Source organism: Macaca fascicularis, chromosome 5 (genome assembly GCF_037993035.2).
Source record: "Macaca fascicularis isolate 582-1 chromosome 5, T2T-MFA8v1.1".
In the NCBI taxonomy this organism is placed as follows: Eukaryota; Metazoa; Chordata; class Mammalia; order Primates; family Cercopithecidae; genus Macaca; species Macaca fascicularis.
This window is the reverse complement of record NC_088379.1, coordinates 131345152-131417240: the sequence shown is the minus strand read 5'-3', so window position 1 is coordinate 131417240 and position 72089 is coordinate 131345152.

Genomic DNA, 72089 nt, shown 5'->3' with positions numbered 1-72089 from the left:
TTGTCATAGATGACTGTTATATTTTGAGGAGTTTTGTTTTTAATTGTTTATGTGGTGAATCATATTTATTGATTTGCATGTGTTGGTCTAACCTTACATCTCAAGAATATAGCCCACTTGATTATGGGGAATTAACTTTTTTATATGCTATTGAATTCAGTTTGCTGGCATTTTGTGGAGAATTTTTATATCTATGTGCCTGAGGGATATTTGTTTATAGTTTTCTTTTTTCATTGTGCTTTTTGCTGAGCTTTGGAATCAGGAGATAATGCTGGCTTTGTAGAATAAATTAAGAAGGAGTACCTCCTCCTTGATTTTTTGGAATCGTTTTAAAAGAAGTGGAACAGCTCTTTGCATGTCTGGTAGAATTTGGCTATGAATCCAGCTGTTGTATAATTTTTATTTTATTTTTATCTTTGGTTCATAGGTTTTTAATTAATGATGCAATATCAAAGCTTGATATTTGTTTGTTCAGTGTTTCAACTTATTCCTGATTCAATCTTGGGAACTTGCGTGTTTCCAGGAATTTATCCATTTTCTCTAGACTTTTTCTCATTTGTGTGTGTAGAGGTGTTCATAATATTCTCTGATTATCTTTTTTATTTCTGTTGGATTTATTGTAATGTCACCTTTGTCATTTCTGGTGTGTTTATTTGAATTTTCTCTCTTTTTTGTTTCTTTGTTAATTTGGCTATTGGTCTATCAATCTTTTTTATCATTTCAAAAAACCAACTTTTGGTTTTCTTGATCTTTTGTATGGATTTGGGGATCTCAATTTTGTTCAGTTCCTCTCTGATTTTAGTTATTTATTTTCTTCTGCTAGATTTTGGGTGGTGTTCTTGTTTTACTAGTTTCTCTAGGCATGAGGTTAGGTAATTAAGTTGAGATATTTTTGTCTTCTTGATGCAGGCATTTAGTGCTATAAAATTTCCTTTTGACACTACTTTTTGTGCATTCCAAAGATTTTGGTATGTTGTGTCTCTGTTTTCACCTACTTCAAAGAATTTTTTTTTCTCTTTTTTTTGTTGTTGTTTGCCAAAAAATCATTCAGGAGCAAGTTATGTGACTTCCAATGTAATTGTGTGAATCGAGAGATCTTTTTGGTATTGATTTCTATTTTTATTCAACTGTTGTTCAAAAATATGGTTAGTATGATTTTGGTTTTTTAATTTATTTAGAATTGCTTTATGGCTGAACATGTGATTGATCCTGCAGTATGTTCCATGTGCAGATGACAAGAATGTAAATTCTGAAGTTGATGGGTGGAGCATTCTGTAGATGTCTATTAGGTCCAATTGGTTAAGTGTCAGGTTTAAAGTCCAGAATTTCTTTGTTGGTTTCTCCTGCAATGATCTGTCTCATGCATCTATCAGTGGTATGTTTAAGTTCCCCACTAGTATTGTGTGGCTGTCTAAGTCTTTTTGTAGGCCTAGAAATACCTTTTTAAATTAACCTGGGTGTTCTGACGTTGGCTATATATATAAATTTAGGAGGGTTAAGTCTTCTTGTTGAATTTAACCCTTCATCATTATGTATTGACCTTCTTTGTCCTTTTTTACTATTGTTGCTTTAAAGTTTGTTTTATCTGATATAAGAATAGTAACCCCTGCTCTTCTTTGTTTTCCATTTACATGATAAATCTCTTTCCTTTATTTTGAGTCTACGGATGTCATATGTGAGATGGGTCTTTTGAAGACACAGAAAGATGGGTTTTATTTTGTAATCCATCTTCTTATTCTGTACCTTTTAAGTGGAGCATTTAGACTATTTCAATTCAAGGTTAACATTTATATATGAGGTTTTGATTCTATCATGAAGCTATTTGCTCATTCCTTTGTAGTTTCTATAGTCTGGTTGCTTTACAGGGTCTGCAGGGTATGCACATTAAGTGTGTTTTTTGTTTTAGCAGGTGTTGTCCTTCCCCGCCCCCCCCCCCCCCATGTTTAGAACTCCCTTAAGGATCTCTTTTAAGGTTGGTCTAGTGGTAATAAATTCCTTTAGTATTTTCATATCTGGAAAAGTTTATATGTCTCCTTTGCTTACGAAGCTTAGTTTGGTGGGGTAAGAAATACTTGGCTGAAATTTATTTTCTTTAAGAATGCTAAAAATAGGCCCTCAATCTCTTCTGGAGATTGTAAGGTTTCTGTTGAGAAGTCTTCTGGTGGGGTTGCCTTTCAATGTGATCTAACCTTTTCCTTTAGCTGCTATTAAGATTTTCTTCTTTAGCATTGAACTTGCATAGTCTGGTGACTACATGCTTTGGTGATTTTAGTTTTTTTTGTTTGTTTGTTTGTTTGTTTGTTTGTTTTTTGAGACGGAGTCTCGCTCTGTCGCCCTGGCTGGAGTGCAGTGGCGCGATCTCGGCTCACTGCAAGCTCCGCCTCCCGGGTTCACGCCATTCTCCTGCCTCAGCCTGCCGAGTAGCTGGGACTACAGGCGCCCACAACCGCGCCCGGCTAATTTTTTGTATTTTTAGTAGAGACGGGGTTTCACCGTGGTCTCGATCTCCTGACCTTGTGATCCGCCCGCCTCGGCCTCCCAAAGTGCTGGGATTACAGGCGTGAGCCACCGCGCCCGGCCTAAGGTGATGTTAGTTTTTTAAATAATACCTTGCAATTGTTCTCTACATTTCTTGTATCTTGATGTCTACATCTCTAGCAACAATTGGTAAATTTTCTTGAATTATTCTGTCAAATATGTTTTCCAGGTTGTTTATTTTTCTTATTCTCTCTCAGTAATGCCAATAATTAATAAGTGTAATGGCTTTACATAATCCTATATTTCTTGAATACTGTTGATTTTCAAAAATTTCTTTTTGTTTATTTTTGTCTGAATGGTTTATTTGGAAAGACTGGACTTCAAGCTCTGCAATTCTTTCTTCTGCTCGATCCAGTCTATTGATAAAGCTTTAATTGTGTTTGGAAATTCCTTGAATATGTTTTTTATTCCTGAAGCTCTGATTGATATATTTTCATGTTTGTCTCTTCCATCATTTCCTGGATTGCTTTAGAAGTTTATTCATTTTGATTTCTAACTTTGTCTTGGATATCATTGAGGTTCCTTGCAATCCATGCTTCGAGTCCTCCATCTGTCATTTCTGAGTTTCCATTTTGGTTAGAGATCATTGCTAGGGAATAGTGTAACTTTTTGGTAGTGTCACTATATTAAGATTTTTCGTAATGCCAGAATTCTTATACTGGTTCCCTCTTATCTGGAGATGCTGGCATTTCTAATTATTGTAATTATTTCCATGAGATTATGATTTTTTTCCTTTTCTATTATTATTATTATTATTATTATTATTATTATTATTATTATTTCCCTTTCCCTTCCCCTACTCCTTTGGGAAGTGACTGTAGAGAACGCTGGATAGGGTTTTTTGTCTTTGCTTCTATAGCCCTAGGCATTTCTTTTTTTTTCTTTTTTTTTTTTCTTTTTTTTTTTTTTTTTTTTTGAGACGGAGTCTCGCTCTGTAGCCCGGGCTGGAGTGCAGTGGCCGGATCTCAGCTCACTGCAAGCTCCGCCTCCCAGGTTTACGCCATTCTCCTGCCTCAGCCTCCCCAGTAGCTGGGACTACAGGCGCCCGCCACCTCGCCCGGCTAGTTTTTTTGTATTTTTTAGTAGAGACGGGGTTTCACGGTGTTCGCCAGGATGGTCTCGATCTCCTGACCTCGTGATCCACCCGTCTCGGCCTCCCAAAGTGTTGGGATTACAGGCTTGAGCCACCGCGCCCGGCACCCTAGGCATTTCTTTTGTCAAGTTTTATATTGGGCTGTGCGGTTTGACCTATAAGCCAGTAGATGGCACTTATGGGTGAGAGCCCTCTGTTGCCAATATGCTGGGTATATACTTGATCCTTGTTTACTGGCAGAAACTCTCTGTTGCCTAAAGAAATGGGCTGCTTCATGGGGTGCACAGTGGTCTGAGTTCTCTGCTGAGTGCCATGTGAGTGTGGGGACATCATAAAGGGTGGGGCCAGACTAGGCAGGTCCACCTACAAGGCCCCAATGGCAGAAATACTCAGCATTACTTGGAGAGAATACAGTGGGTTGCTGCTGAGTGCCCAGTAATGTTCTCATGTGTGGAGCTGTGAAGCCTCCTTTGCCCCATGTTCTCTGCACAGGGATGAGGGGCAGCCTAAACCCTTAATCCAAGGGAGTGGGTGCTCCATATGCCTGGAGATCTGTCTGAGCATGGAGTGGGGAGGGCCACCCTGCAGCAAGATATCTGCACAGAAAGGGTCAGGCAACTCAGGCTACTGATCCATGTGAGCTAGTGCTCCAAATGCCTGGAGATCTACTTGGGCATGGAGTGAAGGTCTCTCTGCACCATGATCTATGTCCAGGAATGATGAGGCAGCTCAGGTTTCTGAACCAGATGAGTGGATGATCCTAATGCCTGGTGATCTACCTGGGTGTGAAGCAAAGAGGGCCTCTCTGCAGCAGGATCTCTGTTTAGGAAGGATGGAGCAGGTCAGGCTGCTGCTCCGGGTCTGTGGGTGTTTTTAATGCCTGGATATATGCCTGAGCATGGAGCTGAGAGGGCCCCATGAACTGAGATTTCTGTACAGAAGGAGTATGGTGACTCAGGCTGCCGGACCAGGAAGCTGGTGCTCTGAATGCTTGGAGATCTGCCTGGGCATGTAGCAGAAAAGTACCCCCTGCACCAGGATGCCTGCACAGAAGAGTGGGGTCACTCAGACTGCTGAACTAGATGAGTAGACAATCTAAATGCCTAGAGATCTGCTTGGACATGGAGTGGAGAGGGTCCCTCTGTACCACAATGTGTATTTATGAGGGATAGGGCATCACAGGATGCTGGTCTAGGCAAGGGGGTACTCCAAATGCCTTGATTTCTGCCTGTGGTAGAGCAGCGAAAGCCCTGCTGCACCATGATCTCAGGGGTATAGGCTAGGGTACTCAGCAATGGCACAAGCAGATTAGCTTCATATGGCCAAGCTGACCCTGGCTGCATTACTTGGCCTTTGTTGATGGAGAAAGTACTGGTGCATCCCTGCCCATGTGCAGGGCATGGGGTTCTCAGGATCCTATTGAGAGGTGAAGCTGGCTGGGCTTCTGGGTTGGGTGGAGACTTGGAGAACTTTTAGCTAAAGGATTGTAAATACACCAAATGGCACTCTGTGTCTAGCTAAAGGTTTGTAAATGCACCAATCAGCACTCTGTAAAAACGAAGCAATCAGCACCCTGTAAAATAGACGAATCAGCGCTCTGTAAAATGGACCAATCAGCAGGACGTGGGTGGGGCCAAATAAGGGAATAAAAGCTGGCCACCCAAGCCAGCAGCAGCAACCACCTTGGATCCCCTTCAACACTGTGGAAGCTTTGTTCTTTTGCTATTCATAATAAATCTTGCTGCTGCTCACTCTTTGGGTCCATGCTACCTTTAAGAGCTGAAACACTCACTGCAAAGGTTTGCAGCTTACTCCTGAAGTCAGTAAGACCACAAACCACCAGGAGGAACAAATAACTCTGGATGTGCCACCTTTAAGAGCTGTAACCCTCCCTGCAAAGGTCTGCAGCTTCAATCCTGAAGTCAGCGAGACCACGAGCCCACTGAAAGGAAGAAACTCCGGACACATCTGAACATCTGAAGGAACCAACTCTGGACACGCCACTTTAAGAACTGTAACATTCACCACAAGAGACCGCGCCTTCATTCTTGAAGTTAGCGAGACCAAGAGCCTACTGGAAGGAACCAATTCCAGACACATTTTGGCAACTCACATGGGACAATCACCAAGCAGTGAGTACCATCAGACTCCTTTCGCATACTATTCTGTCCTATTTTTCCTTAGAATTCGGGGGCTAAATACTGGGCACCTGTTGGCCAGTTAAAAGCGACTTGTGCGGCTGCTGGACTAAAGACATGGGTGTCAGGCTTTCTGGGAAAGAGATCTCTAGCAACCCCCGACTCTTTGGAGTTGGGAGTGGTGGTTTGCCTGGAACCAGATTCTGCTTTTCCTGTACTTCCAGGCTGAGCCGAGAGTCGACAGAGAGGAAAGCCATTCAGCTCCAGGGTCTCGACAACAAGTTGGTTGACCCTGTGGCCATGAACAGAACTCTCAAAGTCATGTCACCCAAGCAAGACTCGCCCTTCTATCCTGTCTATCCTGACCCTTGCCTCTTGGTTCCTAAGACCTGTCAGATAAACTTCCTCCTGCCTCTCTTCTCCAAGGCTAGTCCCGCTTCTGAAAACCATTCCCTGTCTCTGGTGCCTTTCTAGTTTCTCCTGTAAGAATGATTTCTAGTATAAACTTCAGGACTCTGTTACCTTCTTTAGGCACCCAGGCTCACCAATTGGAAAGACATAATATTTGCCCAAAGCCCCATTGGGGTGGGGGACTATCTGGAATTTTAGGAACCCTCCTCAGACAAGCAGACCTAACAAAAGCTATTCCTGAAGCTAGGATGTGAGGAGCCTCAGAAATTTTACACTTCCTATTCATATAAGTGAGGACAAAAGGCATCACTCTTCCAACTCTGGAGATCCCTTCCCTCCATGAGTATGGCCCTCTGCTTCTTTTTTGGGCATAACATCTTTATAGGACATGAGTAAAGTCTCAATACTAACAGGAGAATGCTTAGGACTCTAATAAGTTTTCAAGAATGTGGCAGTAAGGGCCACTAAATTCAATTTTTCTCGGTCGTCTTTGTGGTCTAGGAGGACAGGCAAGAATGCATGTTTTTGAGGATGTGTCAGTAAGGGCCACTAAATCCGGCCTTCCTCGGTCCTCCTTGTGACCTAGGCGGAAAACTAGTGTTTCTGCTGCTACATCAGCGAGTGCAAGTATTCCGATCAGCAGGGTCCAGGGACCATTGAGGGTTCTTGGGCAGGTGGGAGAAATAAACAAACCAAAACTGTGGGCAGTTTTGTCTTTCAGATGGGACACACTCAGGCATCAGCAGGCTCACCGTTTGAATGCATCCTAAGCCATTGGAACCAATTTGACCCACAAACCCTAAAACAGAGGTGGCTCATTTTTTTTCTGCATTATGGCTTGGCCCCAATATTCTCTCTCTGATGGGGAAAAATGACCACCTGAGGGAAGTATAAATTAAAATACTATCCTGCAGCTCGACCTTTCCTGGAAGGCAAATGGAGTGAAATTCCTTATGTCCAAGTTTTCTTTTCATTGAAGGAGAATACACAACTATGCAAAGCTTGCAATTTACATCCCACAGGAGGATCTTTGGCTTACCCCATATCCTAGCTTCCCTATAGCTCTCCTTCCTATTAATGATAAGCCTCCTCCAATCTCCCCTGTCCAGAAGGAAACAAGCAAAGAAATCTCCAAAGGACCACAAAACTTCCCGGGCTATTGGTTATGTCCCCTTCAAGCTGTAGGGGGAGGGGAATTTGACCCAACCTGGGTACTTGTCCCCTTCTCCCTCTCTGATTTAAAACAGATCAAGGCAGACCTGGGGAAGTTTTCAAATGATCCTGATAGGTACATAGATTTCCTACAGGGTCTAGGGCAAACCTTCTGTCTCACCTGGAGAGATGTCATGCTATTGTTAGATCAAACCCTGGCCTTTAATGAAAAGAATGTGGCTTTAGTTGAAGCCCAAGAATTTGGAGATACCTGGTGTCTTAGTCAAGTAAATGATAGAATGACAACTGAAGAAAGGGACAAATTCCCTACCGGTCAGCAAGCCATCCCCAGTATGGATCCCCACTGGGTCCTCAACTCAGATCTTGGGGACTGGAGTCATAAACATCTGTTGACCTGTGTTCTAGAAGGACTAAGGAGAATTAGGAAAAAGCCCATAAATTATTCAATGATGTCCACCATAACTCAGGGAAAGGAAGAAAAGCCTTCTGCCTTCCTTGAGCAGCTACAGGAGGCCTTAAGAAAATATACTCCCCTGTCGTCCAACTCACTCGAGGGTCAATTAATCCTAAAAGATAAGTTTATTACCCAATCAGCTGCAGATATCAGGAGAAAGCTCCAAAAGCAAGCCCTGGGCCCTGAACAAAATCTGGAGGCATAATTAAACCTGGCAAACTTGGTGTTCTATAATAAGGACCAAGAGGAAGAGGCCCAAAAGGAAAAGCGAGATCAGAGAAAGGCTGCAGCCTTAGTCATGGCCCTCAGACAAACAAACCTTGGTGGTTCAGAGAGGAAAGAAAATGGAGCAGACCAATCACCCGGTAAGGCTTTTTATCAGCGTGGTTTACAAGAACCCTTTAAAAAAGTTTGTCCAACGAGAAACAAACCACCTCCTCATCCTTGTCTGCTATGCTGAGGCAATCACTGGAAGGCACACTGCCCCAGAGTGCATTGGTTCTCTGGGCCACAAGCCCCCAATCAGATGATCCAACAACAGGACTGAGGGTGCCTGGGGCAAGCGCCAGCTCATGTCATCACCCTCACTGAACCCGGGGTACATTTAACCATTGAGGGTCAGGACATTGAGTTCCTCCTGGACACTGACACAGCCTTCTCAGTGTTAATCTCCTGTCCCGGATGACTGTCCTCAAGGTCCATTACCATCTGAGGAATCCTGGGACAGCCTGTAACCAGGTATTTCTCCCACCTCCTCAGTTGCAATTGGGAGACTTTGCTCTTTTCACATGACTTTCTTGTTATGCCTGAAAGTTCCACACCCTTATTAGGGAGGGATATAGTAGCCAAAGCTGGAGCTGTTATCTACATGAATATGGGGAACAAGTTACCCATTTGTTGTCCCCTACTTGAGAAGGGAGTCAACCCTGAAGTCTGGGCATTGGAAGGACAATTTGGAAGGACAAAAATGCCCACCCAGTCCAAATCTGGCTAAGAGACCCCACCACTTTTCCTTATCAAAGGCAATATCCCTTAAGGCCTAAAGCTTATAAAGGATTACAGGATATTGTTAAATATTTAAAAGCTCAAGACTTAGTAAGGAAATGCAGCAGTCCCTGCAACACCCCAATTCTAGGAGTACCAAAACTGAATGGTCAGTGGAGACTTGTGCAAGATCTTAGACCATCAATGAGGCAGTAATTCCAATATATCCAATTGCACCCAACCCCTATACCCTGCTCTCTCAAATACAAGAGGAAACAGAATGGTTCACTATTCTGGACCTCAAGGATGCTTTCTTCTGTATTCACCTGCACTATGACTCCCAGTTTCTCTTTGCCTTTGAGGATCCCACAGACCACATGTCCCAACTTACGTGGATGGTCTTGCCCAAGGGTTTAGGGATAGCCCTCATATGTTTGGTCAGGAACTGACCCAAGATCTAGGCCACTTCTCAAGTCTAGGCATTCTGTTCCTTCAGTATGTGGATGATTTACTTTTGGCTACCAGTTCGGAAGCCTCATGCTGGCAGGCTACTCTAGATCTCTTGAACTTTCTAGCTAATCAAGGGTACAAGGCATCTAGGTCAAAAGCCCAGCTTTGCCTACTGGAGGTCAAATATCTAGGCCTCATCTTAGCCAGAGGGACCAGGGCCCTCAGCAAGAATGAATGCAGCCTATACTGGATTATCCTTACCCCAAGACATTAAAACAGCTGCAGGGGTTCCTTGGAATCACCGACTTTTGCCAACTATGGATGCCCAGATACAGCAAGATAGCCAGGCCACCTCTATACTCTAATCAAGGAGACCCAAAGGGCAAATACTTATCTAGTAGAATGGGAATCAGGGGCAGAAACAGCCTTCAAAGCCTTAAAACAAGCCCTAGTATTAAGCCTTCCCACAGGACAAAACTTCTCTTTATACGTCACAGAGAGAGCAGGGATAGCTCTTGGAGTCCTTACTCAGACTCACGGGACAACTCCACAACCAGTGGCATTCCTAAGTAAGGAAATTAATGTAGTAGTAAAAGTCTAGCCTCACTGTTTAAGGGTAGTTGCAGCGGTGGCCATCTTAGTGTCAGAGGAAAGGATCTCACTGTCTGGACTACTCATGATGTAAATGGCGTACTAGGTGCCAAAGGAAGTTTATGGCTATCAGACAACTGCCTACTTAGATACCAGGTGCTACTCCTTGAGGGACTGGTTCTTCAAATACGTATATGTGTGGCCCTGGACCCTGCCACTTTTCTCCCAGAGAATGGGGAACCAATCGAGCATGACTGCCAACAAATTATAGTCCAGACTTATGATGCCTGGGATGATCTCTTAGAAGTCCCCTTCGCTAATTCTGACCTTAACCTATATACCGATGGAAGTTCATTTGTGGAACGGGATACGAAGAGCAGCTTATGACATAGTTAGTGATGTAACCACACTTGAAAGTAAGCCTCTTCCCTCAGGGACCAGTACCCAGTTAGCAGAACTAGTGGCAGTTACCCAAGCCTTAGTACTGGGAAAGGGAAAAAGAATAAATGTGTATACAAATAGCAAGTATGCTTATCTAATCCTACACGCCCATGCTGCACTATGGAAAGAAACGGAGTTCCTAACCTCTGAGAGAACCCCCATTAAACACCACAAGGAAATTATGGAGTTATTGTACTCAGTGCAAAAACCTAAGGAGGTGGCAGTCTTACCCTGCCAAAGCCATCAGAAAGATGAAGGACAAAAGGCAGAAGGAAACCGTCAGGTAGATGCTGCAGCCAAAATTGCTGCCAGGTGGAACTTCCCATTAGAAATACCTATGGAAGGACCCTTGGTATGGAACAACCCCCTCCAAGGGATTAAGCTCCAGTATTCCCCAACTGAAGCAGAGTGGAGACTTTCACGGGGGCATAGTTTTCTCCCCTTGGGGTGGTTAACAACCAAAGAAGGAAAGGTACTTATACCCAAAGCCAGCCAGTGGAAAATACTTAAAACCCTCCACCAAACTTTTCATATGAATATTGAAAATTCTCATCAAATGGCCAAATCCCTATTTACAGGGCCAAACCTCCTCTGAACCATCTGACAGGTAGTCAAAGCCTGTGAGGTGTGCCAAAGGAATAATCCTTTGGTCCATCGTAAGGCTCCTTTGGGGGAACAAAGAATAGGTCACTATCCTGGAGAGGACTGGCAGTTAGACTTCACCCATAAGCCTAAGTCAAAGGGATTTCAATACTTGTTGGTCTGTGTTGATACCTTTTCAGATTGGATAGAAGCTCTCCCCTGCAAGACAGAGAAGGCTTAAGAATTGATTAAAGTCTCAATTCATGAAATAATTCCTAGATTTGGGCTTCCCCTAAGCTTACAGAGAGACAATGGTCCAGCTTTTAAAGATATGATAATTCAGGGAATTTCCAGGGCGCCAGGGATACAATATCACCTTCAATGCGCCTGGAGGCTACAATCCTCAGGGAAGGTCAAGAAGTCAAATGAAACACTCAAGAGGCACTTAAGGAAACCAACACAAGAAACTCATCTCCCTTGGCCTACTCTCTTGCCCATGGCCTTATTAAGAATCTGAAATTCTCCTCACAAAATGGGGCTCAGTCCATATGAAATGCTGTACGGATGACCTTTTCTCACAAATGACCTCCTACTTGATCAGGAAATGGCCAACTTGGTCAAAGATATAACTTCTTTGGCAAAATATCAACAAAACCTTAAAAACGTACCTGAAGGATGTCACAGAGAAAAGGGAACAGAGTTGTTTCAGTCAGGAGATCTAGTGTTGGTCAAAACTCTCCCCTCTACCTCCCCATCTATGGACTCTTTGTGGGAAAGACCATACTCAGTAATCCTCTCTACCTCCACTGCAGTTAAGATGGCAGGAGTGGAATCTTGAATTCACCACACCCTAGTTAAATTTTGGACACCCCCTGAGGAACCTGCAGGACAATCAGCTCAGGAGTCCCAAGATTAGCCAGACCAGCCTCGATAAACCTGCCAACCATTGGAGGACTTGCACCTCCTATTTTGGAAGGGAACATCTCAGACTAAAAAGACTCTTACACTGATCCTGAAGAAAAACCCCTTTCTCCTTAAAAAAGGTAAGTGAAAACCTACATTATCTTTAACACCTCTCCTTTCCCCTTTAATGGAATCCTTTTATTATTTCATCATATTATTAAGTAGCATATTAACCATACTCTTTGTGATAGGACTATATACTGTAACTCCTGCCGGGATGAAAATCCTAATCACATCAATCTTCTTACTATCTTCCTTCTGACAGCAATTTACTCCTACCTTTAACTCAGACTGGATAAGATGATCTCATCTTCCAGAACACTCTCTTTACCTTCTTTTTTACTCTTTGCCTGTCTATCCCTCTTGCTTCCCTGGACACCTCATACAATCACCCCTCCCCTTCTGCTAGCTCCTAATTATCTCTAGAAGACTCTTAACCCATTCTCTGTTAAACCAGTCCAATCCTTCCCTGGCAAATGACTGTTGGCTTTGTATCTCTCTATCAACTTCTGCTTACATTGCCACTCCCATTCCTGCAAAAATTGGGTCTTCACCAACTTAACCTACCACCCTCATTATGAAGGAAAAGACCCTTTCCACCTAAATATGCAATCATTAGCTGACTTCCCCATCTCTGATACGACCAAGAATGCCCTAACAGGACGTGCAATCCAACTTTTATGTTCTTACATTTCCAACCTCACCTATTACACAAGCAATGAAAAGCCCATACATGGCCTTGTAACTACGAATACCATCTTAACTTTCCAAGCCCCTTTATGCATCCAACATAACCTGTTATCAGACCTGCCCCTGGGGCACCTACTACCCCATCAGTGTAATTACACCCTACAACTTCAACTCCCAACTGATCATAGTAACTTTCGAGTCACTCAAACAGCTCCATTCGGATGGCTTGTCCACTTCTCAGGGCCCCCCAAAATCATCACCTCCTCCCCACTTAACAAACAGTCCAGGTTTTGTAATGGCAGACATACTCCCCACATGACCATTCACCCGTGGATCCCCTGCAGCATCACCCCCACCACTAGTGAATGCCTTCTCATCCCCTCTTTCAATCGCTCTCTCGAATGTTTCCTAATAGATACAAAATGTTTTTTTCTCCAATGGGAAAATAGAACACATGAGCCACTCAGTTTGCTCCCAATGCCCCTTTCCAGCCTCTCACCAGAGCTACCTTGGCAAGTACTCTAGGAGTATGGGAAAATGAAAACAACAAACTCACACACCTTTTTAACATACACAGCCAGTTCTGTCTACCCAGCCAAGGTATATTCTTCTTATGTGGAACATCGACCTATATCTGCCTGCCCACTAACTGGACAGGCACCTGCACCTTAATTTTTCTAAGTCCAAACATTAACATTGCTCTAGGAAATCAGACCCTATAAGTAGCCCTCAAAGCTCAAGTCTGTCAGCACAGAACCATACAACTAATACCCCTACTTGTAGGGTTAGGAATGGCTACTGCTACAGGAACTGGAATAGCCAGTTTATCTACTTCATTATCCTGCTACCACACACTCTCAAAGGATTTCTCAGACAGTTTGCAAGAAATAACGAAATCTATCCTTACTCTGCAATCCCAAATAGACTCTTTGGCAGCAGTGACTCTTCAAAACCGCAGAGGCCTACACCCCCTCACTGCTGAGAAAGCAGGACTCTGAACCTTCTTAGGGGAAGACTGTTATTTTTACACTAACCAGTCAGGGATAATACGAGATGCCGCCTGGCATTTATAGGAAAAGGCTTCTGAAATCAGACAATGCCTTTCAAACTCTTACACCAACCTGTGGAGTTGGGCGACATGGCTTCTCCCCTTTCTAGGTCCTGTGGCAGCCATCTTGCTGTTACTTGCCCTTGGGCCCTTTATTTTTAACTTCCTTGTCAAATTTGTTTCCTGTAGAATTGAGGCCATCAAGCTACAGATGGTCTTACAAATGGAACCCCAAATGAGCTCAACTAACAACTTCTACCAAGGACCACTGGACCAACCCCCTGGCCTTTTCACTGGCCTAAAGAGTTCCCCTCTGGAGGACACTACAACTGCAGGGCCCCTTCTTCACCCCTATCCAGCAGGAAGTAGCTAGAGTGGTCATTGCCCAATTCCCAACAGCAGTTGGGGTGTCCTGTTTACAGGGGGGATTGAGAGGTGAAGTCGGCTGGGCTTCTGGGTCAGGTGGGGACTTGGAGAACTTTTCTGTCTAGCTAAAGGTTTGTAAATGCACCAATCAACACTGTAAAAATGCACTAATCAGTGCTCTGTGTCTAGCTAAAGGTTTGTAAATGCACCAATCAACACTCTGTATAAATGGACTAATCGGCACTCTGTAAAATGGACCAGTCAGCAGGACGTGGGCAGGGTCAAATAAGGGAATAAAAGCTGGCTACCCCAGCCAGCAGCAGCAACCTGGTTGGGTCCCCTTCAACACTGTGGAAGCTTTGTTCTTTCACTCTTCATAATAAATCTTGCTGCTGCTCACTCTTTGGGTCCATACTACCTTTGTGAACTGTAACAATCATGGTGAAGGTCTGCGACTTCACTTCTAAAGTCAGTGAGACCACGAACCCACTGGGAGGAACAAACAACTCCAGACCACCCTTAAGAGCTGTAACACTCACTGCAAAGGTCTGCGGCTTCATTCCTGAAGTCAGTGAGACCACAAACCCATAGGAAGGAAGAAACTCCAGACACATCCAAACATCTGAAGGAACAAACTCCAGACAAACCATCTTTAAGAACTGTAACACTCACCACGAGGGTCTGCAGCTTCATTCTTGAAGTCAGCGAGACCAAAATCCCACCAGAAGGAACCCAATTCCAGACACACTATCCTGTGATGTCTTGCCAAGTCTGCTGGAGAAGGGAAAGCTGGTTCAGGCTGGACCAGGCAAGCTGGCAACCAGGCTCTCCATGGCAGTTCAAACAGTGGCCTTGGTTGGGATCTAGGGGAAGCTCTCAGGCAACCTACCAGAGGTGGGGTGGAGGCACCTCTGCTGCTCCACAGAGTTAACTCAGGTGAAGAAGGGTGGCTGGGGTTTTTAGCCCAACAGTTTGCCATGGGACCAAACAGCTCCCCTTATTCTGACCTAGCAGGTCTCCTTTTGGCATCTGGTCCCCAGCAGTGGGTCCAACCAGTTAGGCTAGTCCCAAGCCATCTATGCCCACATCACAAGGCCTTCCAGTTGTTCCAGACTGTGAGACTCTCTGTGGAACAAGCCACAGCTATCAGGCCACACCCCTCTCTGTCCAGGCTCGGAAAAAAAAAGACCTAAATTCTTGAATGCTATCTTTGGGACCAGGTTCCATGTCCCAAAATGCCCTCTTTCCCCGAAAAGAGCCGGGGGAGGTTGGGACCTCTTTTTTGAGCAATCGCAAGCATCACAAGAGACACATTCTGACTCAGGTCATTACTGATGCACCTGCTAAGACCTGCAGGCAGAGCAGTTGTTCCTCTTCTGAGAGCAAAGAATAAGGGTTGTTTCAAAGATACTGGGGATGTGTAAGCTGTTGTGACTTAATTAATTCACAGTATCCTGCTCCACTGTTGACAAAATTCAAACGAGACAAGAATATGCTTCTTTGTCTAGGGTTCCACACCATAATCTTTCACAATAAATCTTGGAAAGGAAGGAGGCAGCCTCATAGATGGCTTGTGTTTTACCAGACTCTAATTCTGTGACTGTTAAAGACTCATTCATGTGTTAAGGAAAGAACTGCTCTATTTCCAACTATAAACTAATAAATTCACTGAAACTGACAATCCAACAACAAAAAAAACAAAACAACAAAACAAAACCAAATACATGCACATTTCTATATAAAAACATATGTAGGGTTGGACGTGGTGGCTCACGCCTGTAATCCCAGCACTTTGGGAGGCTGAGGCGGGCGGATCACGAGGTCAGGAGATTGAGACCATCCTGGCTAACACGGAGAAACCCCATCTCTACTAAACACACACACGCACACACACACACACAAATTAAAAATCATATGTAGACACGGTTATGTGACCAAGAGATAAAATGATAAACATGAATTTAGATAATGTCATAAAAATGACAAATTAACATTCTTTGTAAATAAGAAAACAAATAGCCTTGATAAAATGTTAGTATTTTCATCAAAACCAGTTTGAGTTTATTTCAAGAATGCAGAGCTGGATTTTTATTTGAAAATAAATTAACATAAATGTATACATGAATGAGAAAAAATAATGTCATTTCAATAGATGAAGACAGCACATTTGATAACATTCAACATACACTTTTTCTAAACACTCTCAGGAAACTGGAAATAGTAGGTCATTTAATTAATGTCATAAATTATATCTATGAAATATCAACAGCAACATTATCATAAGGGTGAAATATTGAATTCTTTCTCTGGAGAATGTCTGCTCTTGCCATTCTATTAAGCGTTGTATTCAAAGTTATATCCTAGTTAGTAAGGCAAGAAGTAAAATAACGACATAAAGATTGAAAAGAAAAGTTAGCATCTTTTTATACACAGACTATGCACTGTTGCACATGAAAATTTTGGAGAATTTTTCACTCCCCCTTGCTCATCAAATGTACTAGAATTAGTAAGTAGAATTAGCAAGCTCATAAAATAAAAGGTAAATAAACAATAATCAATTTTATTTTTGTATTCTAAAAAAATGCAAATAATTTTTAAAATGCCACTTTTAAAGCATATCAAAAACATGAAATTCTTAGGTATGATTTACAAGGTGTGTGCAAAACGTGTACACTGAAAATGAATGAAACATTATTTTCATATTGATGTAAATATTCAAATCAATCCAAATTAATTTTTTTTCTTTCTTTTATTCATTTATTTTATAAATGAAAACTAAATCATATAACAAAAAATTCTACATAACATAAAAATCCCAATTTTAAAGTGTATACTTCAGTTTTTTTTTTCATATATTCACACGGAGGTGCAACCATCACCACCATACAATTCCAAAACATTTTCATAACCCCTCAGAAACATCCTATACCTGTTAGTAGTCACTTCCAGTTTCTTTCTTCTCCCAGTCTCTGGCAACCGCAAATCTACTTTGTCTCTATTAAGTTGCCTATTCTGAACATTTTATGTAAATGGAATTATGCACTATATGTCCTTTTGTGTCTGATTTCTTTCACTTAGCATAATTTTTGTGAAGGTTTATGAATGTTGTAGCATATATCAGCACTTCATTCCTCTTTATGGTGGAAAATATTCCATTGAATGGATGGCCTACATTTTGTTTAGCTATCATTCATTCATTTAGCCATATTTCAAAGTGTGGCAAAATGCCTACAACTTAAAATGTGCCATTTTTTAAGTGTACTGTTCAATAGCATTAAGTATATTCATATTTTTGTGCAAGCATCACCATCATTCATCTACAGAACTCTTCTCATTTTGAAAACTAAAATTCTGAAGCTATTCAACAGGTTTTTCAGTACATTTTCTCAAGCATATTCTACAATATATGTGCCAATGTATAGTACCAACAATCATTCAAATATTCGTAAAATACAGTATCAATGTTGAAGAACTATATTGCCTGATTTCAGGAGTTACTATAAAGCTATAGTCATGAAGAGAGTATATTTTTGGCATAATAGTAAACAAATAGTTCAATAAAATAAATACGGATTTTATAAATGTAAACATTTTTGGCTTAGGCACCAGGTCAATTCAGAAGAGAAAGAAAAGTCTTTTTAACACATAGTCCTTTAAAAACAAACAAAAAATTAATGGGGAAAAACTGCTAGTCTACTCATACTTCACACTACACATAAATAGTAATTTTAAAAGGATCAGTTATAAATTCAAGAATCATATATGATGTTAGAAATCAATAGTGATAGAACAGAATTGATGATAGGCAATAGAGATTGAAAATAAGGAAAGGGAATTTCCTGGTGTGATAGAAAAGTTATCTATCTTAAACAATTACTTTAGTATATATATTTGTCAAAATTTATCAGAATAGACATTTGCAATTCCTGCTTTTCTTTGTAGGTACATTTTATCTCAATAACTCAAAAACTAAAGCGCTAATTTTGCAAACTTTCATTTGCATAACACCCACGAGTAATCTTGACATATCCAAAATAAATGAAAAATAATTTTTGCAATTAAAGTATGCCTTAACTTAATGAAAATATAAACGTCCCTTGTATTTAGCCAAAAAGGAAAAAAATGAACTAAAAAATGATCTCTCAAGAATTGAATAACTGACCTCCAAAAAATGTCAATTATTTAAAATAAAAAATGTTGCCATGTCCTTGGATACAATTATGTCTATGTTACATTAAAACATCCAAGAAGAAAGTGAAAAATTCAAGCATGCAGATTTTTTCATTCAGGCCAACCAATATTCTGTTGCTTTCAACTCTAAAGATGGAAGTCTTTGTATAAAGTTGAGTGTAGTTAGAATGACTATGTTAGACAAAGACGAAAGGTGATGCTAGAGATAAAATTAAAATTAAATGCTGGTGAAAGTTAGCTTGGAAAATATTGCATATTTCTGAAGTACAAGCGTCTAAATATTTTTTGTTAGAATTAAAATTGAAACGAATGATGTTTATGACTGAAGCTCTCCTACTTATTTTTTCCCAGTTTGTGTTTAGTAATTCATACATTTTCTGAAAGTTTATGGGATTCTATTTTTAAGTACGTTTATTTGAAAAAGAATCATGATAAAAGCCATAAAATATATTACTAAGTAACGATCAGACCATGGACAAACTACACTTTCTGTATTTATTTTCTTACCTATGTAAGAAAGCTTACCCTGATTCTCCCACAATAGGAAACTATGAGGCTCAACTGTCAGTGTGTGAATAAAGTTAAAAAACTATAAAATGTCATGCTCACTACATGTGCCATCTTAAATATTATCATTACATAGTTTTCAGGTCTGAAAGATATTAATAGTATCCCATAAACCTGTTTTAGGGGAATATTTATCTTTTTTACCTATTATTTTTCTCTATTTTATATTTATCATTTTTTGTTTTGCCTAAAAATATTTTTGGTAAACTCTTCTAGATTCAAATAGAGACTTAGCATGTTGCTCCAAATCTTTGGTTGGCCTAATCTTTTATATTTATTTTGAGACATGAAGCAGAACATTTTATTTTTCATAAAAATCTATGCTCACTCAGAATCCTTTTGATGTTCAGGGTAAATATAGATGTATCAAACAGCTTTACTTTGTAGACCACAGTTAGCATTATCTTTGGTTGAGTTTTAAAAGGAAGAATGGACACTAAGCAGAGAGGAAGTATTAACATTTTGTTTATGAGGAGAGGCTCAGAGGCCAGTCTATTGGGTTGAGGTTATTACTCTGCCAGTTTACCAGCAACATGATTTTGAGAAGGAACCTAAGTCACTGTGAATTCATTTTCTCATCTTTAAATACATAACTTTAATTTCATCAATTTCATAGTTTAGCTCTGCAAATTAAATATTAGTATATTTAAGATGCTTTAAAAAGAGTAAAATATAACATATAATCATTATTGTTTTATTAAAAATAAACATCATTAGTATAAGGTATCTGAAAAGTCTATAAGTTAAAAATAAATTGCATGTAGAAGGAAATAGATCCTTAAAAGGAAGTTAGATTCTGGAAGAAACTTTATATTATTATAATTGACTGGGATCTAGGAGCTTTAATGTGGCACTTAATTAAAAAGTAACAGGGTCTGGCTGCACATTTCGAGTCCAAATCATCTTTGAGGATTATTGGAAGCAATCTGGCAATAATAACTGACTTGATATTTTTCTTTTTAGTGGTTTGGCCTCAATTATATGTGAAATTAAGTAAATCTGTAAATCAGTCTTAACACTCAATAAAATTGTTAGAGGAAAAGGTGTTAATTTTTATGTTTTTATATTTCAGAGCTACTAATCAATTAACCTCTTTTTTTCTTAAAAGCCATTTTAAAGAGAGGCTTCAATAAAGCAAATAATATATGGAAATATCAAATCTTCACTTTCATATTCTCAGCTTAAAAGGTTAAAAAATGATAGAACATGATGCATTGCATCTTTAAATATCTTCTTTTCCTGAAGATGGGGGATGCTGGTTCAAAGGCTATATATGATTTGAAGACATCATTGATCACAGGAGTGGACATTGACTTAAGAGATGATCGTTGTATAAGAGTATTAGGTTCAATACTTATGTTGCTTTTTGTTTCTTCCATCTCACGTTTTTCTATTGATAAACAACAAGATTTTGGTTATGAGGGAAGTGTATGTGTGTGTTTCATATATATAATATAGATAGCTATAGCTATAAAATGTGATAATCTCAGCTAAATAATACATAGAAAATTGTAGGATTTACTTGAGTGTACTGAGAAATTACTTTGGCAAGCAGAACATAATATTTTTTGATGACAGTGCTGCCTTTACTTGTACTTATTTCTTTCTTATATTCAAATGTGTTTGAGATGGCATGGCCAGTGTATTATCAGGTACAATTTATAAAATAAATTACCTTTTTATTTTCTGGGCCATGAAATTTTAATTATTTTATAATGCTACTATGTACTATTTCTTTCATGTGATTCTGAAACACAATTCTTCAAAATAAATTCCATTTACTCATATATACACTATTGATGTACATATGTACACAGAAATTATCATATAGTGCTGCAATTAAATCAATTGAAGTAAACTGTCTTTTGGTGATACTTTAATAGTTGAGCAACTGTGCTCCTCCTGTGTGGTCTAGAGTACATAGGTATAACTCTGTAAGAGCAGCTGTGAAAACAGTCTGCCTTCCTTATGTTTAGCTACCTATCTGGGATCATCGAATAATGGAGGAAATAAAAACTCCAAAATGTAATAAGGCTAGAAAATACACACTAAGTGTATTTCTCCTTAATCTTCCTCAGAAAACGCATCTTGTACACTTCTTTTTTCCAATGTATATTTAATATATCGACCTCTCTTAGAAACAATATACACTGCATATCATGTTTCAATACTCAAACCTACTCTTTTGTGGCTTTAAACACAAGTGATACAATGCTGTAACTTCAGAAAGTGAAATCGTAAAAGGATAATTCTACTATATAAGAACACTCATTTATGAGATCTTTTTTAAAACTTGGATTGTCAGAAAGCATTATGGAGGTGGTCTGGCATTTTGATTTAATCAAATATTTCTTTTATTGAATCCCCTTAACTATGCTGAATGAATCCGTTGGAATTATGTTTAAAATACGGTAAAAATGAGTCAAGCTCACTCAGTAATGTGTCTAGGTAGACTTTAGAAGCGGTAGGAAAGAAAAATTAATACATAAATATGTGATAGAAATCTTGTTTCATATCATTTAAATTAAATAAGAAAATGACAATATCTGCTACATCATTTTGGATTTAGAATAAGAAATAGTTGGTAGAACTTTTTACTTTATGGCCAAAACCCCTATATTTGAGGAACACAAATTAGTATTTTTTGAAATATTTAAATTTAACTTTGTTTATTAGGAAATAAAAGACAACAATACCTTTAAAGCAGAATATGTGTTGTATAAACCTAAATCTTAATTAATTCAGACTCTTCTCTTTTAAGAGAAAAATAACAGAAAAATGTGGCTTTGGGCTTTGAGTTTTCTTGCATTAGTGAGTAGTATCTTGATAATTCACAAATTTCTTTCTAATTGACATGTTTTAATTGGATACTAGATACATTTATGGAAATTATAAGAGCTATGATATATTGAAAAAATAAAATACATTTTAAAATACAATTATGAACTTGGGAATAAATAGTTTATAATACTATAGAAAATGTTTAGGCAAGTTCTTGGGTACTGATATAAATTACAGTTTTGGTAGGAAATTAACTATTGGCTAGCCAGTGCAGAAAAAATTCAGGGAGAAAAGTCTAATGTATAATACCTGGAAGATAGGTTTGGCAGGAAGTTATGCTAAAAGCAGACAACAACAGCCTTTTGGTGATAGGAGAATTAAGTTTAGGAAAAAAATGAAATGTCCATGACTAATGGAAGCATAAAAAATCAAATATAGGTAATCCAGATCTGAGGAGGCAGAGCAAGATGGCTGGAAAAAACCCTCCGGTGATCATTCTCCAAACAGAACACCAAATTGAACAACTATCCATAAAAAAAGTCACCTTTATAAGAACCAAAAATCAAGTGAGTCATCACAGTACCTGGTTTTAATGTCATTTTAAGGAAAGAGGTACTGAAGAGGATACAAAAGACAGCCTTGAATTGCCTACATCACCCCTCCTCTATCCCCTGGCAATACCATGTGTGTTTGGGGGAGGGATAGTGCATTGAATATGGGACTCCAGATTGGCACTCAGTGCTGCCCTGTCACAGTGGAAAGCAAATAGGGCAGAATTTTGCTGTCACTTAGAGAGAGAGCACTTATATCAGCCCTAGCCAGAGGGGAATCATGTATCCCAGCAGTCAGAAGCTGAGTTCTGGCTAGCCCCACTACCATAGGCTAGAGTTCTCTGGGGTCCTAAATAAATTTGAGTGGCAGTCTAGGCCACAAGGATGGCAATTCCAGGGCAAGTCTTGGGGCCATGCTCTGCTTGGAGCAAGTGGACTTGGGGTGCATGCAATCTACTGAGACACAAGCTGGGGTGACCAAAGGAGTGCTTGTGTCACCTGTCCTCCAATACCAGCCAGCACAGCTTGAAGCTCTGGGAGAGAATCTTTCTACTTAAAGAAAGGAGAAGGAAGAATAAAGATAACTTTGTCTTGCAACTTGGAGACCAGTTCAACCATAGTAAAATAAAGCATGAAACAGAGTCATGTAGCTCTTATTCTAGGCCATAGTACTTGGTTGACATTTCCAGACACACCATAGGCCAGAAGGGAACCCACTGCCCTGAAAGGAAGGAATCAGTCCTAGCAGAATTTATTACCTGTTAACTTTAGCCTTTGGGGATTGAATAAATATCACTGATAGTCAGGCAGTAGTCACCATGGGTTTCAGGGAAGACCCAGTGCTTTGCTGCCTTCAGGTGTGACCCAGAGCATTCCCAGCTGTAGTGGGCACAGGGAGAGACTCCTTCCACTTGAGGAAAGGAGAAGGAAGAGTAAAAATGACTTTACCATGCAACTTGCATACCAGCTCAGCCACAGTAGAATAAAGCACCAAGTAGATTACGAAAGTTCCCAACTCCAGGCCCTAGCTTGTGGATGACATTTCTAGACCCCACCTGGCCAGAAGGGAATCTACTGCCCTGACGGAAAAAACACAAGCCTGGCAGAATTCTGACTTAAGAGCCCTTAAACTTTGAATAAATATCAGTGGTAGCTGGCAACAGCTGCCACAGGCCTTGGGTCAGATCCAGTACTGTGCTGGCTGCAAGTGTGACCCAGTACAATTCCAATGGCGGTGGCCATAGGAACACTTGCATTATCCTGTCTCCAACTCCAAGCAGCTCAGCAGCGAGAGAGAGAGAGAGAGAGAGAGAGAGAGAGAGAGAGAGAGAGAGAGACAATTTGGAGGAAAGTAAAGGAAGGAAACAAGAGATCTTGCCTGGTAATCCAGGGAAGTCTCATGGACCTTACCCAAGATCACCAAGGCATCTCTACAAATCTGTGAGAGTAACACCATTACAGAGTTGATGCTGTTCCCAATGCAGATATGGCTGCAGTGACCAGACTTAGATTACAACATTCAATTCTCTTTGAATACTTAGAAAGCCTTCTCAAGAAGGACAGGTACAAGAAAGCCCAGCCTGCAAAGAATAGAATAAATGTTTAACTCTTAAATGCCCAGACATTGATGAACATCGGCAAGCATTATCGGCAAGCATCGGGACTTTCTAGGAAAACATGACCTCACCAAACAAACTAAATAAGGAACAAGTAACCAATCTCAGAATGACAGAGATATGCAAGTTTTCAGACAGAGAATTCAAAATAGCTGTTTTCAAGAAACTCAATTAAATTCAAGATAATATAGAGAAGGAATGTAGAACCTTGTCGGATAAATGAAGTGATTGAAATACAGTTTTAAAATCAAGCAGAAATTCTGGAGCTAAAACATTCAACTGAAAAAAATAAAAATGCATTAGAATCTCTCAGTATAATTAATCAAACATAAGAAATCATCAGTTAAAAATTTGAAAACACACAGGGAAATACATTTTTTCATGAAAATACACAGGGAAGACAAAAGAAAAAACTATAAAAGAAGTAGAAAATAGCCTCAAAAGGACCAATCTAAGAATTATTGACCTTAAAGAGGAGGTAGAGAAAGAGATTTGGGTAGAAAGTTATTCAAAGAGATAATAACAAAGAACTTTATAAACCCAGAATGATATTGATATTCAAGTACAAGAAGTAATGAACAACAAGTAGATTTAACACAAATAAGACTACCTTAAGACATTAAATAATCAAACTCCCAAAAGTCAAAGGTCAAAGATAAAGAAAGGATCCTAAAAGCAGAAAGAGGAAAGAAACAAGTAACATACACTAGAGCTCCAATACATCTGGTGCAGACTTCTTAGCGACACTTTACAGGGCAGGAGAAAGTGGCCTGACATATTTAAAGTGCTGAAGGAAAAAAAAAAAAGTTATATCCTAGAATAGTACATTTAAGTTGTCATTAATTTAAAATAATGGGTTATAAGATTTTATTTTCAAGTCTCATGGTAACCTCAAATCAAAAAATCTATAGTAGAAACACAAAAAAATAAAAAGCAAGAAATTAAAAGACACTACCAAAGAAAATCACTTTCACACAAAGGAAGAGAGAAAGGAATGAAGGAAAGAAGGAAGGAAAAGAAGGCCACAAAACAACTGAAAAAAAATGGCTATAGTAAATCCTTCCTTATCAATAATAAAATTCTCCAATCAAAAGATTTAGAGTGGCTGAACAGATAAAGCAAACTCCAACTATCTGCTGCCTAAAGAAATACACTTTATCCGTAAAGATACAAAACCACTAAAGTAAAGGTATAGGGAAACATATTAGATGCAAATGAAAACAAAAAAAAGCAGGAGTAGATATAATATCAGATATAATAAATTTTAAGACGAAAAGCATAAAAAGAGACAAAAAGGAGGTTATTCTATAATGATAAATTGTCAATACAGCAAGAGAATATGACAATTTAAAAAATATATACACCTAACACTGGAGCACCAAGATATATAAAGCAAATATTATTAGAGTTAAAGAGAGAGATTGATTCTAATAGAATAGTAGCTGGAAACATCAGCGCCCTACTTTCAGCATTGTACAGATTAACCAGACATAAAAATAACAAAGAAACATCAGACTTAATCTGCACTCTAGACCAAATGGACCTGATAGATATTCACAGAACATTTCATCCAAAGGCTGCAGAATACACATTCTTCTCCTCAACACATGGATCATTCTCAAGTAGTAGATTTTATGTTATTTCACAAAACAAGTCTTAAAAGATTGAAAAATAATTGAAAATCATGGCAAGCATCTTTTCTGACCAAAAGGAGTAAAACTAAAAATCAATAACAAGAACAATTTTGGAAACTATAAAAACGTGAAAATTAAATAATATGTTCCTGAATTTAAGCAGTATGCTGCTCTTCTCTAAGGAGAAAAGAAAAGCACTGTCATCTGAGTAATGCAAACCCTTTTTATTGTCAGGTGGAGAGAAGCATTAAAATGAGACTGCACTCATGTCCTACTCACCTGGCTTTGAGCTATGTATTCATCTTGAAACTGCTTGCTATTGCCACAAGTAGCTATAAATTAACGTATCAATGTGAAACATTGTATCAGGAGAATGAAGAATGAAATCCAGCAAGTCCATAAAGAAATTGAGGAAATGTTAAAATGTATTGAAACAATTGAAAATGTAAATATACCAAAACCTTTGGAATACAGCAAAAGCAATACTGAGAAGAAAGTTTATAGCAATAATAACCTGCATCAAAAAAGTGTAAAAACTTTAAACAGCCTAATGATACATCTTAAATAACTAGTGAAACAAGAGCAAACAAAACCCAAAATTAGCAGAAGAAAAGAAATAAAGAAGATCAGAGCAGAAATAAGTGAAAACAAAAAATACAAAACATCAATTAGATGAAAAACTGATTTTTCAAGAAGTTAAACAACATTGACAAACTTTTAACCAGACTATGAAAAAAAGGATCCATTCAGTATATGTGGCTGATTGGTTAAAATTTTAAAAATATACAAGAAAAGAGGATCCAAATGAATAAAATCAGAGATGAAAAAGGAGATATTACAGCTGACACTGAAGAAATTCAATGGATCATTAAAGACTACTAGCAACAATTATATGCCAATAAATTGGAAAACCTAGAAGAAACTAATGAATTCCCAGACACATACAACCTAATGAGATTGAACTATGGAGGAATCCAAAAGCAGAATAGACCAATAACAAGAGACAAGAACAAAACTATGATTAAAACGTCTTGCAGTAGAGAAAAGCCCAGACCTAATGACTTCACTGCTGACTTTTATCAAACATTTAAAGAAGAACTAACACCAAACGTATTCAAATTATTCAAAACAAACAAACAAACAAACAAAAAAACAGAAAAACAGAGGAGGAGGGAATACTTTCAAACTCATTCTACAAGGCCAGTACTACCTTAGTAGCAAAACCAGACAAAGACACATCAAAAAAGGAAACTACAGGCCAATATCTCTGATGAAATTTGATGCAGAAACGCTCACCAAAATACTAGCAAACTGAACTCAACAGCACACGTAAAATATCATCCACTGTGAACGAGTGGAATTCATCAAAGGGATGCAATAATGTTTTGACATATACAAATCAATCAACATGGTACATCACAATCAACAGAATGTAGGAAAAAAAACATGTGATCATTTCAATTGATGCTGAAAAAATTTTGACAAAATGCAACATCCCTTCATGATAAAAACCCTGGAAAAATGGGGTTTAGAAGGGATATACCTCAACATAATAAAAGCTATGCAGAGCAGACCCACAGCTAGTATCATACTAAACAGGGAAAAATGAAAAGTCTTTCCTTTAAGACATGGAAAATGACAAGGATTCCCACTTTCACCACTATTATTCAACATCGTACAGGAAGTCCGAGCAAGAGTGATCAGACAAGAGAAAGACATACAGGGCATCCAAATTGGAAAGGAAGAAGTCAAATTATTCATGTTTGCAGATGGTATGATCTTATATTTGGAAGAACCTAAGGACTCCACACACACACACACACACACACACACACACACACACAACTGTTAGAACTGATAAACAAATCTGATACAAATACTGATACAAAATCAATATGCAAAAATGAATAGCAGTTCTACATGCCAACAGTGAACAACCTGAAAAAGAAATCAAGAAAGTAATCTCATTTACAATAGCTACAAACAAAATTAAAATGACCCAGGAACAAATTTGACCAAAGAAGTGAAAGATTTCTATCATGAAAACTAAAACATTGCTGAAAGAACTTGAAGATGACACATACAAAATAAATGGAAAAAAATGCACGTTTTGTGATTGGAAGAATCCATATTGCTAAAATTTCCACAGTACTCAAAGCTGTCTACAGATTCAGTGCAGTCCCTACCAAAATACCAATGACGTTCTTCACATAAATAGAAAAAAAAAATTCTAAAATTTATATGGAACCACGAAAGACCCAGAGTAACTAAAACCATTCTGAGGAAAATGAGCAAGACTGGAGGAATCATGTTACCTGACTTCAAGGAATATTACAGAGCTATAATAAGTAAAATAGCATGGTAATAGTGTAAAAACAGACACACAGACCAACGGAACAGAATAAATAACCCAGAAACACATTCTTACATCTACAGAGAATTCGTTTTTGACAAAGTTGGTAAGAACATACATTGGGGAAAGGACAATCTTTTCAACAAATTGTGCTGGGAAAACTCGATATCCATTTGCAGAAGAATGAAACTAGACCCCTATCTCTCACCATATGAAAAGATCGAATCAAAATGCATTGCAGACTTAAATCTAAGACCTCAAACTCTGAAACTACTAAAAGAAAACACTGGGGAAACTCTCCAGGACACTGGACTGGGCAGAGATTTCTTGGTAATACCGCATGAGCACAGGCAACCAAAAGAAAACTGGAAAAACAGGATCACATTAAGTTAGAATCCTAATGCACAGCAAAGGAAACAATCAGCAATGTGAATTAACAACCCACAGAATGGGAGAAAATGTTTGCAAACTATTTATTTGACAGGAGATTAATATTCAAAATATATAAGGAGCTCAAACAACTCAATAGGAAAAATCAAATCATCTGATTTAAAAATGGGCAAAAGATCTGAATAGACATTTCTCAAAAGAAGACAGACAAATGACAAATGGGTATATGAAAAGATGCTCAACATGATTAATCATCAGAAATGCAAATCGAAACTACAATGAGTTATCATCTTACTCAGTTAAAAGGGGTTTTATTCAAAAGATAGGCAATAACAAATGCTGAGGATGTGGAGAAAAGGGAACTCTCATACACTGGTGGTAGCAATGTGTATTAGTACAACCACTGTGGAGAACGGTGTGGAGATTCCTCAAAAAACCAAAAATAGAACTATCATATGATCCAGAAATCCCATTTTAAGGTATATACCCCAAAGAAAGGAAATAAGTATGTTGAAGAGATATCTGAACTTCCATGTTTATTGCAGCACTATTCACAATAGCCAAAATTTGGAAGCAAGGTAAGTGTTCAACAAAGGAATTGATAAAGAAAATGTGGTAGATATACACAATAAAGTACTATTCTACCATACAAAGAATGAGATTCTGACATTTGCAATAACATGAATGAAACTAGAGGTCATTATATTAAGTGAAATAAGCCAGGCACAGAAAGGCAAACTTCGCATGTTTTCACTCTTTTGTGGGTGCTACAAATTAAAACAATGGAACTTATGAAGATAGAGAGTAGAATACTAGCTAACCAGATGCTGGGACAGGTAATTTGGAGGGGTGGAAGAAAAGGAAATGGTTAATGAAAACAAAATTATAGTTCGATAAAATGAGTAAGATCTGGCATTTGATCACACAACAAGGTGACTACAGTCAACGATAATTTATTGTACATTTAAAAATAACTAAAAGAGCATAATGGAATGTTTGTAATACCAAGAAATAATAAATACTTGAAGTGATGGATACCCCCCTTAACGTGATGTGATTATTATGCAGTCTGCCTGTATGAGAATACTTCATGTGCCCCATAAATACATAAACCTACTACATACTCATAGACATTACAAATAAAATTTTAAAAATAGGTAATTCATAAAAAATTGGAGACGATGTCCTTCATACCATGGGAGTCAAGATATAATGAATGGCTGATGATTTTAAAAACTTCTGCCTTATTTTTTCTTTTGTATCTTCCATTTAATAAACAGCATGCCAGTCATTGAAAATAATTGGTAAAGTAGAAAGAATAATAGATAGAGTGCCGAGGCTTTTAAGGTTGGGTAACTCTGAGTTTGCTTCCTGTTTCCACTGTGGGAATATAAACTGAGGCCAATCATATTAAACTCTTTGAGGATTACACCTAACTCGATTTTAACAGACACTTCATACATTTTATTTTCCTTCTACCTCCACACTCTCTAACCAGATTTTTTAGGGTTTACAACCAACTCTGCTACCCTCATTAAACTATTTATGGTCAAGTTACTATGGGATTCTTAGCTTAAAGATTTAGAATTTACAAATAAGTGTGTTAAATTTATTTTCTGCCAATTTGCTTGAATAAGGCTATTTTCACTTTCTGTTTATTTTTCTGGAAAATAATTTCCTCTTTCCAGAAAGGAATATGTCACTTCATGTAGAATGAGGGAGGCAAACACTTCTTACATTTCTCAAGCAGGAGTACAAATGCAAATAACTAATTTGCCCAGTCAGGAGAGTGAAATGCGTGATGTGGACAAGGTGGGCAAATGGAAACAGATGTGACTTAGCCAAATGTTGCTAATAAAATTGAGGGCTTGGTGTGGCCACATGCTCACAATTTTAAGGAAAGCTGGAATGCAGTTTTTTCGGTATAATACTCTGATTTTTGTTATATTAGATAAATCTAACTATTTTCAAACAATATGTGAGAGAAACAAAACTTGAGTTGTGTCAGCTAGTTCTTGCTTCTATTAAAAAATAGTCACCAGCCACATTCAAACTATGAGAGGGTAGCTGCAGATTTAAATTCTCTGAAGTAAAGTTGAATCATTATCTCTGTATTAAATAGGTTGACTTCTGAATGACGAACCTTACTCCTGCCAAGGAGCTTTCCCAGGTCCCTGCTACTACATAACGAGGTTTAATATGTCTTTTTTAACTTTTCCCATAGCACATTTTAATATTTTTTTCAGGGATATGTAATAATACCATTACATAATTAGAATATGAGATATAAAAGGTAAAACTATAATGATGGTGTAAGTTTTATAGAAAACATAATACATGTACTATCTTTGAAAAATTTTAGAGCTGTAGTTTGCACTGTAGAAAATATATATCAACATTTCATCACATTAGAAATACATGCAATGTTAGATCTATTACAATGTGACATTTTAGGGAAAAAATAACTAGGATTTTACTTTTGTATTCCTAAGATTGTGGCCAGATTTTGAATAATTTATATTTATAGAATTGAATTAAATGTATTTTTAAAAGTTTATTCTGATTTTCCATGTCTTACCTGCTTAAAAGTCATGACTCAAGGCACTCATTACTTGGGGAATATTGGGGAAATTATTATTTATTCTTTGGCTCCTGTAAAAATAGTATTATTAAAGTAGGGCTGATGAATAGTGCCACAAAAGTAACCTGGAAAGAATGAGATATAGCAAAGGGTGTTATATTCTAATTTAGGAACTGGTTGCCTAGTGAGTGAAAATCAGTGAAGGATGACTATTATTTTACATTTTTTCATCTGTGAGGAATATATTCCAATCCAAACCTGAATCACAGAAACCTTTGGATCCAAATTTGATTGAGTAAAGTCTTTCTATGAGCTTTGCCAACATATAGCTGTTACCATTTATACTTAAATTTCTAGTCACTTAAAAGAAGCTGTCCTTGTGTTTCAGTCTTGAATTTTGAGTCACATATTCTCCTGAATTATTTTGTTATGTCTATGATTTATTTCATTTGCTCTAGGTATATTTACACCTCTACACACTGCACGGTCACACACACATATAACAACACAGACATATTTTGCTAGTGTTTTGAAGAGAAATTAAATGAAATTTTAAAACATGCTATTTACTAAATTTGTTAGAAATTATGAAGTAATCCATATGAAATAAGGATAATGATGGAAAATATCAAAATACACAAACATATTTCATTGTGTTTATCAAGTATTTAAGTCCTGATTCAGTTTTATAGATATTAAACTGAAAAAAAAAGAACGTATTAGAAGTCTTATAAATAATTACAAAAAAATACCACAACATGGCACCAAATCATTGTCCATACTTAAAATATTCTTCTGACCTTAAAATAGACACAAATATATATCTTGGCGCAACAGTGAAACACATATACACGGACACATGTACATATACACGCATATGAATTTAAAAATTACATGCATACACACATGACTTTAAAATTAGAATTTTAAAATTCGACCTATGTAGACAAATTTTTTAAATGCGTATTTTCACATATATCATTGGAACATTATGGCAGTGATAAACTGTGAACACCTGGTATGCCATCATTGATAATGACAGAAGGCTATATAAATTTGGTATATACTAATTCTTAATAGGAAAAGTCATTAGACTTTATGGAAGCAATAAACCAGTGGGTGTACAGCTGGCTTCTTTTGGTCTCTTATGATAGTTTTATTATTTTCCTCAAATAAAGGCTTGACTCATTTAAATAATATAATAACTTCCATATATTTTTAAATATTGTGAGGTTTGCAAAATATTTTCCATTTTCAAAGCAAAGTTTTAGAAAAGATTCTACTTTAAAGATATTCCAAATTACCTTAGCCAATAAAAACACTTACCTCCTTGGTTAAGTGCATTTCTAATTTTTTTTTTATATAATTGTTTAAGTAATTAAGTAATTGTTTGCTTAATTTTACAGAAAATTTATCATTAGTGTATAGAAATGCAACTAGTTTTTTTAGTGTTGATTTTGTATCTGCAACTTTATTGAATTCGTTTATTAGTTCTAACAATAGTTTGGTAGGGTCTTCAGGGTTTGCTATACATAAAATCATATTATCTGCAAATAGAGATAACTTTCCTTCTTTCTTTCTGATTTGGAAATGCGTGTGTGTGTGTGTGCATGTGTTTTGGAAGTGTGTGTGTGTGTGTTAGAAACTGGAAATGTGTTTGTGTGTGTGTGTGTGTGTGTGTGAGAGAGAGAGAGAGAGAGAGAGAGGGTCTCATTCTGTTGCCCAGGCTAGAGTGTAGTGGTGCCATCATGGCTCACTGCAACCTCCATCTCCCGGGCTCAAGCGATCCTCCCATCTCAGCCTCCCAAGCAGCTGGGACCATAGGCATGCACCACCATGCCCAGCTAATTTTTGCATTTTTGTAGAAATAGGGTGTCACTACATTGCCCAGGCTGGTCTGAAACTCAAACAATCCACTCTCCTCGGCCTCCCAAAGTGTTGGGTTTACAGGCATGAGTCACCGCACCTGGTCAGAAATGTCTTTTATTTATTTTCTTTGCCTAATTGCTGTCTAGGACTTCCAGTACTACGTTTAATAGAACTGATGAGAGTGGGAATCCTTGTCTTTTTCCTATTGAATACATAGCTTTTAATACTGATATTATAATAAAAGTATTAAATAAAGGAAACTTAGCTTTGTCTTCAGAATAAATTTCTAGTAATCAAAACCAATGACAAAAGGAACAGTGATTTTTTTTCTCACATTGAAACATATTTGTATTGGCCTTACATAAATGGAGGCTTTCATTCACAAGATGTTAAACAAAAGGGTTTTGTTTTATTTATGAAATATAATAAGTGTTAGGTAGATCAATGTATCTAGAGTTAGCTAGCTAGCAGAAAGAGAGAGAGTGAAAATAACATAGCACAGAACTTTAGGGAAACTTGTACAAAATATACACAAATTTTTCTTTATAATGTCATAAACAGTTTTAGTGCTGAATTTGCATATTTATTATCCAAGATGGCATAAATTTTAACAACAGTGGACTTTTAGCCAATTCTAACACAGCACTCATTAAAATGTAGTGAAACAAAGCAGTATATGGGAATCACTACAAAATATTTTTACTTTAAAATTTATAGTAAGACTACAATTCCTGGGTATGAAGAGTAAATTAATAAAAAATTAGATGAATGTACTGAATACTGAATAAAATATCAGACTCTGCCACTTTCTGTTTATCCATCTTCTACTTTCTAATCCACTCGTGCATAATGGGCAATTCTTTAGGGATATTTCTTTCCCTTATATCTATTAGAAAAAATATATTCAAAAGAATCTGAAGGTTAACACATGTCCTTCTACAATATTTTAATTGTAAGACAACTAATAGCCATAATAAAAATAATAATCAATAAAATCTTACCAATAATAACGGCTATAACAATAGTAACATGAGGAACAACAATAGCTGAAATTCATGTGTTCTTCTGAATTCTACAAAACAATTTATTTTAAATATATTAGCTCATTTCATTTTTAAAATGCTATAAGGTAATTATAGCAGATATTGCTAGCATTAAAAATGAAGGCAAAGAAGCTTACAAAGATTAAAATATATACACAAATTAACATACATAGACATGAAAGGTAAGCCTTTTGATTCTGAAATGAAACCAGTTACTGTAAGAGCATATACATTCGTTTTTTATTCAAAGTTATTCATTATTTTGAACTAAGATTGATGACAACATTTAACCTCATAGTAAATGATAATGTAAATTATATAAGTTTGTGTAGATTTCATACCCATTGCATCATAGATGTAATGCATTTTTGGTCAATATTTTTAAGTTATTAAGAATGGCGATTAAGTCTTAGTTTTACCTGGGTTAACAAGTGGTTACTGTTTTCAAGAGAACAACAAATCGAATAAATCTGATGATTTTTTTTTTCATTTAAAAACTCTCAGGTTGAATATCAAATAATTTCACTGTGTCTATGCTAAAAAATAAAGTCTGCATGGAATGGGTTAAGGAAAATATAAAAACCGAGGATAAAAATACAAAACTAAGATCAAGTAAAGGTATTAAAATCACTCATATAAATAGATTGTTTTGAATTTAGGCTTTCTTTTCTCTATATAATTCAAATCCTACCTAATTGTGTTTATGATGAAAGGAAACACTAGACAGAATAAGATAGACAAATTTATTCCAATAAATAAGAAGAAACAAAAGATTTCCACCATTATAAAATATTCTTACATTTTAAAGTGTTAGTGTTTATTGATCTCTCATTAATGTATTAGTGATTTAATTTAATGGAACTGAAAACTAATTTATTTTATTTTAACCAAACATTTTCAGTTATGAAAACATGTTATATGCAATTTGATCTTTTACTGGTCTGAGTTGATCTTTAATTATCTATCCTACTCTTCATGTTAGGATGCTAGTCACCAAGACTGTTTACCCTTATCATCAATTCTCTTTCTCATGGTAGAACTTGTGATTATGGGAGGTACTTAAATCAGATTAATATTGTCACAAACAGGCAGTTTAGATTTTTCCTAACAGAGAATAGATCACATATTTCTCTTTTGCCTTTCAAAGCTTACATGACTGTTTTTAGGATATTATTGGGTTTTCACCTTTAGAAAGCCTCTTATAATTATAAAGTAAGAATCCTAGTAATATATCCTACTCTTCAATTTTGAAATCTATTTGCTAGCATTCTACAGATTTCAGTGTGGGGTCTAGGAAGATACGACCTTTATGTCATTGAGGGTGGTCATTTGGATAAATTAACCAATTGAGTGGTCACTGCAAATGGCTCTGTTTTAAATTTGCATGCAGCCATTTATCAGCTGTAGAATTTTCTTTGAAGCATCTGTGATTAGAGCCTCATGACCTCTGTGTTGATCATTTAGTTTGGCTAAAATCACAGAAGGGGCACTTGAGTATACATATACCTCACTCCTTATTTTTAGTTTTTTAAGTTTTAAGAATCAAACCATTTCTGTTACTGCTTGTGGCAGACATAACTAGTTTCTTACATGGGAATTAATTCTCTCTGCTGTATTTTTGTACTAGAAGCTTGGTGTGTAGCTTTGCCCACACAGAATAAAAACATTTTGCTTCTCTGCCTCCCTTGCAGCTAGTTACAATCATGTGATGAAGTTCTGGCTCTGAGGTGGAAGTGGAAATCTTGTATCAGGTTTCTCAGGAAATTGCATAAATGGACCTAACTCAGTGGGGAAAGGTCACTTTTTCAATCCTTCCTCTTGTTTTGGCTTTCTTGAGATGTGACAGTTGAAATAGTAAGAAATAAAGACCATGTGTTCATTTGAGAAAGGGAAGACAGATTGGAGCTTGGATCTTGTAATTTAGTACATTTCTGCACTGCTCACCTCCAAATTGCTTTTGTGTAAGAGAGAAATGATTTTTTGTTTCATTTAAGCCATTGTTAATTTTTTCTTCTATATGCAGCCAAACCTACCTCAAAATAATAAAGAGTTTAAAGGAATAAAAATATATATGTTGTGTGGATGCTTTGGTAATATGATTTTCATTTTTGCTAACTTCTGTCTCATTTAAGCAAACGTTGAATTTTTTCTTCTATACACAGCCAAATCTACCTTTAATTAATCGATACACAGTATAACGTAACAATAAATGTATATTGTGTGAATTTTTTTGTCATATGATGTTACCTCTTTTTCTTTTATATTATTTAATACTGCCTTTTTCTAGGAATACCATTAAAATGAAATAAAATGTGAGGTCAAACTCTACTGCAGGAACTCAGCATATACAATCTGTTTTCGATTTACACCTTCAATAATACCTTTTCAAACATTTTTCTTTTTATGGCACTTCTAAAATTTAAATACTGATGCTATTTTATGGAACTATGAATTTTACTTAAAAAAGATTACTTTTATAAGGGCCTTACTATAACACCATAAAAGTGAGAAATTCAGAACTTTGGCTGAAATTTATTCTCAGTACCCTGTCTTCTATACAAAGTTCATCAGACAGGAAATCACATATGTAATAGAAAATTTGGTCAGATATTTGGTTATATTACCTTGATCATGGGCCAACTTTGCTTGAAATTGGGAAAGCATGCTTAAATTATTCTTACATAAGATTGTTTAGTCACTTCATGAGTTAATATACAGATAAACAGAAAGTGTTTTCTACTGGGGAGTGCTTGAAAGGCAGTCTTCATTCTAAATAGTAAACTAGCACTGGCTGTGCCTCCTTCACACTAAATTTAGCTTTGGATATGTTATGGCAAAAGAAGAGAACCATAGATTCCAGAAACTAATATCTCAGGAGAAACACATGGGAAGACTAACAGCGTCTTAAACCGATAATTTTCAAAGGCTGATGACTGTGGACTGGGACCAGGTAATTTGGAGGCAGCAGGAAGAGAATAAGCTGAAGAATTAGAAGGAAAGCCTTCCATGTTCTGCTCCTGCCTTGCTCCTAGGTTGACCTGGAACAGTTATCAGCTGCCTCTTATGTGCAGAAATCAGGAGCTATTGCCAGGCTTTCAGGCCAGTGTCACCAAGATAATATCAGGGAATCAGACCTTGTTGGGGACAGATGATAAAAACAAGCAACATGATAAGCCATGTGTGTTTCCTCTACTCCTATTCAAAATACCGTGTTGTTTCTCCCTGAGAGTGGGAAGTTAAATCCTAAACATTTCTGGGTTTTTCTGGCTACTAGTGGCAGCAAAGGCATGTAACCTATGGTGCTTAGGGGAAGCAAGGCTTTTTGTCCATGGGTCATCAACTCTCTGCTCTTTAAACTCATTGTGCCCTGCACCTACTAGGGCCTTTCTCCTCTGCTCCATGACACTTCCTAAAGCAAGTACTTAGCCCTAGGAAAATATGATTTCAGAGAGAAAATATTGTTTTACATTGCAACATGAGAAGTCCTCATAGAAATACTATAAAAGACAAGAAAAAGAATAGCATTTACCCTCTGAAGCAGTAGAATCAAAATAGTTTAGTCATGTACTTAAACTAAACATGATAAACTATTTCAAATTAAAAGTATTGAAAAGGTTTATTAATATGTCACCATATGTACCGTGAACTCCAAATTGATCACAACCATAATTATTAGAAGTAATAAAGTTTATAAAATAAAAATGATTGCCTTTGTGATCTAGGAAATTAAGGGATTTTGAAACATAATTTCATAATTATGGACCATAAGAAAATATAATTTTATTATATTGTTATTAAATATTTATGTTCAATGAAGAAGAATCAAAGGTCAGAGGTTATATAGCAAAAATAATGGAGGAATATTTGCAATTTCTAAAATCCACAATGAATTAACATCTAGAATATTCAGAGAATTTTTCCAAAGCACCACTTCCCCTACCAAAAAAATAGCAAAGGATATGACTGGATGGGTCACAAAAACATTAAAGCTAACATATACATCAAATGACGTTAAAGCCCATTGGAAATGACAGAAATAGCAATGTAAACAAAAGCTTTCAGTTTATACTCTCGAATTGTCAACAATTAGAAAGCTGGCTAATACCAGTGTTGGTGTATTTGTAGGGTACAGAAACCCCCACGTAGAGCTAGCAGGAGTATATCCTAGATTTATCATAAGGGAGAGCACCATAGCATTACCATGTAAAATTACTGATATGCTCTATGAGTGGCCCAGATAATTTATTCCTAGGTATTTATCTGAGAGAAATTCTCACACATGTTCATAAAGTATTCAAGGCTGTGTATTGTGGAAATGCTTGTGAAGGTAGAGTCAGGTATTTCAGGTGCCCATTATCAGGAAATTAAGTAGCTACGATGTGTGAAATTCACCTTGTGAAGTACTGTGAATGCAGCAGTTAGAATAGAAAATCAGATACACACATAGAAACATGATTAGATCTGAAAAACAGAGTGCTGGATAAAATAATAAAGGATATACCCAATATAATATCATTGATATAAATTATCATATGCTCTGAAACAGCACACACCTTCCAGGAATGCATAAAACATAAAATTAAATAAACATATTTAAGTTTAAATTAATAACCTATATGTGGTCCAAGAAACATAAAATGAAAAGAAAAACAAAACAAAACAAATAAATCAATATTTGTTAATTGCTAAGATTAAGATAATGTTCAGGCTTAGAATAGGTGGAAGATGTTATCTGGTCCAAAATTTTCCATTTTCTGTTTAAGAATTTTTTGTTCAGAAAACTTAAGTGACTTTCTATGTAGAAATAAAGCAGAAACATGAATCCAGATATGCTAACACTCAATCCTACATAGTCTCCTGACCACATAGCACTCATCCACTTCCTTCTCACTTTCTGTAGGAAAATAACTATCTTGTTTGATACACACTGATGCCCTTCAACTTTTAGATTTCTTCCTTTTGAAAAAGGCTTTACTAAATGAGAACAAGATCTACATATACAGATAGTGAAAACTAAAATAATTGAAAAGATTTGTTTTAACCATTCACAATTTGCTTCCTATGTTTTCTTAGAGTATCTATACAAACTTACATTAAACAGTTTAGTTTGTTGAACCTAGATTAAATTTAGAAATGAAAGAACTTTTAACAAGATTTCAAGTGTGTGTGTGTGTGTGCACATATGCATACATTAATAACAAGTTAGCTAAAATTCTACTTTTTTTCCCAATCAAAACTAGAAAATTCAAAGGTACATAAAATAATAATTACAGATCAAAATCAGTCAAATAAAATATAGTTATGACATATATGTTGAAGAATGTTTCCTAGATTCCAATGAACTAAAATAATAATATTGACTCTCTAGTAGAATTAATTTTCAAAATGTGCAACATTTTCTAACATAAAAAATGATTAAAACTGTTTAAGAGCACTCCACTGTTAGAAGGTGAAAATTCAGGAAGGAATTTAATATGAAGCTGATTGTGGTTAGAAAACCAAGAGTTGACCTTGTTTTTCTTGAAAAAGTAAAATTAAAAGGGGCCTCAAATTATACCCCTTATCCAAAAGCCAACACCTAAAGCAACATTGTGACCTCTTCTCAGGTTGCTTGGGGACAGAAACTCAGGACTTATTTGCAAAGTGGCTTTGTAACTGAAATTTTAACATCACTTTACAGACTTCTTCTCCTTGGGTGTCCAAAGAGTGCCACAGACACTTTCAGGTTATAAGTTCCTTGCTGATGGGGTCCCAGAACAAAGTGGGAGGGCTCCAGACCACAGAAAGTAAACTCAAATGTCTCCTTACTTAAAATAAGCAGAATCACAAATTGTAGTGAACAGAAGGCATTTCAGAATCCCCTGATGCTGGGAAGGAATGTATTCCTTCTTTCCCTTTTTATCTAAGTTAGGCACCCTGAGGAACTCTGTTAACTCTTCTGTATTACCTATACCTAAACAATAGTATGCAAATAACAATCTCAAGAGGTCATAAATCTTCCATGGTTGAATCTAGTGCAAAGTTCCAGAGTTTCGACAACCACAAATTCTGATGGGTTTGTGAGTCTGCTCTTGGGCAAACAATATTTTATTTTTTAATTTACAAATTCAATAATACAGAACTATTTTGAGTACATGAACCCATTTAACACTTGTAAACTCTCTTCTGAGGCAGAACATGATTCGTTTTCTTAGTGTGAGCTTTCAGTGGGGAAGTAAAACAAAACCATAAAACAAAAACAAAAACAAAGGCCTCACTATATTTCTTCATCTCAGTTCATTTCCTGGTATTGACTGCTTCCAAAAAAGACAGAGTTGAGCTACCACAAGAAAAACTTTTGTACTGGAATTCCAAGTCAGGCACAAACCAAACAAAGCCTACTGGAAATTTCGTGGGAAAAAACATTCTGTAAGGTTTTCACTCTTAAAAACCTCAGTTGATGATTTGAGTCAGCAGGTAATTCAAGATCATTCATCACTAATTATAGTTTTATTATTACTTTTGAAAGAAGTCCATCTCTGTATCTTTGAACATATCCTTATATTTGCTTCTTAAAAGTTATTGTCCAAATCTAACCATTTCTGAACAAATAATTCTCTAATTTTAAAAGTATTCTACAACCACAGTCTTTCAAAATACCTGAAGTAAGTTATTTTTACTACATCTCAAAGTTTGGTGAGGGCTTTGTAATAATAAGAGAAAATGGTTAATGTATTCTTTAGTTTTGTACACCTTTTTAAGTGTATCGGAGCAGAAAATGATAGACATTATGGACGCTTGGAATAAAGAGAGAAAGACCACCAGGTTGTGTGGTGAAAGGAAGACAGACCCTGAATACTGACTGGTGATGTGGAGCTTCTTCCATGGGCACATTCATGGTCCACCTCCTTTTGATCCCTGAAGTCTTTGATTTGAGATGCATTGTGATACTCATCTGATCTCTGATATCTTTTCCCCTCAGGACTTCTACAGAGCTAGACAGTATTTGCCAATTATTATTCATATCTGGTGTCTCTGCACAAAGCACACGACCACCTGTTCATGTTTTAAAGATTTTTAAGATTTCTAGTAAACAGTTGGGATTAAGAAAATTGATGAACTTTGCAGCAGTTCTATCTTTTGATATCTAGTAAAATCATGGCTGAGGTTGTTTATAATCTTGTCATGCAAACCATGTCAATCCCACTATCTGTCTTTTTCTTATCCCAAGCTGAAGAATCAATCTGTGTATGACATTTCAGGTTTAGTCTGGCCCAATTAAGTGCGAAACCCACTTCCCGTAACCAAAATATATTGGCTATATTTTTTTTCTTCTGGATGTTCATCTGCATATTCCTTACTGGGTTACTTCCATCATCGTTTTAAATGAATTCACTACCCTTCCTTCTTAAAACATCCCTTTCAACCGTATCTCCTCAAAGTCACTTCCATGTATTACAGTATCTATAAAGCTCTGTCTATTCTCTTTGTCTTTGCTTCTTCACTTCCATTAACTTTGATTCACGCCATTTAGCTTCTCACTCCTCCAGTCTACTGAAAGGGCCCTGGTTACTCTGGTGAATTCCATGCTGTTAAAACTAATGTAAACTTTTTAATCCTCTATGTCTATTTTAACCTTCTAGAAGCATTTGAAAAAATTCTCTCCGTACCTGTCTTTGTGAAATCTATTCTATTGCTTCTTATGATATCAAATTCTCTTAATTTCTTCTTAAATATCATTAGTAATTTTTCATTTTTCTCTTGCAATTTCTCCCCTTTCCCAATCTTTAAATAATATTTGGACATTTGAATAATTTTACTCATTATACACCCTCACTCAAAGCAATCTCATCAATTTTTATGTCTTAAAAAAAAACATGTATTTGTGAAAGCTTCCCAATTACTATCTCTATTTTTCATTTCTCTTCTGAGCTCTGTACTCCTCTATCCAAATGGCAACTCAACATATCAGTTTTGGTGACAAACATCTCAAAATTAAGGTGTTCAAAATGGCATTCTTGATCTTTCTTTTCAAATGTACTATTCCTCCAGAGATGACCCCCTTCATTAATTGGCTTCAATGATATTAGCCAGGAATTGGGAAATTTCACTTTCCATTGCCTATCTTCTAGTCACAATTCATCTCCAAATACTGTTGATACATTTTCCTGCTTTTATTCTAGTCCACATCATTGTTCTTTTGTATTAGCCTCTAGTCTTGTCATATCCATCCTTACCTCCATCTAATGCACTCTTCACCCAGAAGATAGAGTGATTTTGTTAAAAGGTAAAGGAGGTCATATTAGTCTCAGTTTAAAATTATAAAACTGTTATTTATTAAATTTAAAATAAAGTCTCAAATCTTTATTATTGGCTAATCATTTGTACACGATCCATCCTTTATTTAGTTTTCAGTGCTCATTTCTAGCCGTTCTCTATCAATATTTTCCTGCTTCAGCCACACTGATCTTTTCAGTCCATGCAAAATTCGAGTGCTTTCTCAGGACCTTTGAACATGCTCTACATTTCGCTTTCAATCATTCCCTTGACTTCACCAGTTAAATGTCATCATGATTCAGGATTTTCCTGACTTCACAGTCAAATCTAGGTGGCTTTTGCTATTCCTTTTTATATTACCTAGTTATTACTCTTAGAGGAGATAATACAGGCAGCATTAATATGTTTTTCCCTTGGATTGTTTATTGTCTGCCATACATAATGGATTATAAGCTTTATCAGGCCAGAAACTAAGGTCATGTTTTTCAGTGGCATGCATTCAGCACTTGGCATGACCCCAGTGTGTTTTACAATTTTTGTCTCAATTTTTTTTCCATGGTATCATTTTTCTGCCACCTTAGTTAATTTCAACCTTATATCAGTCTTATTAATTCAAATATTAAGTGCTTTACTGCATATCCCTATCTCTATCTTTGCTATTCTTATCCCTCCTGTCCTTACGATACAGTATACCCAATGTTTTGGTAATGGTAACTCCACGGCACGGGCAGTGGTTGGGTCTGTACAGCTAATTCTAACCAGATCATCTTATTGTAGGCAGTTATGACCAAAATGAAACTCTTCATGAAACCAGAGTTTCATGAAGCATTTCCAGTCAGTGACACTCATGTGGAGAGCCCTAAGGGAAGGGAAAACAAGAACCAGAAAGTTGGCATGTGCTAGGAATTGCTGCCTGACAACCAGGGCCCTATGCCAAAATCTGCCCAGAGGTCAAGTGACCACATAATCAGAATGTCATGGAAATATACTTTATTCTCTGCAAGAATGCCCCTTCTCAAATCCAAACCAAGCAAACCAAAACAATCAACAAACAAAAAAAAATAAACAACAACAAAACCACAGAAAACAAAAGAAACAATCACTGCTAATCCCAGATAACAAATAAAAGAAAAAGGGTTCAAACTTAGCAATTACATATCAAATTAACCATTCTAGATAACTTTTTGGATGAACATAATAAGATAGAGCTGTTTTTGATCGAGTTAGTCTCCCCCGTAGGCCTCACATAGCTTCTGTCTGTGCTGGAGTGTCTAATGTCTCTTATTTACACTACAGGGATATGTTTTGCATATATACTTATTCTAAGTACAATTTTAGTTCTGAGCTTTTATCATGGAAAAAATGCCTCCCTAAATATATTCTGCAAATTGCAACTACCTGATATATTTCAACAAACAACAAAAAATGTGAGGTGCTCTAATATTCTCTAAAATGAAACCTACATGCCTGCATTCTTCCCATCATGTAAGATGTCCTTCATCACGATGCTGTGGTGGCATAGGAAGCAAATTTCTAGTTGTGGTAGTGAGAAAAAGTCAATTTCCTGTAGTATAAAAATATGGATTCCTATCACACAGAATGTGTACTATTTTATTTCCATGTCACAAGATTAAAAAGCATACATGCAGCAGCAATAACTTGGTAAAAGTCAGTCACCTCATTTACTATATAATGTAGATTACATAAATATTACAATAATTTGCTCTGTGCCATTTTTAAAGTGATTATAAAAAGCACCTCCAAAACCCTAAATCTTATAAGTCACAATATTTGAGTCATTGATACTAGGTCTTCTTTAAATAACAGTGTAGGCAGGAGAACAAAGTGTGTTGTTGCTTCTCTTAATTAAATAGTTGCACGTGATACTCCCTGCTTTAAGGACAATGTGATACTGAATACATACATATCTATCTACCGGAAGTACAGGTGGGTTCCTCCCTCACTTTCCTCCAGTCCTTCTGCAGTTTACTTATCAGTGAAAATTTCCTTGTCGACTTTATTTAAATAACAAACCCACCCTCAGTCTGGTACTCCCTATGCCCATTGCACTGTTTTGCATTTCTCCATATGATATAACACAATTTGAAATAGTTAACTATTTTTCCTCCTGTTAGTAGAATGTTAGCTCTTGAGTGTTGGAAACTTACTTTGTTCCATACTATATCCCCTGATGTAAAACAGTTCCAGATATTTTAATAGACATTTCACGATAGAAGATAAATGAATGGTTAACAAGCACATGAAAAGATACTGACATAATGAGCCATTAGGGAAATGCATTTCAAAGTCACAGTGAGGTACCACTTCACACCAGCTAGGATGGCTATAATCAAAATGACACACGAAAAAAATGTTGGTGGGGATGTGGTAAAATTAAAATTATCATACATTTTTGGTCAGAATGTAACATGGTCCAATCATTTTGGAAAACAGATTGACAATTTCTTAAAAAGACATAAATTTACCCAGGAATTTGACTCAGAGGTATACATACAAGTGAAATAAAAAGATGTGTCTACATAAAGATGTGTATATACATGTTCATAGCATTGTTATTCGTAAGAGTCCCAAACTGAAACCAACCCAAATGCCAATCAACTGGTAAATGGGTAAACAAAATGTGATATATCCATACAGTGGAATATTATTCAGCAATATAAAATAGTGCATTATTGATACATTCTACCACATGAATGAAACTCTAAAAACATTATATGGTAAGCTAAAAATGCCAAATGGAAGAGACCCCATATGTATTATTCCATTGATATGAAATTTTCAAAAAAGTGAATGAAAGCAAGTTGATTAGAGATTGGCTAGGGCTGGGGATGGGAAAAGAGAAATGACTACAAATGGACCGGAGGTGTTTTGGGGAATAAAAATGTTTGAAAACTAAGTTGCGGCGATGTTTGCACCATTCTATAAATTCACTAGCAATCATTGAATTTTACACTTAAAACAGTGGAATTTCAAAAAATGTAAATCAACTTCAAAAAGCTGCTAATAAAATAGAGCCTGATAAAAAGTATGATTTAAATACTTGTTGAATGAAGGTATAATTAATTACGGTTCTTACACAATAATGATTACAACTTCAGAAGAAAAAAACACATGAATGTATTTCACCTATGAAATATGTGTGAAAATATACATAAACATACAAAAATGTACATTATACTGAATGTGTATATATATGTGTATGTATATGCATATATACACACACACACACAACACACATATACATATACATACACACACACACACATATGTATCCACAGTCTCAGGATACATATTGCAATATAACAAGCAAAGGAACCTAAAATATATATGTGATGTGACATTTTAGACATGGTTATAAATCAGAAAGAAACAACAAAGAAGCCAAGATTCCATTACAACAGTGAATTCTAGGAGGAGAGTTTTGCCCATCCACTGTCCCTAAATGCAGTCATGGTGGTTTGAAGAATAGAGGTTTAATGAAAAGGTGCTTCTGTAGTCTTAGTGAAGTAGTTAAATGACCAAATGTCTGCTCAGATTTGATGGTCTACTGAAGACACAAGCACATGGAGCTTCTGCAAATTCTCACTACTCTGTGTTGCTGTGTCTGTTGCCCTCTTCCTTTTAAAGGTAACCAGAAACACTACAAGTCATTATTTATGATAATAATAAAAAACAACATGGATATCTAACATTCTGAAGCTATCCATGCAGCAGAAAGGGGAAATGTAGCAAACTGAGACTGTGATAGATGCTTTCTATAAAGTGGACATTTATGAAAGAAGTTTTGTGTGACTTTTAAAATAGAGGCTTGTGTTTTAAAAGTTATTTTTAATAATAGACACTTGCTTTGTAAATTAAGCTTTGGCTTTAAATCCTTTCATTTAAAATGTTAAGTCTTGGTTTTTCCATTTCAGGAATTATTCCAAGTCTCATCATTTCCTTTATGAAAGGAAGCAATTGGACTGAGTTACCTTGTTCCAGCTCATGAATATTGGACATGGCTTTTCTGAGTCCATCAGAGTCAGCTAACAGTTACTGCTTTGAACGGATGAATAAAACTAAGGAGCAGGTTTATGGAGAGTAAATGTGCCCTGAGAACAAACGGTCAGGTTCCTGTTCTCCATTGCGTCTCTGGTGTGAGATCATTGCAACTGAAACAAACTATCATCTTTTGTAGTAACATGTAACTTAAAAACATTACTCATAGAAAAGTAAAGGGACCAAAGTTTATTTAATCTATTTTTAGAAAACAGCAAATTGAGAGGAAGAAAACCACTTTAATGTTATCTGAACATTTAGGCTTTAGTAGCAAATTTCCCTGATCACATTCCTCCCCAGTAAAACCTGGAGTGTTTGCCATGTGTGAGCAGAGCTATGTCAGTAGTAATGAACTGGTCAAGGATATTAAAATATTCTTCTCTTCTCATGTGGATCCAAAAGACTATCTGCCAAAATTTACTAATTGGATATTTGCTCTCCAAATTATTTACATATCTGCCAAAAGTGCTTTTGAAATTTTTGGCATGAGTTACTCTGGATAAAAAGAAATATGAGCTGTAAAATAATAAAATAATGTTGAAAATAGCAGCTTAGTGTGTTCGATTTCTTTATGAACAGCCAATACCTCTATTATTCAAAGTAATTTGAATCTTGTAAAAATTATATGTATGGGGGTATACAGGATAAAACAACCACAGGAAATCCATCATAACAATCTTCCTTACATTCAAAATTTGCTACGAGAAGGGGCCATTTGTTATTCATCGAAGAGGGTTTAGTTGTAGATGTATAAAATAGACCTCCTTATTAGGTGCTTTTATTATTTAGAGATCTCCTGACATGAAACCAAAGGAAAGCATCTGATAAGTGTTCTAACACACATGAATAAATGAGCTCTTCAGAGGTGAGTATAAGCAGATATTTCTTAAAGTACTTCTTAAAATTATGGGGCACTTAGAGAAAATTCTTACACAAACATCTGTAAAGACAACAGTTTTGGCTAGCGTTTAACATGGCAATGGTTTTTGGTGTGTATCTACCTGTACTTCTCCCACCTCATTTTTACACATTCCTATACAATAAAAACTTACGATATGATATAAGGTATTTCTTATTCCAAACCTATTTAAATTCTTTTTCACCCGCTGACTTTAAGAATTTGGAACAATTTGACCTAAATTTTCCAACTGCTGAATGCAACAAGAGTTCATGACTTTATTCCATATCAGTGAGAAAGGTCCATCTGAAGTTTAAGCTATTATAGTCCCTGAAATAGTCCCAAGTTGTCCAAGAGCCAGTTTACGAAGTATCCATTTAGAGTAGGAAGAGGCACGGCCAAGAGGTAAAATGCTGAAGGAGTTTATGTGTATTCCTAATTTAAGATATAATTGAAGCTACTGTAATGATTCCTACATTTTTGTTTGAGGAGCAATGTTGATCTATAATGATCTTTTTAACCACTAGATAGCAGATGTGGAGAGTGATAATGCGGTGACATTTTTAGGTAAATGTTAATGACTAATTTTGATAGTTGTTTCTTAGGGTACACATAAATATACATATGTGTACCTATGTGGATATATGTGTGTGTATGTGTTTGTATGTGTGTTTATGTCCAAAACAGCAATATTTTTTAATAAAATGAGGATATTTAGTAAGTAGTTCCTTAATTAAATTAATCAAATGATTGATTGATTGATTTTAACATCCTAATCTGACAAAATTAAAAGTCAGTAACTTTAAGGTGAAAATTCCTTTAATTAATGATCCATGAAATCTCAGATTTTAAAAATTCCAGTGTTAGAGTGACACTTCCCAACAATGAAAAGTAGAAATTTGTGCCTTCCCTGTGGTCCCTCACATTTGCCACCCTTCAGGTGCCTGCTATTTCGATATTTTTTCAATAGAACTTTTCTCCAGCCTTTCGTTTTAAGTCTGATGAATGTCAAAGGAAGTAATTTTAATTAACCACATTGTAGTATGAATTAGTCACTGTTCTTTCCTTCCTCGGTTTCCTTCAAGTTAATAATTAAAAGTAAAAAAATACTTTTTTTATTCATTGAAAGACTTTTAGACCTAAACTACTTTGTTGGTTGTAAGCAAAACATTAGTGCTTATCATGGTCTCAAACTCCTGGTGTCATATCTGTATAGGATGGTGATTTCTCCCCAGAGGAATCTGGGGAGGAAAAAATGTGGCACAGGCTAGTTTTCCTTCTAATATTTAATCCCTTGATTCATTGCAGACTATTATTTCCTCTAATATTCAATTTCTTTATTCATCAAAATAATTTGCACTTGGCTCTACAGCTGCATCAGACATTAATCAAGGGTTTCACGTAATTAAAAGGAATAATTACATAGGAAGATAATTCCTTTTTAATGTGTTTCATATGAAAGTGCCTATACCACTAGTCTTGCTTCTTTGCCTTCAGATCTGCCTATCTCTAAAATAATTTTCTACTCTTTTAATGTCCCCCAACCACTGGGACACTTTTCATCTTACCCACATGGGTATGAATCTCTGTAAGATCCTTTCTTAGTCAGCTCAGACTGTTATAACCAATGATCATAGACTTGATGGCTTAAACAAAAACATTTATTTCTCACAGTTCTGGAGTTGAGAAGTCTGAGGTATAGATTCCAGCACACTCAAGTTTTGCTGAGGGCCCCCTTCCTGATTTACAGATAGCAAATCCACCTGGTGGAGAACAGAGAGTGATCAAGCTCCCTGTCTCTTCTTATAGGGGAACTAGTCGCATCATGAAGCCTCTACCCTCATGATCTAATTACCTGCCAAAGACCCCATCTCCAAATACCACCATATTGGAGGTCAGAAATACAACATGTACCTTTTGTGGCAATACATTCAGTCCATAGCAGATCCCTACTCTTATTAGTGTCACATTTCACCCAACTTGGGTTATTCGGTCTGCAATAATAGTTGATTGCAACCTATACAAGCTGAAACCTTAAATATCAAATAGTCTCATGTCTTGGTGATTTTCAGAATTTCTTGTAATTGCTCCTAGTATTTAGCAAGTAAGTACTGGTTGAAAACTTTGAATGAAAAAGTACACACACACACACATGCACACACACACACATAAATACATATATCCTCTCAAGGATTAGAGGATATTAAGAACAGTATAAGCTAAATCTAGAGCAAACAGAAGGATGAACATCTTCCTAGCTATATTTGATTTTTACAGTTTCCTTTATGATGACATCAAATGGTTTGTGGCTACTACAGAGCCCAATTAGGTTTTGGAATGACTGCATCTTAACTATGAGAAAGTAAAGTTGGTCTTTATCCAGAACCAAGAGAAATTCTTAGACAATTATTATACTCTTATTATAATCTGGTATCAGAAGATAGGTAATGTGATTATTTAGGATTCTTGGCTACAAGCAATCTTCAAGTTTGAAGAAGAGGATGCCATTTTTTATTAACCTTGGAAATTAAATTTCTCTCTAGAGTGCCATCTTGACAGTACATAATTGTTTTTCTGCAGATGACTTTATTCATTTCTCAACCTGCCAAAGAAATTTTTTTAAAAAGTTTTGACTCAGGGTGTTTGAGGTGCAGGGAAATAGAATAGCTCCAATTAACTCTTTACTACCCATTGATGTGCATTGCATTCCTGGGAACATGTAAACTCTCTTTGGGAATGATTCTGAAGCACACACCTTGCCAATAGCCGGGAAATATGGAGGGTAGAGGGAAACAAAGAGAGATTATCTTTGTGGCCTTTTCTGTAGAGGACCACATGCTGCCACCCTTTTACCTGACTTTACCAAAGCCTGCTACTTGACATTGTGCTCAAGGGTTTATCTAGAGAACATAAAATGAAGCAGATAAAAATAACATATGTTAAAATTTTTTTTTTTAATTTGTGGCATTTTATGGAACATGGGCTGTCCATGTATGAATTTCCTTATAAATGGAAATCTGAATAACAGTCAACTGAGCTTATACAAGCCCAAACCTTGAACATCAAGTATTCTTCAGCCGGGGTTTGTGGGACTCATTTGTGGGAAATTGTGATGTGAAGTATAAATAAATATTTTTAAATTAACAATGGAATGGGAAAAAAATCATAATAAAGTAGTTGTAGTTTGCTACATGTCAGATCATTTTCTTTAAAATATTCTACAAGCATCTAGGTGAAGTTTTCTTCTGCCCAATTCAATTTGATTATTCTTTCCTTTCAAATGGGGCGATGTCAGGAAACCATAAAGCTGTGTTGATTCTAGGTAGACCCCTTGGTTTAATATTAGTGAATTAAAACTATATAACTTTGGTTATTGTTTCTATGCTAAATGAGAGAGAATAGATTCTGTAGAAACATGTGGCATTATCCACATACCACACAGAGGCATACACACATTGTTCTTTAAGTCTTTCTTCTGGCAGACAAAATATGTGTACAAGATGTGGGAAATGTGTTTGTCAGTATCTGTGCCTACTCTAACAGGAAGAAAGTCAAATTTTGTTTATCCATCTTGTCTGTATGTAACACCAATGCAGCTGCAGTCTTGGATTTGTTTATTTTGAAGCTTGGGAGGAACAGAGTGTCTAGACAAAAGAATGGTTTGTTGGGTTCCTGCTATTGTCAGTCATGAGCATGTTCTTCTTGCCATGGTGCTGTTATTAGGTGTGTACTCCAGATTATAATGAGGCTGTTAAAGTCACAGATACTCAGTGAGAAAAATAGACATTCTGTTCAGCAAGGGAGCAAAGAACAAGAACACTTATAGCTTTAAATATTTGAGAGTGAGGATCAAATTTGTTTCTTTCTCTTCTTGTTCTGGCTCTTATACAAATGTGTAGATAAGTCTAAGAAAAATACAAAACATCCAAATATTATGAACATAAGTCATGCTGGTCTCAAAATCCCTACAAGATACATCATCATAACAGTTGGCTCATATGTTCTTGAAATGAAAAAGAAAATGTTGAACAGCTTTGCATATTCTATCAAAAAGATTACTCAACAATGTTGACTGTTATTATTTTTAAGAAGTAATTTGGCCATTTTGTTATTGTAGAGTTGGGAGCTTCCCTGCAGCTTACTTTCCAGCTCTTGGATGGATCATTTCTTTTCTTTTTTTCCCATAGATTTAGAATCATGTATGTTATTCAGATAGCATTTTTAAGAATAATATTATAAACACAAAACTACTTTAAAAATTCTGGCAACAGTTCTCCTCAAAAAACGACTTTATTCCATGTGACATTTATCATAGCAAATTCTGAAAATGGTCTTTTTTTTTTTTTTTTTTTGAGACAGAGTCTCACTTTGTCGCCCAGGCTGGAGTGTAGTGGTGCGATCTTGGCTCACTGCAAGCTCTGCCTCCCGGGTTCACGCCATTCTCCTGCCTCAGCCTCCCAAGAAGCTGGGACTACAGGCACCCACCACCACTCCTGGCTATTTTTTTTTGTATTTTTAGTAGAGATGGGGTTTAACTGTGTTAGCCAGGATGGTCTCGATCTCCTAACCTCGTGATCCACCTGCCTCAGCCTCCCAACGTGTTGAGATTACAGGCGTGAGCCATTGTGCCCAGCCTTCTCTTTTTATATTTTATCTATGTGTAAGTTTCTCCATATGATGTGAATATGGGCAATATAACCTCTTCCACTGTTCATGTTGCATCTATGAACCAGTTTTCTTAAATATTAGAAAAATATTTCCCTAAGCAATCTATAAGAAAATTTAGCTAATGCTACTTAAATGTATAGTAAGAAACTAATGTCTAAGAATTTCTTTGAAATAGTAGTGTGCCCAGGAATCAACACATAATAGAATGCTAAATATGGAATTCCTTTTTATGTTAATATGACTGAAAAGATATGAATGGCTTAAAAAGGGGATGGGTGGTTACAGTGTTTCTCCAAAGGAAGCTGTTTGTGCCAGAAATGTTGAAACAGACTGCTATAAAGTTTCTATATCTAGAAATCTTTTTACCACCACCTCCAAAACACTCATTGAATTTATCCACTTCCCTTCATCTAGCTCTGCCTTTTCTATAGTTCCAACTACTGTGATCACTTCCATGTAATACTGGCAAGTGGGGTGGGGAGAGGTCACCTAATGCCAGTGGAACCTCAACACCAGCTTGCTTCTAGGCTTTTGACATCATCGTGGGAAAGAGTTTAAGATTCAGTCAGAAAATAGTGAAAGTACAGTGATTTATCGCAAAGCAAAAAGTACACACTAAAGAAACAGGAATGCAGTCATACTCAAGAGAGAGTCATGAGCAAGGGGGTTTGCGACTGCTACCATTATGGGTTTCTTTAACCAAGGGGTGGAATATTCATGAACATTCCTGGAAAAAGGTGGACATTCCTCAGAACTGAAGTGTCACCCATTTTTACACCAAATATGGGTATTCTGGGAAGTGTCGTGACACCGGTAGGTGTGTTATTTAGTATGTAAATGAGCATCTAATTAGGTCCTAGGAGTTCTCTATAGATAATGGTTTAAACCATTATTTCTTCTTATTCTTAAAAATACCACTTCATTTCCTTTAAATCTCCTAAAGTCACTTAGACTGCCACTTAACAATGCAAATGACATTTTTTTCTTCCTCTTCATCAGTCCTCATGAACTCTTAGAACACATACTCATTATAATCTTTGATTGTATAATTTAAGGTCTAGGCAAAAAAAAAAAAAAAGGTATTTTTTCCATCTTATATCATTCTCCTACCTTGTTACGTGACTATTTTTAGATTAGTGTGGCTGCTTATTTAAAACTGAATAGTGGTAGACAACCTTATATACACAACCACTGACTCTTTGAGGTTCATTCACCTGAACTGCATTTGTATACTGATTTGCTGAGCAGGGTTTCTTTAGGCTTTGCTTTTAATGGGTTTATATAATGACATTAATTCGTATTTTCTAAAATCAGGTCTTTCTATATATAAATACAAATTTTATAAATATTAGAGTTGAAGAAATTATCTTTAAATAATTTGAATCATTTGATTATCTTGAGCTATGTATGTTTTTATATGTGTAAACCAAAGCGTATCTGAGACAAGTTTCAATTTAGAAAGTTTATCTTGGCAAGGTTAAGGAGGTGCTTGTGACATAGCCTCAGGAGGTCCTGATGACATGTGCCCAAGGTGGTCGGGGTACAGCTTGCATGTATACGTTTTAGGGAGACAGAATACATCAATCAATGCATAGAAGATTTACATTGGTTTGATCTGGAAAGGTGGGACAACTCAAAGCTGGGGGTGCTTCCAGGTCATAGGTAGATTTAAACATATTCTGATTGGTAACTGGTTGAAAAAGCTATTACCAGTAGAAAGGAATGTCTGGTTTATGATAAGGGGTTGTGGAGACCTAAGTTTTATCATGCAGATGAAGCCTTCAAGCAGCAGACTTTAGCAGATGCAAATGTTTCTTATCAGATTTAAGCTTTGTGCGGATATTAACGCTGAAGGGGTGTAATGAGGCAAGTCCAAATCCTACTTTCCATCATGGCCTACACCACACTTTCAAGTTACATTTTAGAGTGCCCTGGCTGAGGAGAAAGTCCATTCAGACAGTTGTGGTGAGGGCTTCGAATTTTATTTTTGGTTTATATTTGCATCTAAAATAATTGTGCAAATACATATGCAGGACCTATTTAAAGAACTACTGAAACTAACTTTGCTTTCCTTAAGACTCACATTCTACCATATGATCTTTTTTAAAAATCTAAATGTCTTACATAAAGCTTTTGGAGATAATTTATGCTTTTTTTCTATATCTTTGACAATTACCTCCTGGGTGATCTCATTATTCTTGCCTTGTTCATGCCCTACATCTCTGCTACTTAGAATTAACCTGTATGTGAAGCATTTATTATTCTCTCTAGTAGGATATAGTATCTTCCTCCGGACTATCTTAGCATTTTGTGCCACCTTTCTTTCAACTTACTTTTTTTAACCCTAAATTGTTCAGATGTGAGGGTAAGTGCATATGTGTGCAAATAATCAGACACTATCTTAAGACATTTGTATTTTTTCTATTTATGTGTCTTGATAACTCTATTATATCATAAATAACATGCAAAATACTTCTGTTAATTTAATTTTTATCTGGTAAATGCCAAATACTTGCTTTCAATAAAAATTTGTTAACACTCATCTGAATATACATAAAACCTATTTTCTGTAAAGTTTCTCAGTGCGTGAAAATTATATAAATCACCATTTCAGTATGACCACACCAGCTAAATCAGTTTCTTCCTACCTTTCTCCTCCTTTTCTGTCATATTACTTTACTTTAGATTCTTTGAAGCAGGTATCTGTATCTACTTTTTGAAAGTTAATATAGACTAAATATATGTAAATGAAGTAAATAATTAAACACTTTATACTTTTAAATTCAGTGTGTGTTGCATTTTTATAATTGAGAATGCCAAGAAGATCAGTCAATTGAAGGAGGATACAAGAAAGTCAGCATGGGACCTGCCCACTGTTGGATTTAGGGAGGTCCCTGTGGGTCTAGAATATGATATCCAAAGGGTTGCAATCTAGTAATAAAAAATCCCTGACATTAGAGTCTAACTAATAATAGCAAGGTGTTCCAACATCATTATAGAGATGGGGCATCCATTAACATGCACTATTTAAAAATCCACAAACAGAGCAGTGATAGGTATAAGAGACATTCCTCGGTTGGTAACAAGAGCCATCAGGACTGTTAGATATGCCTAGAAGCATCATATTAATTGGGAAACCCAGACATTAACTCATTTACCTTGAGTTAAATAAGAAATCCTGTTAGCATCCCAAGGCAAAAGCTAAGAATTAAAGTTAGAGGAACCAGTCAAACATTAATATATTAGACCGGATTAGACTGGATTATTAGGTTAATAGTGGAAAAGCAGCAAGAGACTAGGCATAGACATCCACAAACGAGTAGCTAATGGATCACCTGCCTTTGGGAGGCAGAGAAGGGCGGATCACCTGAGGTCACGAGTTCGAGACCAGCTTGAGCAACATGGAGAAACTCCGTCTCTACTGAAAATACAAAATTAGCATGCCGTGGTGGCACATGCCTGTAATCCCAGCTACTCAGGAGGCTGAGGCAGGAGAATCGCTTAAACCTGGGAGGTGGAGGTTGTGGTGAGCCGAGATAGTGCCATTGCACTCCAGCCTGGGCAAAAAGAGCAAAACTCTCTCTCAAAAAAATAAAAAATAAAATAATAATAATAATAATTACTTCTTGGCCTACAAAATGAATTGGAAGGCTATTGGTGAAGGGAAGAAAAGGCTGCAGATTTGGAAAACTGGCAGAAGCTGACATAATTATAAACATATTTACTAAAATACTATATATATCGTAATAAGAATATTAAACATTGTTACAATCATGAAATAATGCATTCATATTTTGTAATCTCTACTGAGCCAATTAGCATATTAGCTACATAATCTTAAAACACTTATATCCTTGTTAACTTTTCCTATATCTGAGCAGCACTTGGGCTATTAAATATTACTTTACTTTAAATTGAACACCTATACAAATATAAATAGTTTTAATGTTTAAAAGATTATATTACTACACTAAGTGAAAAATATGTAAGAGATATGATCAATTAAAACTAGCTGTGGAAATAAATCTAATAAAGAACAATAGTGTTATTAAATTTTAGCTTGATTTACATCATTATCAATGTCCTCACCTCTCCGGCTTGTTTCTGTCCTGTTAAAGGAGGAGATTAGCATGTGCTTAAACGGATACTGAGTTTCCTCTTTATGTAATCAAAATGATTACAGGAGAATAATTTCAAAGTTCTGTTTTAAAATTTAAAAATAATTTTAAAGTTATTTAAGTTCGATGACTTTGTAGCCCCTAAGCTCCTGCAGTTAACAGAATCTCACTTTTGACAAGATATTCATGTAGTGAAGTTGCCCTGGTGTATGCAAATCTTAATCGCCCTGGGTTCAGAGAAAAATCAGTAACAGACAAATCCTAACCACAAATTGTCTACTCAGCATTTCTTCAACATTAGCCAGATTCTTTCTTATAATTGATATTTAGGGTTTATTGTCTTTACCTATAGCATAAAAATTTATATGATGGCAAGAATATTTAAATGCTTGGGTTGGGTTTTTCAAGTTTAAATCACAATGTTATGTTTATAAAAAATTTTCTTCCAAATTAATCTTTTTGTCTCTCTGTCTTAAGTATACATTATTCTCTTTTCTTAATCATATATAGAAATCTCGATTGCCTACATAACTGCACATTTAGAAACAAAATTTTAAAATTTTAAAAGAGCTTATTTTATGCCAAATACATTATTAAGATACCTGATGTTTTCAAAATATAAATCCAACGCTTATACTTAATTACTTTGCAGACTCTTCCACAAAGTTAGAAGTTTTAAAGGTGAATAATAACATCTTATTTTGAGGACATATTGACTCAATGTCATAGAAACATGTGGGAAAATAGATATCCTCTTTTAAAGTATAAAGTATAGAAACACTTTTATTAGTACCTTATTTTCTAATAATTTTAACCTGGAGATGTTTTAAACTCTAGTCAGGAAACTCAGTTTTTGCCATTCATCCCATGAGACATAAATGAATTATTTCCAGTTGGAATGAGGCTCGTCTCTTCTAGGGTAGGCACCTGTCTATGGTAACAAGACTAAGCTTACCATTCATTATTCACATGCCACATGGCAGATGGAGGATGACAATGACCTTTAGTCATTTTGTCCAGTGAGAAATTAAAGTTAGCTCATAAATTGCCAATCTGCTAAGCCATCTGGTCTTTCACAGCAGATTTTTAAAAGTCATTCACATGGTTTAGAAAAATAATTTATTGACCACCTATGTTCTATATATTTAAGACTGTCTTACAATGATAATTTATAAACATTTCAGGATGTCCAACAGGAGAGTATTCTCAAAATGCTCTATGTGGAATATGTATATATATCTTGTAGATATATGTATTTAGAATATTTAAATTCTTTTTACATGAGATGTTTTGACATCTCATATTTTCTCTGCTATGGGAGTGAGGTAGGGGTATAGTATAAATATGCTGAATGAGAAACCACAGAGTAAACAGCTTTTACTTGGAATTATCCATAAATTTCCCTGACATAATTTTGCCACATTGATAAATAGGTTATTTATACTTTTCTAGCACATGTATTTTGACATTACTGTTATAGTTTTAAATTAGAATTAGAATAGTTTACATCAAATTTAAGAACCAACAACATTGTAATGTGGCAAAAGATTTCTATAAGTCCACATCCTGATCTTGATTTCCAGCAGGTAATTTTTAATTTGTTTGCATTTTAAATATGAGAGGCTCTGAGAAGAGTGCCTCTCCTAGGCATCAGTAGTGATGGTGAAAGCGATGGCATATTTTAAAGTTGTGAACACCCAAAACTAGTGTTCATTCTTTTGGAACTTAGGAATTATTTCAGTTAACCATTTTATAAAGAATGATGGAAAATGACCCTTTTTTCTGATAGTAAATATGCATTAAGGCTTGTATAATATGACACCCTTAGAGATTATTTCTAATACTAATATATCAAACAATTGTTTTCAGAAAGCAAAAGTGTAAATAATGATCATACCAAGGGATAGCCAATGCTTTATTCAAACCAACTGCTGCCTTGGCAAGCAGTCAATATGACTTACTTGCTTTTTTCAAAAATAATATTGTTATCATTACCACTGTTATTTTATAAAATAGAGATCATAGGCAGGTACAAGCTACATTTTTTAAATAACATCTTTCTTTTCCTCTTTCTCCCTTTTTTTGTTTAAGTCTATGACTTAATTTTTTTTTTTTTTTTTTTTTTTTTACAGCCAAATCCATGGCTGCTAAATTGGTAATGGTCTCTGACTTTCAGAAGATTGCCAGATGAAGGAAGTGTAAAACATGGTACTTGACTTCTCTATTTCCTGGCATTCCATCTGGGGACCACTATTCACTATGATTATTGCAGTGTGGGAAGAATCTCTCCATCTGTCTCCAGGCTGCAGTGTAGATGCTATATGTGCAATTGCCAAAGAGGGGAAACAATGGGAAACACTATATAAGCAGACAAAATCAGATGTAGAATATAGGGTTAAGTAAAATCATCAAATGGTATTTGACAACATATGTGAAAGTTTGGAAGTGCTTTAATTTCAGACTCTTTTCTAAAAGTAACTTTCCTCCTTATCCTGTATAAGGCAATAGAGTATCCTAAATGTCAGTCAGGTGACTGCTTCATCTTAAATACATGCCTCACATATGCACATAAGTACTTTTAAGTATTATTTATTTACTATTTTACTTTAGGTTGACTTGTTTGAGACCTGAAAATTTTATTGCATATTTTATTCATAAGTGAAAGACTGGCCTGTAATCCCAGCACTTTGGGAGGCCGAGGAGGGCATCAGGAGTTCAAGACCAGCCTGGCCAACATGGTGAAATCTTGTCTCTACAAAAATACAAAAATTAGCTGGGCATGATGGTGAATGCCTGTAATCCCAGCTACCTGGGAGGCTGAGGCAGGAAAAACACTTGGACTTGGAAGGCGGATGTTGCAGTGAGCCAAGATGGCACCATTGCACTCCAGCCTGGGCAACAGAGTGAGACTCCATCTCAAAAAAAAAAAAAAAAAAAAGGTGAAAGATTAATATCAATACCTATTATATAATTAAAAATAAATATAATGAGAATAAAATGAATAAAAGTTTACATAGATATTGTTGCCTACGAAAGACTCTGATCTGAGTACTTCTTTGTTAACTGAAAAGTGGAATTGTCAAGTCCCAGAGAGGCAGTCAGTGTAGGGTATTCCCAAACTGCAGCTCACTCCTTGACTAATACAGAAAAGTAAACAGAAGTAGAAAGCAAATCACTTTCAAATTCTCTGGATCAATGTCATTAGAGTCTGTGGGTATGCATCGAATATTATTTCTCCATTTCACGTTTTGGTAACCTGAAATAGGTGTTAGACTTTAGAATCAGAGGCATCTGAATTTAAAACCCAGTTTCGCAATTTTCTAATTTGTGTTTTTGGATAACTCACAACTGCCTGAGTTTCTCTTTCTTATCTGTAAAAACATTGCTTATTTTGGAATATAGCAATGAGGACTGAACAAGGGTGCATGTAAAATGTTGTTCTGAAGCTATAATGTACAATTTCTGCAACAATTTGTAGATTGTTGAGGATAGAACATGAAATGAAAATATGAAAATATTAGTCAAAGCATACTAATCTAGTACGTGGCCAAGAAAGTCTCCGGTATTCTTTATTTTTAAAAAGATGAGGTCCACTCTGACATGTTTTTCATTCTTTGACATCATTTGTCTTTTTCTCACTTAAATTCATTTTAGATTTAAGTAAAATATTTCATAAATTGACACAGTTTTAATGAACGCTTATTCAAAAACTGAATGATAATTTTCCAGTGAAGTTATATTTTCCAAAGATAATCTCAGTGATATCTACCAGCTTATGGGCTGCAAGGCAGGCTTTTGTGGCTATTTCCACCAACAATGTATAGTGGGAGTAACAGTAGATGACTTCTGAGAGCCAATTGAAAAAGCCATGTATCTGCGAATTTCTTCACCAGAACACTACTCCTGGAGCTCTGCACCTCCACAGGAGTCTGACTGCCCTGTGGGGGCTTCAACATAAAGAACGTCCAAATTAGCGCCTACAGAGAGACCCATGGAGAAACTCTGAGAGGAGATGCCAGGGAAAGCCCAGGCTGCTTCATCTCCCGCTCCACTATCCCAGCTCCAGCCCCCACCTGACATCTACATGAGAGACCCTGAGCCAGAGAACCCAGTCAAGCTCTTCTGACAGAAACCAGGAATGATACAAAAGGTTTTCATTATTTTACACCTCTACATTTCAGAGTCATTTTTTCTACAACAATAACTAACCAGACCAAATTTCAACATGATGCAATTCTTGATATTTTTATGTACATAGCCATACATATATTACTAATGTGCTTTCTCTTTCTCAAATAGCAGAAGGCTATTGTTCTGTCTGGAAAACATCATGTTCCCAAATGTTACCTTCTGGTAATCCTACCACCCACTTTATTCTCCTACATTGTTTTGGGCATTGTTATTATTTTTGTGTATTTTTCCAGTAATCAAATACTTTGGACGTATCAGGTAAATTTAAGTAGAAGGCTATGAAGAAAATGCACTATCATCTTGAAGAAAACTTTTCCCAATCTCTAACTGAAGAATATTTGGATTATTATCTGGTTTATTCTCAATTTCCCTTTTCTATTACAGAAGCCCAGAGCCATGGGAAAAAAAGAAAGCCTTCCAACAATAAATCACATATTAAAAAAATTATTTTAGAGAAAAAGGATTAATTGAAAAAATAATTTTGATTACTTGTAATAATTGAGAATTTACCTTTATAATACAGAATGATGAATATTAAAAGAAATAAAAAGAATGACAGGGAGTATTTTATTCTGTCATCATCTTGAGAAAAAAGGGCTTAGATTATTTTAAGAAAAATATCCAGAGCTATAATAAAAATTTGACATTTCTTGAGGTCTAGTTTGTCTCTAGTTAGCCCCTCTTTTTCTCTTAACCACTACTCAGGGTTCTCTTGTTTTTCATAATAACTAGAAACATTACAACCTAGTCACCTGAGCCTCTTTCTCTGAAACTTTTCATCTAAAATACCAATTTAAGAAGTACTTTCCTTAAAGTAAGTTTTATGTGCTTCTATTTTTAAAGGCTGATAACAGTAAACAACACAATCTTTTGATTTTAGTTTGAAAGCAAATCTAAATTGTCTGCAAAGACTCTGAAGATTCATTGTATGAGATTAATAAAGCCTGTAGTCCCAGCTACTCCGGAGGCTGAGGCAGGAGAATGGTGTGAACCCAGGAGGCAGAACTTGCAGTGAGCAGAGATGATGCCACTGCACTCCAGCCTGGGCGACAGAGCGAGACTCTGTCTCAAAAAAAAAAAAAAAAAAAAAAAAAAAAAAAATTCAAATCAAATATGAATTTATTTTTGATACAGTTTTGTCAAAAAAAATGCATTTTACTTTCATTGTTTTTGTTTGTTGTTTTTAGTTCTACAAATTATGTTTATACTAGGTTATCAACCATATTGAGTTTAGCATCCAGCCCTTTTACTGAACTTGAAATTTGTATTTTGCTTCACCATTCAGCTACATGTGTGTCTCACTCCTGGCCCTGTATAACTTTGGGAGCCTTACCCTTTAATAAACACCTTTAGAATGGGTACCTTCCTTCTTATGTTAAAAACTTCCCTTTATATGCAAGTTATTAGCTTGTATATTTTTATCAAACACACACACAAATACACACATCAGAGAGAGAGAGAGACGTTATTTTTCCTGTTTCTAATCAGTAATAAAGATCTCCATCAGGACTGAGACACAAATATTTTAAAATATTATTTTTTAGATGATTGCAGTAATATTCTATCTGAAGCAAAGATTAAAATGACAGATCAATACACACTAAAGGAAATAGATAATACTATCACATGAAGGGTAATAAAAAAATATTCTTTTTCTAGTAGGGTGAGATATGTTAAACGCAATGGCTTTTCTGCCCTGGAGGACTGAGCACGACACACACAATCACCCCCTTAACGACGCTGATTCTTGTCATTCTTATCTTTCACTATGATTTGCATATTTTTGATTCAGAAAAGAGAAACAATTTCCAGTTCTAACAGAAAGGTGATTAAAATATGTTATATGCTTCCTTTTGTTTGCTCCCCTTTGAAACGCCATAGCATATATTGATTGGTGGTTCAGGAAAGTTTATCTAAGTATCTTCCATAAAAGTTATTAGAATAAAATTATTATATGCATGTCTGAACCACACTGTAAGTATCCACTTAAAAAAATTTCCTCACCAAGTTTACTGTGATGACTCTTATGGCTACTTCCACTATTTGTTTTTATTTTTCACCCCTCTAGTTCCCCTCAAATTCTCAGAAAAGTCTATTTATAAGAGCCCAGTATTTTTATATTGTCATGAAGCTTTTAAATAATGAGTACTTATACATTTTCCCATATTAGTCCTTCTGAGTTAAAGGTTTTGAAAGTTCAGATAAACTGTACTTCATGGTGTGGAAATTTTGTCTAAAGTTCTAGAAGCTTCATTGTTTAAGTGTCAACAGTGACATATAAAAATAACCTTTTGTTGAAGACAGGTTTAGAATATTCATTATAGCTCTTAATAATGCCAACAAAAATACAGAATTTTTTTTGCTGAGCACAGTACTCGATAAACGCTAATAAAATCCTCTGCTTAGAACACAGGGATTAGTTTCACTAGAAAAAATTTTAAAATAGTTTGCCTTTTACATTGTTCCATGATAGGATAGGGTATTGCCTGCTCTCAGAATTCAAATAAAACACATAATTTCAAGTTAACTTAAATTTGAGTCATATAAACATTTAATTAAGAATGAATGAAATATTGTACTTGGGCAAAATATATATAGAAAGCATCTGTTGGGCAATTGCTGAAAGAAGAGCTGTATTACATTCTGTTATAAGCCTTTTAAAAGAAATGTATAACATAATTTAAAGTGGCAGACATTTTTCCTTATAAACACTGCCAACCAGTTTTATAGATAGTGTTATTCTAGAATGCTACCTATATCTTGCCAAAGTACATACTAAATAATCTTTTTTTTTCCCCCTAGACTGACTCTGTCCTCTTTGCAGAATTTGACTTTTGTTAGGAAGTTGAAGTACCTGAGACTTGATGTTACTTGCTCTGAGGAAACCAGCTCGAATCAATTTTACTTCATGCAGCAATCAGCTGTTTCTTGTATTTTGTAATTCACTTTTGGTCATCTACTCTAAAGTGTTTTCACCGTTACATACTACTTCAAAAAAAGATAAAACTGCAGCTATAGATAAATGAAGAACTTCTTTTTAGTAAATTTATTACTGAAATGTATAAAGAATATCTTTTTAAAAGTCCCTAACAATTTAATTTTTTTAATCTTTTTTTTTTTTTTTTTAACTTACTAGTTTACACTGGCATCTTTCTTGTTCTTTTCTATGTGAAATTTGGAGACAACTTTTTAGAGATCAGTTTATTTGTTTTTATAATCACCTTTATTGAGGTAACATTAACATAAAATAAAATTTACCATTTTTAAGTATATGATTCAAACAATTAAAAAAAATATATTCAGTTATGTAACCACCATCACAATCATGATAGGGAGTATTCCATTACTCCAAAAAAGTGTTGTGTATATTCTTGTGGTCAATCTACTCCCCTAACTCCGACCCATGAGAACCATTAACTTCGTTCCTGGTGGATAGTTTGGCCTTTTCCAGAATGTCATATACATGGCATCCTACAGTATGTAACTTTTTGTGTCTGGCTTCTTTTACTTAGCACAATGCTTTGAGATTCATCAAGATTGTTGCATGTATTCACAGTTCACTGCTTTTAATTGTGGAGTAGCATCTGACTGTGTTGATATACCACAATTTGTTTATTCATTCACTAGTTGATTGCTTCTAGTGTTTTGAGAAATTAAATAATGTTGCTTTGAACACTGAACTACAAGTTTTATTGTGAACATATGTTTTCTTACTAAGTTGTATAAAAACTTAGGAGCAAGATTGCTGGGTTCTATTATAAGTGTATGTTTATATTTCTAAAAAATGGCCAAACTGCCTTCCAAAATGTCTGTACTCCATGTAGTACTCCAACCAGCAATGAATGACAGAGTTCAAATTGTTCACACATTTACTCATAAGTGGTATCATGAGTTTTTGTAATTTAGATCATTCTATTGGGGTGTGTAGTGGTATCTCTTTGACAACTTTTAAAAACAGTTTTATTCAGTTATAATTGACAAATAATATACTTCACATATTAAACTATACAGTTTGATAAGCTTTGACACACATATACCTATGTTACTCCCATGAACGTATTACTAAAAGTGTGAAAATATTCATTACCCCAAATAATTTTTCCATGCTCCTTGGTATTTCTTTCTCCACTTAACGCAGCTCTACCCTATGAACTCATTTTTGTTGGCATAATTATTTTGAAATTTACTCATGTTTTCACATGTATCAATAGTCCTATTACCAAGCAGCATTTCATTGTAAACTGTAACACAATTTGTGTATTAATTAACCTGGTGAGAGACATTTGGGTTACTTCCACTTGTAGACAATTGCCAATGCATTTACTATAAATTTCCATCTACAAACCTCTTTATAGGCACACACATTCTTTTCTCTTGAGTAAATACCTGGATGTTAAATAGCTGAATCACATGACATGTGCATATTTAACATTTTAACAAACCGTCAAACTGTTTCTTAAAGTAGTAGTGACATTTATAGTTCCATCATCAGTGTATGTGTGTGCCAGCTGGCCCATGTCATTGTTCTGCTAAGTAATAGGTCTATTTTTACTGGTTTTTAAATAATGTTTTCTCTTCATCATAGATTTTTAGTAGGTTGACTATGTTGTAAATATTCAATTTTTTTTTCTAATTAGAGTTACTTGAAATAGTTGGATCTACGGGATAATAATTTTCATTAAATTTAAAGAGGTTTTTGTCATTAATTTTTGAGTTAAACATCCTGCTTCTGTCTTTTCCACTTTAGATATTTCAACTAGACAAGTGTTGGAATGCTTGATATTGTTCTCAGAATTTTTTTTTCATTTTTTCAGTCTTTTGTTTGTGTTTCTTTTTGGACATTTTAGTGTTCTCTCTTTTATATTCCTGATTTATGTTCTGTAGTTTCTAATATGGTATTACTTCCATTCAGAGTATCTTTTACTTCTGAAATTATGTTTTCATTTAGAATTACTAATTAGCTCTTTTTTATATTTTTTATTTTCTCATCATATTTAAAATTTCCTCCACCTCCATCAACATATGTAGTGTATGCATAGTAGCTGCTTTAACTCCTCTTTCTGCCAATTTCATCGTCTATGTTAATTTTATTTTTCTATGGGCCATTTTTCCTGCTTCCCTTGTGTCTGGTAATTTGTATTAAATACCAGAGATTGTGAATCACATTGTTGATTACTGAATTTTGTTATATCACTTTAAATGTTTTTGTTGATTTAAGATGCACTTAAATTACTTGAAATCATTTCATTTGTTTTTTGTTTTTTGTTTGTTTGTTTGTTTTGTTCTTGTTTTTGTTTTTTTGAGATAGAGTGTGGCTTTTGTTTGCCCAGGCTGGAGTGCAATGGCACAATCTTGGCTCACAGCAACCTCTGCCTCCTGGGTTCAAGGGATTCTCCTGCCTCAGTTTCCCGAATAGCTGGGATTACAGGCATGCGCCCAGACGCCCGGCTAATTTTGTATTCTTAGGAGAGGTGAGGTTTCTCCATGTTGATCAGGCTGGTCTTGAATTCCCGACCTCGGATGAGCCGCCTGCCTCAGTTTCCCAAAGTGCTGGGATTAGAGGAGTGAGCCACTGCACCCGGCCATTTTATTTGTTTTAAGACTTACCTTAAAATTTATTTAGGGCAGGTTCAAACTAGTTATTATTGTAGAACTAATTTGGCTCCACCACTAAATAGTGCCTTTTATATGACTCTGTCCCAGGCATGCATTAAGATGCCATTCAACTCAGGTTTGTGGGAACACAAACAATTCTTATCCACAAGGGAGTTCTAGGAATTGTTTCACCTATTATTTTCCGATAGAAATTATACACTTTATTATTTTATAAAAACTAATGATGTTTTGGAAACACTAAACAATGTTATTTTATTATTAATTACATTTTACTATAAATTAGCTATAATCTACTTATATTGTGTAGACATGGGGACATTTGTACAGTATAACTTTAAATTTACATTATAAAATATTATTCACGGTAAATCATATAGTATAGTGCTTTGTCTATAAATATGTCAGCGCACGTGTCTACTTGTATGAGAGAGAATTTAGCTCTATGGGTAGAGGATTAGAGAGGAACATGTTAAACAAAAGTAAAGAATGTGACCACCTCTTTCCTTTGGTAAAGAGGAAGAGAATTTAGAGGAAAGAAAGTTTCTTAATTTATATACTTGTTTTTTCATGATTTGATTCAAGAATGGCATCATTTGTTACTTGAACAATTAAAAATTATACTTGATATGTGATTGCATACTCTATGAATTTACCTTTACATCTCAAAGCAAAATAAAAATAAAATTCAATGAAAACTCAGTTACCTTTGCATGGCTCAATTACTCAAAATGCATACTGGATATCTGCCTGGCCCTAGGACCTACACATAACTACTATAAAACAATAATAAAAACAGCAGCACAGGAAACCTTCCCCCTAAGGAAAGTTTCTTTGTCATTAATAATGTCAGTACACCTATTGAAAACATCTGTGCATGTCTAGGTCAAAGATTTATACTTTATTTTCATTGTCTAATTAAACATTCTAGTGAATTTTAAAATTGAATATGAAAAATTCCATGTTTTTCCACAATTGAGAAAAAACACGAAAAAGCAAGCACGGAATATTTCTTTTTAGGATTAATTTAATTTGTTACAGGTGTCATCATGAGTGAGCATTGATGTTATTCTGTTTTGCATTTGTTAATGATTCTTGTACTTTTTGAAAAATTAATATAAATAAGAAATTATAAAAGATTGTTTCCTTGAAAATGACAAAGTAAACTTTTAAAATTTAAACTTACATCTCCATAAAATGAGCTGAAAATTTTCAGAGCTGAAATGTGCCTCTCCTAAATATGCTTTCCAGCGATCCATGATTCTTTATCATTTTATTTCTACTGTATCACTTATTTTTAGGGAGAAAATTCTGGTTCTTAATAAGGGAAATTTTCGGGAAGAAATAATTTTCAATTAAATTATGTGATTTATCTTATTGAAACATCTATAGTTAAAATCCACCATATATTGTGTGCAGTCCAATCTCGTTAACCATATTTTCATTTATTAGAATTTCATTTTGCAGTAATTTGATTATTACCCTTTATAGAACCTATTCTAATGTTATGAAATCAGATGAATCTTTCTTCAATTTCAAGAAAGAATGCTAGACTTATTAGAAAATATTTCCTTAAACTGTTAATTAAATAACTCTCATTAGAAATTGAGAGATGTGATACTTTGGGGAATTCATTTGAAGAATATGCACTTTTCTCCAATTCTATTTATTTTATATTCTACACTTATAAGCTAAGCATCCTAAAAATGAATAGTACACCGACATTACATTAACCCAGTGATTTTGAAATTTATCAGAACAAAACCTTCCTTTTCTTTTTAAATAAAATATGTTGTAATAAGCATTCAACTGAAATGAATACAAAACATAATTTTATTCTAAAACTTCAAATCTAAAAACAAACATAACCTATAAAATACCCTAATGCTAATATAAAGATATATAAGAAGAAAGTAATTCTTAATAAATTAATACTTTTTAATATGGAAATGAACAGACATGAGACTACCTTGGAAGGTATAAGGAAGAAAATCTATTTCCTGAACCAGGAACTAGGGTATGTATTTACAATAGCTATAGAACCAGACTTATGCAAATTTGAAAACGGCAGTCCAAATACTTTCGTATTGGTGATGTGACTTTCCCAAAATGAAAAAACAATTGATAAATTTCCAAACCAAACAAAATAAAATCTTCTCTCTTTATTAGTAATTACCTTTTCTGCATAGTAAAATGCAAGAAATGTTTTGCATTTTTTTTGAATGTAAACTAGTTTCTAAGCTCAAATAGTCATAAATGTCCTTTCTACCAAGATGAACGTCCAGCAGGTTATTTGCAACTTGGATAAGTCTTGAATAACTGTATTGTGCAAGACCGTTACATGCATTATCATATCTGCCATTCCTAGCCTCTTTTTTTAGGCACCAGTAATGCCTCCCTCAATTACTCCCATGGGAAAAAAATGCCTTCATCACTCCATAAACTTCTAATAATCTTTTTCCTGGGCTAAATGTTGATGCTATCACTCTTTGTTTTTAAAAACTAGCACATTTTTATTTGTAATACATTATGAGAAAATATTGATTTGATTTAATGTGATATAAACATAATGTCTACAGAGATAAAAATGTGCATTTCAATGATTAAATTTTCATATGCATTATATAAAATGAATTGTGCATTGAGAAAATGATAAATCCATGCCCTGTGAAAGTTATAAATCAATATATAATCAATATATTTTATCAGAGCCAGCTTGTTGTTTTAGAAACTCCAAGAGCATGAGTAAGATGTGTCAGCCCCATATGATGTACATGATAAGAATTTGATACTAAAATATAAGAATGATTAGTTATAAGAATAAAATTTAGTTTCTCCTATAAATCTAGTGAAAATGTTTTTTAAATTACAAGTTATATGATAAAAAATCAAATGTACGTGTAACAATAAATAAAATAAAACTGGAATTGAAAACTGCACATGAAATTCTTATTATATTAACCTATCTATAACACATCTTGGAAAGTTTTCAAAAAACTTCCTTTAGATTGCAGTCTTTATACTATCCTGGACTTCATCACCTTCTACTGCATTGTAGAATTCTGGCTTTTCTGTACATAAGCAAAACACAGGCACACATGCCCCCACACGCAGAGTCAGATTGAAATGTCCATAATTCGACAAAAATAGGAGACTCCTTAGCTTATTGCTATCATGTTAGTTTAAATAAATTATCTTATTCTTATTTTATTGTCAATAAGAATAAGTTCAAAGTGAATGATGCTTGTTATTAGTATTTGATAGTAGCTCCCTAGTGTATAAAAAGACAATATAAGTGAATAAGAGCATGGGCTCTGGGGCCAGATTGCATGTGTCATATTCAAGTTCCTCAATTTGCCAGCTAGGTGACCTTGGCACCCCAAAAAGAAATAAAGAAGCATCTACTTCATATGTTGATACAAAGATTTAAATGAAGTTATGTATTTAGGAAAATATCTGGCAGAAAGTGTGACATAAAATTACACAGTATTAGTTTATTGTCTATTTAGCTTAGTTTTTGAAATAATAAAAGGCGAAAGAGTGACATGTCTTAAAGAAACAATATCTCCCAGTGTATTCCTATAATAATTGGCATGCAATGTAATGATTATTTTTGATTACTAGTTAAATAAAAATTTAAATATCTCATTCAAATACGGCATGAACAACATTGCTGATTATATATTGCCCCTCCTGTCCCTCCCTCCCTCCCTTCATCGTTCTCTCATCTCCTCTCCTCCCCTCTCCTCCCCTCCCCTCCTTTCTTCTTCCCTCCTTCCCTCCTCCCCTTCCCCTCCCCTCCCCTCCCTCCCTCCCTCCCTCCCTCCCTTCCTTCCTTCCTTCCTTCCTTCCTTCCTTCCTTCCTTCCTTCCTTCCTTCCTTCCTTCCTTCCTTCCTTCCTCTCTCATCTCCTCCCCTCTTCCCTCCCATTCTTTCCTCTCCTCTCCTTTTCTTTCTTTCTTTCTTTCTTTCTTTCTTTCTTTCTTTCTTTCTTTCTTTCTTTCTTTCTTTCTTTCTTTCTTTCTTTTTTCTCTCTTCCTTTCTCTTCCTTCCTTTCTCTCTTTCTTTCTTTCCTTCTCTCTTTCTTTCTTTCTTTTCCTCTCTTTTCCTTCCTTCCTTCCTTCCTTCCTTCCTTCCTTCCTTCCTTCCTTCCTTCCTTCCTTCCTTCCTTCCTTCCTACCTTCTTTGTCTCTCTCTTTCTCTCTCTCCCTCCCTCACTTTTCTTTTTTCTTTTCTTTTCTTCTTCTTCTTCTTCTTCTTTTCTTTCTTTCTTTCTCTTTCTTTTTCTCTCTTCCTTTCTCTTCCTTCCTTTCTCTCTTTCTTTCCTTCTCTCTTTCTTTCTTTCTCTCTTTTCCTTCCTTCCTTCCTTTCTTCCTTCATTCCTTCCTTCCTTCTTTGTCTGTCTCTTTCTCTCTCTCCCTCCCTCACTTTTCTTTTTCCTTTTCTTTTCTTTTCTTCTCCTTCCTTTCTTTCTTTCTTTCTTTCTTTCTTTCTTTCTTTCTTTCTTTCTTTCTTTCTTTCTTTCTTTCTTTCTTTCTTTTTCTTTCTTCTCTTTCTGTTCTTTCTTTCCTTCCTTCCTGTGCCACATTATTATTTAAACATAATAGTATAGTCATTTAAACATATTAAACATAATAATATAGTCTATAATTTGGACTACGTGAAATATTATTTCATTGAAGATTAGGTTTCATAACATATATATAATACATTTATAATTTAAAATATATGTCACTCAAAACATTCACTCTATAGCACTCAAATCTATGATATGTTTTTCAAAAACAATTTTAATTTGTATTTAGACTACAAGGTTTATATGTAGATAATTTTTAACTGCTTATCATCCTAAAATTTAAATTTGTCACTGGGTGCAGCGGCTCACACTTGTAATCCCAACATTTTGGGAGGCTGAGGCGGGCAGATCGCAAGGTCAGGAGTTTGAGACAAACTTGGATAACATAGTGAAACCTCTTCTCTACTAAAAATACAAAAATTAGCCAGGTATCCACCTGTAGTCCCAGCTACTCAGAAGGCTGAAGCAGGAGAATCCCTTGAACCCAGGAGGTGCAGGTTGCAGTGAGCTGAGATTGCACCACTGCACTCTGGTCTGGGTGACAGAGTGAGATTCTGTCTCAAAAAGAAAAAGAATAAAATAAAATTTGTCAAAAGTTTTTGTTAAATAAGTAAAAATTTGTATCATCATTAGTATTTATAAAAATTATTTTATTAATTGGTTCACTCACATGTTTATTATTTTTTGATATGTATAAAACATTATATTAGGCCTTAGGAAGGTAATAGTGAGACAAAGAGTTTATATTATCATAGAAGTACATGTAACATATCTAAAATAAGTTAATCATATGACTTTTATATGGTTTAAGTATTGTGGATAAAATGTAAAAGGAGAGGTTAATGAGGATGGTCAGAAGATAGATATATGGGTATAGATTTAAATTTTAAATAGGTGAACAGTAAAGTCCTCATTAGAAGCTAGTATTTGAGGAAGTGCTTATAAGAATTAAAGGTAGAACGACGTAACTATTTGAAGGACTATAGACTCCAGGGAAAGGAGAGGGCAGTACAAATGTTATGAGACAGAAGCCTGCATAATATGTTTGATGAATAGCGAGGCACCCAGTGTGGCTGTAGCAAAGGGAGAAATGCAGAGTAGTAAGAGGTGAGGTCAGAGTTAAGGGAAGGGGGTATATTATGCAGTAACTTTAAGACATTGAAAAGAGTTCTGCTTTAATTCTGACAAGGGCTTTGTATTTCACTCTTAATGACATGTGAAGAGCAGTTACATGACCAGGTAAACATTTCTAGAGAATTAGTCACATGTTGAATTGAGGAAATACTGAAGATGACAAGATTTCAAATAAGGAGACCACATGAATTACTACACCAATAAATAATGGTAACCTTGACCAAGAAAGCTGCAGAAAAGGTAATTTTACATCTGTTAAAACTAATAATGATAATAATAATGATTTAATATATTGTTTCTTTCTTTCATTTTGCTGGTAATTAATTTTTATTTTATTTTATGAAAGCTTTTGACAAATTTAAATTATAAAAAAACAAAACAAATCAAGCAAAAAAACTGCCACTTCTCTATATAATTTGAGATGAATTGCTTTTAAGTAAGGTGCTTCCAGAGTAGTTTATACTTGTGTGTGTTACTGAGCCTCTACTTTTTTAAATGTAGTAAATTTCCAATTTATTATACAAAGCTTATGTTATCCTATTGCAAAGCCTAGAAAAACTTAGCACAGATACAAAAATTTACAAACATATTTGATTAAAGTAGATGCAAAAATGTTAACAAAATATTAGCAAATAGAATTAAGCAGTATATAAAACTCATGTGCAATATAATCAATGGTGCTTATTTGAGGTATAAAAGGCTGGTTTAACAAATACAAATTGATGAATATAATCCATCATATCGATAGATCAATGAAGAAAAAGCATGTTTATTATTTGAATAATAAATCATTTTTATTTTAATAAATCAATAATTTATATGACTGCATACATATGCATATATATGAATACATATATACATATGTGTGTGTGTATGTGTGTGTGTGTGTGTAGTAACTGATCTATGCAATGGTGGAAACTGTGTATCCCATGATCTGCTGTCTGTCTGAGAGAACCTGGACAGCTGGTGATAAAATTCAGTCTAAATCCAAAGGCCTGAACATCAAGGCAGACAGTAGTGTGAATTCCAGTCTGAGTTTGAAGGCTCAAGATTCAAGAGAACTGATGTCTGAAGGCAG